Source organism: Lampetra fluviatilis, chromosome 9 (genome assembly GCF_964198595.1).
Source record: "Lampetra fluviatilis chromosome 9, kcLamFluv1.1, whole genome shotgun sequence".
NCBI classification, from domain to species: Eukaryota; Metazoa; Chordata; class Hyperoartia; order Petromyzontiformes; family Petromyzontidae; genus Lampetra; species Lampetra fluviatilis.
This window is the reverse complement of record NC_136283.1, coordinates 13,379,931-13,452,019: the sequence shown is the minus strand read 5'-3', so window position 1 is coordinate 13,452,019 and position 72,089 is coordinate 13,379,931. Positions and strand designations below refer to the sequence as shown.

The window sequence follows — 72,089 nt, the reverse complement described above, 5'->3', positions numbered from 1 at the left end:
GCAAAGCATGTCGCTGTATTTTTGCCAAATTTCATGTGTCTGATCCTTCCGGAACATCGTTAGAATTAACATCAATCACCGAGTGGTTCACTCACTCGCTCCTGCCTGTGTACGATCCACGCTGACTGAAAAGACATTGCTTTCCCATATTTGGCACGTGATATACAATTAGTTTTCGGTGCCTGCATCAAAGCGTACGGTGACGCGATGCAATGAGCCCATTGCGCAGGAGCGATATGGGATCTGGCATCTCAGGGTCGCGAAAGGTTCCCAACTGCATTCCGGCTAGTGATGATACCGACAATGATGATGATATCAGTATTTAACCACAACTGAATATTTTACAACAACAAAAACATGATACCTCTTCTTGGTTCTTTCGGTAAAGTCACGTAGAAGGGAAATAATTAAATAATACTATTCTCACTGTATTTATTATGTTTTATTATTTTATTATTTCCATTCTACGTGACTTTACCGAACGAACCAAGAAGATGAATCCCTGCAGTCACGAAAGCTTTAAATAAATAAAAGGAACATGATAATAGGTTTTTCCCCTTTTGTCTGGCGTACTTTTAGCGTCCTCTGGTCTAACACCGTTTGAGACTAGGCTCAAAAGAAAGCTGCCTCTGGTGTGGACCAATCAGTTTCAAAGACAACGCATATTTTATCAGAGTATATTTTGTTTGCATTCTGACCACAAGCATTGTGGTTAATGCAGACGTGATTCCTTGTTAAAGGTTTCAGTTCGGTGTTTTAACATCTTAACATCTGTTTTGTTGCCAGAAAAAAAGTCGGAAAACCCTATCATCATATTTTGGTACTGGCAAAGAAGGTCCCATGATGTAGAACAAAAACACTCTGCCGTTGAACTAATGCCACATTCCAATTCCTGTAATCCCAATGTTCTCGTTCATCATTGTCACTTCGTTCTGCTTTCGACAGCTGCCCTCGGTACACATTGCTGGGACGGGACGGTGGCCCGTGCTCAACAAAAATGCCCGTGCGGCAGCCAAGGGATGGAACATATCGGAGAGGGTGTCCAAGGGAGGAGATGCAATCCACTTGTGTTGCAGGTGCTGAGTGGATGATTATTCGAATTACGTTCAAGTATCGTGAGAGATGTTGGTGGCTTGGGGAAGCTTTCATGCAGCAGTGGATTGACTATGTCAGCCTTGAATGAGTCTGACTCAATTTGTATATATTTATTGGTATGGTATCTGAAGCTGTTTGGGGCTGTTGCTCAGCCAACTCGACCTAAAGTGAACACTTGTTCCATTAGCCTTGCATTCAGATGAACATCATCGCTTGCTCTGAGACGGAGATGGACTGGCGGCCCCTCTTTGTGTTGTGCCGTCCTCAATTGTGTGCACGCATGTTGCACTTCTTTCGCACCGTACGTAGCCAACCACGCTAATCGGAGGTGCGGGGAAAGGACAACAAACTAAACGCAAAAATTCGTTTAAATCACGTGAGCTTTCAACGTAGATTTGAAAGTGATAGCTCCAGTGGCTTCCTCATATCGGAGGGAAGAGCGTTCCAGACGGCCGCAGAATCGCATCTGAAAGCGCAGCGCAACGATGCGGTGGCCACCGCCTTTGTTCGATGGCCGAGCCAAAAGCCGCCGTTGCTGTGAGGATAATCGCAGCTCGCGCGATGGTGGTTTCTGCTCCTTGACGAGATCAGCGATGTATCGTGGCAAGCACCTTGTGTGTGTGTGTCCTGAGAGTACGGCCTAATAACGCATTCGTTTAGCAACCGAAAGCCACTGCAGCCCGGCGAGCGATCTTGCAGCACCCCGCCACCTGAAACGACAGTACACAGCTGTAACAAAGCGGTGGGGGGGGGGAGAAACTCGTAAGCGCACGGTCATCGTGACGCGGTGGAAAGGGCTCGCACCAACAACAAAAACAACGCAATACGGTTGTAGCCTCTGTTGCTGTTTGTTGTTGTTGTTGCGAACGCCATACGGAGGAAGAAGAAGAATATGAAGGTGGTGGATGATCTCATATGAGCCCAAGACCTACAAAAGGAGCAGCCTTGCGCCTTTTGGCGTCATCTGGTCCAACCCATATGAGACTAGGCTCTAAGGAAAGCTGTCTCGGGTGTGGATCAATCAACTTTAAGGACAGTGCACATTATCGGAGTTATGTTCTTTTGTTTGTATTATGACTGCAGGTATTGCGGTCTATGCAAACATGACTCCTTGTAAAAAGGGGTCAGTTTTTGTTGCCAGATAGAAGGGTAAAGAACCAATTATCATATTTTTACTGGCAAATGAGGTTCCCATAGAGGAGCAGAGGTGACAAGGGCCAAAGACATCCGATGTAACCTCTGCACAGAGACGAGTTGGGATATTTAAAAAAAACACTGCGACGAAGATGATGCTGATGGTGATAGCGCTTCGCCTCATTAAAAAATGTTATCACACGGCCGCGTTAATTAATACAATGTTTAATTAATGCAGTCGAGGGGGGGTTGGGGGGTGTGGGACGGGAAATCCGTGAAATCTCAGTTAAAATCCGCGATGGGCAGGGATACATTTCATCCGGAGCTGTCCTGGGCTGAGCTCCAGAAAATATTTTCTACCCCCCCCACTCCCCTCACCGAAAAAAAGTAAATCCTAAATATTTCTTTCAAATCGAGTAGAGCTTCAATGCGGCTCATAGTTAATGTCGCGTCTTCATTACGGTTAATCTTTATCGATACAGACGTTTTTATTTTTTTAAATGTGATACATTTAATGCGGTCTCTCTTGGCACGAGCAGGCGGAGCGAACGACCGACCTCGTTTGTCACTCCGATCGGTTATGAAACAGACGGCGATGTTTTTCCTGCCCAACATTATTTTTTCGTTCCTTTTTTTCTTCATTTCTCCCTGCGCCTGCTCCCTGCTGTCGCGCTCGAAATTGAGGTTACTTGTCCAATTATTTGGCGCCCAAAATTGTTCCGTAAAATTGAGCGAATATTTTACCCCCACCCCCCCGCCCGCCCTCCACCCCGCTTTGCTGTATCGTACCGAGGGGCACTCGCTCGGCCAACACAGCAAAAACCCACCCGCCTTTGTCTCCCCAGTGGCGGGTCATGGCAGCCCAGCTGGAGGAGAAAGGACGGAGCTCGCTGGACCCTGCAGTGGCCCTGAGCCAATGGATTGGGCGCCGCGGTGGCGAGATGTTAACTACCTCGCCTGGTACACAAGACAGCGTGGGTTCGATCCAGACCCTGGCGCCTGCTGCTGTATATTTGGAGTCTGCGGTGTCTCTCTCCACGTGGTCGCGTGGATTTTTATCCAGCCTCCTCCGGTTTTTTTCCCTCCACATTCAGAATCAACATCACGCGCTCAGAGTATTTGGCAGCCTTAAATTTCCACACGATAAGGCAAATTTGTTTGAGCTATGATATGCGGCCAGGTCGGTTCTAAACAAAATAACGATTAAGCTCAGTGGACTTTACCTGGTAGTAAAAAAAATTGCTTAGACCCCCGCTGCTGCGATTGCCCCTGCGTGTTTAACGGTGGTAAGTGACTCTACCAGAAAAAAAAAATATTTAAAGGGTAAAGGTGCAGCCCTGCAATTTCTTGCGTTCGTCACTGCTTCCAGAAGGGCCTCCAGTGGAGAGGACACCGTGCGCGCCTCTTCCACGTGGGCCACACGTTGCTAGACGAGGTGTGACTTCCCCACACTTCACCCCACCGCACGCGCGAGACCTGCCGACTCGGCTCGCCGTTCGTGCACCCGTTAACCCTGCCGGACGGGTGGGTGCACGCTGGACGTGGGGCAGCGGCGATTCAAGGAAGTCGTCGCCGAACCCATCGGCTTCAAACTGCCGCGCCAGGAAGATCAAAGCCGCGTCCTCTGGATGGGATCGCAAGTCCGGCTGAATGTATCTCGGCGTCCTAGGGGGCCGTCCATAAATGACGTCACGCGATATTGGACGATTTCCCCCCCCCCCCTCGTCACACGGCGTCACAAAAAGTCAGACCCCCCCCCTCAGATATGACGTCACAAAGCTCTGCCCCCCCCCCCCAAAACCATATTTCCATTTTTAAAATACTGTAAAACATGCTTCAAATCGCTTTCAACTATTGTCATTGTAGTGCGTATTTAATGTGCGCTGCACTCTGATGTTGTAGGAGTGTTGTTATAACAATTAGTGGTGTTATAACAATTGTATATTTATTTAAATTTGCGCATTATGATGTGATGTCACATTTCTCAAACCTCCCCCCCCCCCTCGTCACACATCGTCATAAATGTCTGACACACCCCCCCCCCCCTAGGTGCGTGACGTCATTTATGGACGGCCCCGAGAGTGTGTGGCGAGTCTGCGTGCGAGTCTGCGTGCAGGCTTCACGACATCGATGTTTTACTCTCGTCGTCAGTCATCGTCCATCCACTGCTGGGCGAAGGCTTCCCCAAGCCGTCGTGTTACTCGTCAGTTTCGCGACCAATATTATCCATAATGAAAGCGTCCTCTGGGTGGGTGGGGTGGGGGTGGGTTAGATCGCGTAAATGTGAATGTGTCGTTAAACCCGCCACCACCCGGCAGAGCCAATTAGCAAGGTTCGTCGCGTCAACAAAAGGTGCCAATTCGCCACACGAGTGCAGCAGCGGCGTTGTGTGGGAGGGTGAACCCACGGCGTTCACAGCGCGAGTCTCCCCCCTCTCTCGGTGGGGGTGGGGGGTTGGGGGGAGGGTTAGAGGGTGGGGGTATGCGGGGGTTGAGGGGGGGTTCAGGGGCGTGGGAGTTTAGGGGGAGGGTTAGGGGGTGGGGGTGTGGGGGTGTTGAGGAGGCGTGAGGGTGGGGGTTTGGGGAGGGTTAGGGGGTGGGGGTGTGGGGGTGTTGAGGAGGCGTGGGGTGGGGGTTTGGGGGAGGGTTAGGGGGTGGGGGTGTGGGGGTGTTGAGGAGGCGTGGGGTGGGGGTTTGGGGGAGGGTTAGGGGGTGGGGGTGTGGGGGTGTTGAGGAAGCGTGGGGGTTTGGGGGAGGGTTAGGGGGTGGGGGTGTGGGCGGTTGAGGGGGGGGGTGGGTGGAAGGGGGGTATGGAGGGTAGCGTTCGGGGGTGGGGAGTTTGGGGGGAGGATTAGGGGGTAGGGGGTAGTGGGATTGAGGGGAGGTGGGAGTGGGGTGGGGGTTTGGGGACAGGGTTAGGGGGTGGGTGGTTAGGGGGTGGGGGCGTGGGGGGGTTGAGGGGAGGTGGGGGTGGGGTGGGGGTTTGGGGGGAGGGTTAGGGGGTGGGGGGGGTTAGGGGGTGGGGGTTGAGGCCCGTCTCTTTGGCTGCCATTCCATCGCCACGCTGTCATCCGTCGTCCCCGTCAACCCTTCCAGGGACGGGTCCCCGCCCAACAAAGCCAAGCTCAATCTGCATTACTACTACTACTGTTGGCAGTCAATGCGATGTCCCCTAGTGTGTGTGTGTGTGCGTGTTGTTCGCTGATCCGTGCGCCCCCCCTCCCCCCGTTGTCTCGTCAGAAATGAGCGAGCGTTGGGGAATGCGACCTCATTAACGCCCAGTCACAGTCGAAGGTCACGGGATATTGAAATCAGGGTCGCTTGACCTCGACCCTTTTTCAAGGGTTACGAGCCTTGACGTGCGACAATGCGCGGTTACAAACGAGAAACAATAAGTTTCGCAGATTTAAAACGTACAGTTCCAAAATAAAAATCTATTTTTGTAAAATATATATTGAAGGCGAGGGCCGCGTTGCGGGTTTGGTGGAATGAATAAATAAATATCGCGTAAGACGGCTGAGATTCTGGGTTCGAATCCGGATTTTCAGCCACGCGTGATTCAGACGGATTCCCAAGTGGAGCGGGGTGATGGTCACAGCCCCGGTCACCAGCTACACGCGATTAGAAGCAATCACGTTAAGATTGCGTTTAATGACGAATGCAGCTCATTCCAGATGTTCGAATTGAAACACTCGGCGTGGCTGTCACCCTGCGACGAACGCCCTTCGCGGAGCTTGTGAGGAGAAGGCGCGACATCTGAGTGTGGGATACGTGATGATGACCCCAGGGTGCCACGGTAACTAGGAGATGTTGACTACCTCGCCTGGTGTGCAGGAGGTCGTGGGTTCGATCCCGACCCTGACGCCTGCTGCTGTATATTTGGAGTTTGCGTGTCTCTCTCCCCGTGGAGATCATGACTACCTCGCCTGGTCTGCAGGAGGTCGTGGGTTCGATCCCGACTCTGACGCCTGCTGTATATTTGGAGTTTGCATGTGTCTCTCTCCCCGTGGAGATGTTGACTACCTCGCCTGGTCTGCAGGAGGTCGTGGGTTCGATCCCGACCCTGACGCCTGCTGCTGTATATTTGGAGTTTGCATGTGTCTCTCCCCGTGGACGCGTCGATTTTCTCCGGTTTTTCCCTCCACATTTAGAAACATGCGTTGAGAGTATGTTGGCTGCAATACATTTCCACGTCATTAGCCACTTCGTTCGGCTATCATTTGCGGCCAGCTCGCCTCTAAAAAACAGCTGTATATCTTGGTGGGCCTTACCTGGTAGGATAAAAAAAGAGTTTCGTTTTGCCCCGTGTCTTCAACATGCCGAACTAATTCAGTGGTGGGTCCACTTCCTTCACAAAACCCAATCTTCCCATGAAGGCCACATTATTAGCCCATCTGCTTTAATACTACAATGCAAAAAGTGTAACAAAGGGATGGGAAGCACACGACTGGAATCACGGGAGATTACAATGCAGATTCCACACTGTGACTTAATTGAACTGCTTTGTCTGTTTAGTTTTGTTGTTCTTCCCCCGCACCTCTGATTAGCACGATTGGCTACGTATGGTGGGAAGAGAGTTCAACATACTGTACATACACGCACAACATACATGCATACAAAGATCTCCCGTATATCCTTAACAGACTGTTGGGGCAATTACTGTTAGCGAGCACCTATGAAGGCCGGCATGACACTCAAGGGGGGGGGGGGTGGCCAGCACCACGCCCGACCACCTTTGTCTCCCCAGTGGCGATGTTTTTAGACACCGAGCTCTTCTTCGAGCCCCGCTCGGAGTGCACAAACCGGTGGTGGCCCACGTCCTTGGCCCCACGTGGGTGGGGGGGGTGCTGCTGGGGGGGACGGAGAGTCCGCGGGGTGTGGAGACGGCGTCCCCCACGCGACGATTGCTCAAGGAGCCAGGCGGTCGGCCAAACCCGCGGCTTCGGTAGCCGCACGCGTTCCTTTAAAAGCGATGTGCTTCTTCACGACGTTATTTATCGAGGACCAAAGCGTCCTCGCATTCGCGTGAATTGCATTGCGGCTCTTGAAATATTGAGGGGTGGTTGGTTGTATTCTGTTTTTACACAATTCGAAAAAATGTCCCTTCTTGTTATTTTGATTTCCCACCCCTGCTCCAGACACTTCTCGTTCCGCTGACGTTCCCGAGTAAGATTTTTCCATTTATTTATTTTCTTTCATTTTTATCTTCGCTGTAATTTCCTGACATTCTATGGATGTTAAATCTGCCCATATTTTTGGAGGTTTTCCGAGACACACATTCTGGATTTTTTTGAAAGATAATATGTTTTTAAATATATATAAAGAGTCGGCGCATTACTCGGAGACCCAGCCTCAATTTCTCATGGAATCTTTTCCGACAGCATGGGGTGGAGGGGCAGAGAGGTGTGTTGGAAAATACTTTCCGTAGCTCAGCCCTGGTCAGCTCCGGCTAAGAACTAAACCCCTCTTATTCTGACGCAAAATGATTGTCCCCCCCCACCTCCACCCTCACTAGGGCTTCACAAGTACTGTCCAAGCGTTGTCATCGTTCGTGTGCGGTGCAGGATGAAGTGTGTCCTCATTCTTTTCAGCACCACGGAGAGCTGATTTGCGCTGCTCTTTGATTCCCCGCGGCAAGCATTGGCCCGAGTCGTAATTAATGCAGCTACGGTTTCCAGACAGGTCAAAGCAGCATGTTACTGGGAACCTTCATGGCCACTTCATGAATAATGAAGTGCTTTCTTTAATCAAGGTTTTTTTTTTTAAGGTTCCTAATGTAGCTTTTGTAATGCTTAAATAATTAATGGCCTTTGTCCAGGAAATGCTCCCTGGCCTCTCAATGCTCTCGGCTAGAAAGGTCTTACAGTGTTTCGCCGGCTCGTTTTGATTCACGTGGGAGGAAACCGGAGTGATAATCATCATCATCAGCAGCAGCAGCATCGGCAGCCTTGCTCATCGCGCTGCTAAATGAAGGCTCCCCCGCCCAGTGGCGTCGCAGTCCCACGATGGCACGATCCATTTCGCTGCTCCACGTGACCTATTTGCATCGCTCCATCTCCGTCTCCTTGGGATGTTTTCTCCTTTGGCTCCGTCCACTCCGTCGTCAGTTCTCCAACGTCGAAGCGCCCCCCCCCCCCAGCCACGTGTCCTGTCAAAGCAGTTAGATTGTTTAGATGATTTTGCTGCTACAAATGTCCACATCTTCTTGGTTCTTTCGGTAAAGTCACGTAGAAGGGAAATAATAATAAAATAATAAAAATGAAAAAATACAATTCTCACGACGTTTATTATGTTTTATTTTTATTATTTTATTATTTCCCTTCTACGTGACTTTACCGAAAGAACCAAGAAGATGAATCCCTGCAGTCACGAAAGCTTTAAATCGAATAATGTCCACATGATAAACCACTTTGTAGAGGTATCATTTGTGGCCAGGTTACTCCTGAAAAATAAGCCTCAGTGGGCGTTACTTGGTAAAGTAAAAAAAAATGTTTGTGATTTGTTTACCTTTCCTATACTTTGCACTCCTATCGTGGGTTTGTATTGTTTGTTGTTGTAACGTTCTAACGCGCCTCTGCTGGACATCTGTGAAAAATTGCTTTATAGCTTATCGGATTTCTCCAGTACGAAAAAATATTCTGATTCTGAAGTCACTCTGAAGTGGTCTAATGTCCGTGGGTAATGGAGTGGTTGTAGAGAGGGGTGGAGGAGTGTCTTTTCCCTCGGCTGTGTGCTTATGGCCTGCCCCGGCTTGCCAGCGGTCTCCCTCCAAATCATTCCATCGGCGTTATATTTTCATTATCTGCTTAATGCCGCGTGAAGCTGCCCAGACTCTCGCGGTGCGCAATCCTCCGGGTTTCCCTTGGCCACAATCATTCCATCTCTTCTCCATTCTTGCGAATTATTCAGGTTACCCTGCCTACGATCCGTCCTGGTCTGATCAAACCGGATTGCATGAAGAGCTCACAGATCCTTCAAAGATCGGTACATTATCCCCATAAGTGAGCTCCTCCCGAGAGTGAGGTTGCATTGACTGGGTCATATAGCCCGCAAGCCCAAACAGCTTCTGTATGGCTGGATCGAGGAGAGGGAGGCTAAATGTGCACGGCACGGGCGAGAGAAGGAATGGGCTGATGTGGTTTAGATGGACGTGGAGCTAAGTGGTCTTGGCGATGACTTGTGCCAGTGGTCTCAAAATCGGGCCTCTATGGAGGAGGCTCGCGAAAGACGCTTCTGGGCAGTTCAGAATCAAGATCAGACGTTTATTTGCCAAGTAAAGCCCATTGAGCTAAGCCGCTATTTTTCCAAGGGCGACTCAACCGAGGCAGTGGCCATCCAGCAACAACGGAGGGAGGAACGACGCTCACAACAACTAGTGGAGCGCCGGGCGGATAAAACACCGAGTTGGCACAGTAGGGAGCACAGGTGGTGCATCTGCCAGTCATCTCAGTCAGTCAACTCATGGCACCTGGGTTTGTCCTGTGACCCCCTGCCGGCAAGTGAACCTTCGACACTTCACGTGGCCTCAAGGTGTACCTAGCCTGGGGCGTGGTGACATCAGCGTATCTTAATGGCAAATGGCATTTGTTGTTGTGTATCTGTGCGTGTGCGTATTCGTCTGTGTAAATGCTCTATCATATGTTCGTATGTGTCACTATGTGCATGGATATGTGTACCTTTTACTGGTAGGAACGAAGTGGACCAGACCACCAATAGATTAATGTGTCCGTCCGTCCGCGTCCGTCCGTCCGCGTTTGTCCGTCCGTCCGTCCGTCCGCGTTTGTCCGTCCGTCCGTCCGTCCGCGTCCGTCCGTCCGTGTATCAACATCGCCCTCTACTGCAAACACTTGGCATGACCCTGTCCGACAAGATGGCCGCCCGCTCCCCCTGCGATCTGTGAATTAAACAAGATGGCCGTCGCTTCCGGCGCATCACGGCAAAACTTTAAACTTCGCTTCAAAATTATTTTACTGAAACGCAGCACGTTTATTTAAAAAAATACTTTACTGAAAGGCAGCACGTTTTTTTAACACAGAGACAAGAAACATTTATTAACACAGAGACGAGATACATTTAATCGCCTTATTTGTGCACGAAAAGCACGGCGCGAGGCCTAGTGCGGCAGGCTTCGCGAGGCCTAGTGCGGCAGGCTTATTAACACAGAGATGAAACGCAGCACGTTTATTTTAAAAAAATTACTTTATTGAAACGCAGCACATTTTTTTAACACAGAGACAAGAAACATTTATTAACACAGAGACGAGATACATTTAATCGCCTTATTTGTACACGAAAAGCACGGCACGAGGCCTAGTGCGGCAGGCTTCGCGAGGCCTAGTGCGGCAGGCTTATTAACACAGAGATGAAACGCAGCACGTTTATTTTAAAAAAATTACTTTATTGAAACGCAGCACATTTTTTTAACACAGAGACAAGAAACATTTATTAACACAGAGACGAGATACATTTAATCGCCTTATTTGTACACGAAAAGCACGGCACGAGGCCTAGTGCGGCAGGCTTCGCGAGGCCTAGTGCGGCAGGCTTATTAACACAGAGATGAAACGCAGCACGTTTATTTTAAAAAAAATACTTTACTGAAAGGCAGCACGTTTTTTTAACACAGAGACAAGAAACATTTATTTACACAGAGACGAGATACATTTAATCGCCTTATTTGTGCACGAAAAGCACGGCGCGAGGCCTAGTGCGGCAGGCTTCGCGAGGCCTAGTGCGGCAGGCTTCGCGAGGCCTAATGCAAAAGGTGGTGGTGGGGGGTGGTGGGGTGGTGGTGGGGGGTGGTGGTGGGGGGTGGGAGGGCTGGTGGGAGGGGTGGTGTTGAGGGTGGTGTTGGGGGGTCTTTAAATCTCACAGCGTTTCTTGTCAAAACAAACACTTTTAATTAACGTTACACTAGAATACAGTAATTTTTTCTTTAACTCCTCTATACCCGGTCGATATCCCTGTACCGGTACTAAGTATTATTCCTACCAGCCCACCCCGCAGGGTCTTGTTATATCCGTGTGTATCTGTGTGTGTGTACGTGCGGTGGCGAGCTGTGGTGTAGCGGTTCGCGCGCTGCGCTACAAACCCAGTGACCCGAGTTCGATTCCCGCTCACGGCCACCAACACTGGTGACGATTATCTGAACAGGTCCTGGGCCTCCCTCTAGGTCGACTCAGCCTCAAATGAGTATCTGGTGCGATGTGTAAACATCGCCACAAGGGAGACAAAGGCGGTCGGGCGTGGTGCTTGCCACCCACCCCTCGTGTGCCGTACCGGCCTTCATAGGTGCTCGCTCACAGAACAGTCTGTTACAGGCTATACGGGGGAACTTTGTCTTTGCAGGTGCGGTAGCAATCACGAATGCACAGCGAGCGAAAGTGTAAGAGCAGACAAGCACACCACCCCACACAATTAAAGCAGCGCACGAGACCTCGGGTCACGTGCTGAGCAGACTTGGCAAGTCTCGGGCGATGAGTCATGAATCAGCGGAGCAGCTCCGTCGAGAGCGGTGCCATGGGCTCAGCGCCATTTGGCTGGGTACACGCGTGCACGCACACACACACACACGTGTACAGCAACGCGTCCCTGATGACGACAATCATTTCAAACACTTTGCTTTAATCACTTTGCTTCGATAGATGTGCTGTTGGGTTCGTTAGGCTGGTCCAAACATTGGTCCAAGCGTTGGGTCACCACTGGTCCAAACGTTTCCGACGTTGGCTGACCCAGCGTTGGCAACATGCAACTGGGGGGTAGCGCCCATACGACGTTGCGTGGTGCGCGGCAACTGGCAACGGACTCCGGGCAAGCACCGCAAACAATCACATTTAATCAGCACGCTCCCTCACAGCAGCAGTACACGCGTGCCCTGCAGCCTCTCGGTACTTACCGGCACTCCTCGCGGTAACGAGCAGCTTGGGGGATATCGTGTTGACTGCGCGCAAAGCTGCGATCAGGATCCGTCACGCGCGTGAACGCGAAACAACACGAGGAACACTCAACCGCACGAAACGTTCTTACATTTAACTGCACGGCGAATGAACTGATGATGATGATGCTGCTGCTGACACTGTTGTTGTTATTATTGAGCAGTGCACAGCCACTTCAGTTCGAGTTGAATGTGTGAGAGGACGACTTCGGGGGGGAGAGAGAGAATTCGCGTCGTTTTGATTTTCCTCCTGCGAAGGAGCGCAGACCACAGTGGGTTGCTATATGTTTAGAATCACGCATCTATCGTATTTAGATTATTTTTCTCATAATAGAGGTTGTTTGGGTTAGATCGAGTAAAAACTTCATTTTTAAATTGAATATCATCAGTGAAATATTAATTGATGTCCGAAACAAAAGGTAGAATTAATATCTATGGGACCTATCGTCTATAATAATGGGATTTTGGGGTTTTTGGGGTTTGATCGCGTAAATATAAATGTGTCGTTAAACCCGCCACTGCCCGACTCAGCCAATTAGTATGGTTTGTCACGTAAACTAACATGCCAATTGATAAGCCACTTTAATTGAGCTATCCTTTTGTGGCCAGGTCGCTTCTGAAAAAATAAGCTAATATCTCAGTGGGCCTTACCTGGTAAGATAAAAACAGTATTCTTTGGGTCTTTCGGTAAAGTCACGTAGATTGGTTCAAATTAATACAAATAAAATAAACAAAAAACTACGACGTTTCGATCACAACACAAGCGTCATCAGGAGGAAAAAAGAGGGGGATAGCTGCTGATGCAGGCTGTTTTAAAGGTTTAAAATGGGTGTAGCCCAAGGGTCATAAACGAAGTGGGCAGCGCTAGTGATGTTAATGTGAGAAATTAACTTGTTAATGTAAGATCGTCGAGGTCAGTGCGGAGGTGGCTATGTCAGGCCTCCTAAAACTGTGCATATCTACAAACTATACAGACTAGCTTAGTTTGTAGACACCGCCAGGATTAGTTTGTAGAATAAATGTAGATCATCTATAGAGCCCCATTGTTTCATTGATTTACGCTCGCTAACGAAGCAACGACACCAGGAGGCGACGCTGCTTTGTCTGGAAGATGCCCTCAAGGGACAGATGCATCATAGAACTGCGGAACTCGTCGAGTTCCCACTTGAGTATCGAGAAGTCCGACTCGACCGCCGTCGTGTTGGCGAGCACCGATGCCAACCCGCCGCTGAAAGCGCGGAGGTTGTCGAAACCACTCGGCAGCACATCCCACGCGTCGTTGAATGTCATCGTGTTGGTGTGCTTGTTGATGGCGTCGTGAATGATCGTGTCCTCCTTGTAGAGCTTGACCAATTGGCGATGCTCCTCCTCGACCATGTCGACCTTCACAGCTGACCAGAATTTCGTAACATGCACGCGACGCACTGCCAGCACGTCCTTCACGAACACACCAGGACGCATCTTCACGAGCTGAGCGGGCATCACGGGCGCCGCATCCTGGTCGAGAGCTCGATTGGCGTCGTTACGCTCTGCTTTGACGTCGTTGAGACCCGCGATCAGCGTCATCGCATATATCGAGATCTCCTTGACGATCCTTGTCTTGTCGACCTCATTGAGACCCTCGTAGCTCTCCTGCGCAAACGATCCCTGGTCCTCAATGTGGGCAATGATCGCGGCAGACGCGATGCGCATCGACTGATCATGATACGACACGTATGCCTCATCATGATTGTTGACGCCATCAACAATCTCAACACTGAACAAAACGGTGAGCGACCCGATAAGCGACTGAATATGCTCCTCCTGCTGCGCGATGAGCAGCGACTGGCTCTGGAGCTGGACGAGAGTGACGTTGATGGCGTCGATGGCGGGCGCGAGCGCGTAGGTAAGAACCCACCAATCGGCGGTGGGCAGCTTCGCGGGGTTGTTCTCAGTAGTGTACTCGATCAATGCTCGGCGGTACTGCTTGTAGAACTTGAGCACGTTCCCGAGATTGGCCCATCGGTTAGCCTTCCTGGGGCACTTGACCTTCATCTTGATGATCAGGTTGTTTTGGGCGTGGAGGTACACCGAAAAGTCGTACACGATCTTCACCCAGCTGCCATCGAAGACGCACTCGGCGGATTTCTTGACCACAATATCGATCTGATGAGGCGGACACCAGATTCGAATGACGTCGTTCTCGGCCTCCTTCACAATGAGCGTCACCAGCCCCCCATGACGCCCAGTCATCGTATTCTCGCCGTCCGATGAAAAGCCGATCAGCTTGGCGCGCCAGTTGGGGTACAGCGCGTCGAGGAACTTGACGAGCATGCGGAAGATGTTCTGAGCAGTGTGACGCTCGAACATAGGGATCGCGACCAGGTGCAGATTGACGAGGAAGCCGCGGTAACAAACGCGGGTGCGCAGGTCGAAGAACGACTGGCCGCGGTGAGTACTGCCGTCGCCAGCCAGAGAGAAGGCCCACACCGATGGATCGTCGATTATCCTGGCGATCATCTGCAGCCCGACGGCCACCAGAACACGGACTGACTGTGCGACGATGAGGTCGTTCATGCCCTGCAGCTTCGGCGTGTTGGTGCGGATCCTGGCATGATCGATGGCAGCAGCCGTTTGATGGAACGACATGCCGACACCGACGTGGTCCATGGCGAGCTCGAAGCGCATCTCGTTCTTGATTGTTGCCGTGTACGTATACGTCCCCGTCTCGATGTTCACTTTCTTGACGAACAGCTTCATCGCGTTGACCTTCTCCTTGGCCTTCTTAGCGGCCTTCTTGGCGATGGCTGCGGCCGCGTCCTCGTCGTCGTTGTCGTCGCCGCTGTACTCGTCGTCATCGCGAAAGAACAAGTCCCCGATAATTGTCTCAATGATGCTGTTCTGGATCACGTAGTCGATCGACGCGGTCGACAGGTCCATGTAGTTGTGGAGCGTGTTGGTGCGCTTGGCCATGCCGTTGAAGTAGCTCTTCTTCTCATCGGGCGACAGCATCTGATAGAGCATCCACGATTCCTTGTGCTGCCCTTCAAGATGGTGGCGGTACTGATGCGGCAGGAACGGCTTCGTGAAGTACTTGATGTCGGTGCGGTTCTTGCGCTTGCGGCCCGAGTCGCCCGTCACCTCGACCACATCACGGCCTTGGTGAACACAGAACAAGCAACGACAAGACTGCGCGCCATTGGCCTCCGTCGTGATGAGCTCCATCCCATACTGAAGGGTGTGTGAGGATTGGAACGGCGTCGCCACTTTCTTCCCTCCCATGTTGCTGCAGCTGCAATGCTCGGTATAACGATGCGGTACGTCTTGCCGCGGATTACGCAACTGCGCACTCCGCGCACTCACTAGTTTGTAGACGCAGGCAGGCTTAGTTTGTAGATATGTGGCGCTATTTATAGCGAATCTACAGTTTTAGGAGGCCTGGGCTATGTTGATGTGGGAAATTGAACCTGTTGATGTAAAATCGGAGAGCCGAAGCCACGGGGAAAATAAAAACTTACGTCAGAAGGTGGCAGGATGGGAACATCACAGCCAGTTGCGACTTAAACTGTTTGATGACGTCCTTCCAATGATTGCTGATTTTGTATCCATCGTCTCAGTTAAAATTGTGTCTGTGTCTGTATATACACGCAAGAGAGCACGCAGCTTGCCCCTTTGTCCCATAGATAAATCGCCACTCAGAGCAAAGTTTATGAATCCATCCCTCGTCCACATCCGACCCCAACACTTCCCACCACGTCCCTCTCTGGATACGCCGACGAAGCACGTGCCAGCATGGTGCCCTCCTGGATGGCCGCTGTGTCCGGCCCGGCTTTAAGAACCTGAGAGAAAGTTTCTTGGTCCTGGGACACCAATGTCTGGGCTGCCACTAGCGACATACCGCGACTAAGTTTATTGGAGGGCCCCAAAACAACACCCTCATCCGCAGTGCGCACAATCGAGCGGTTTTCGTAACCGGAGGGGCACTAACATGTGTGCACCAGGCAGACTCCGCACTGTTCGGCACGCAATAGCCTGCACCGTCGCGCTAGCAGAAGACACACGAGTCGGCGACGGGAGAAATGCCATACGCCGTCCCGACGGCAATTGCAGACAGCCCTGATCAACACATCTTGCCCAGATAATCGGTCCCGAGCCTGACAATTTGACATCGGCGATACGCAACTCAGCCGTTATCCGTCCGATTACTCCCAACGATCCGCCATTGGCGGCAAAACACGGAGCATCCACAGGTTCCAAAAGGCTGATAATGTCGTCACCACGCCACTGATAATGTCGTCACCACGCCACTGATAATGTCGTCACCACGCCACTGATAATGTCGTCACCACGCCACTGATAATGTCGTCACCACGCCACTGATAATGTCGTCACCACGCCACTGATAATGTCGTCACCACGCCACTGATAATGTCGTCACCACGCCACTGATAATGTCGTCACCACGCCACTGATAATGTCGTCACCACGCCACTGATAATGTCGTCATAACGCCACTCGTCCCAGGTCAACCCCCTGGAGTCGGCCCCGCGGTTCTCAACCAAACTTGCCATGTGGGCTGCTGTTCACGTTCACGCGTACTGATGAAGATTGTGTATACATCATATATACACACACAGTGCAGGTTACACCTACTATAATCACGCAGGAATCTCTGTCCTTAACGCTCGTGACGTCACTCCATATCGACCAGCCCCTTCATTAATATTCATGAGCAGATGACGTCCTCCAAATGGACACCCCCCCCCCCCCCCATTATTATTACCCAACTATAATGAGCCAAGATTGTCTGTGTGCAACGCTCGTGACGTCACTCCACGTCGACCAGCCCCCCTCATTAATAATCATTATAAGGTGACGTCATCCAAATGGACACCCCCCCAATTCATAATAATTAGCGGCTGGCGTCACTCCACATGGGGGGCCGAGGCGCCTCCTCCCCCCTCCTCAGCGTCAACTCACAACCCTCACTGCAAGGGCAGAACCCTCACGTAACGCGATTGAGACATCAAAGTAAAAAGGACGTCGTGATGAACTATGGATTATAACCTTAAAATGAAGTATGTATGTGTCACCGCGCCCTTACAAACTGCACACGAATCGATGCAATGAATATCACGTCGCGCTCTGCTTTTCGCTTGCAAGTTTCAGATTTACTGCAATACACCTGTCCTTGGACGGGCAGAAGGCTAGTAGATATATAGTGTTACTCTTTGCTTTTAAACTCGGCAATAGAGTTTGTTTTTAAATTAATTCAGAGGACACATCTGGAAGCTTACCAGATAGTGGCTAGCAGACAGACAGAGTGACTAGCAGACAGGCAGGCAGGGTGTCTAGCAGACAGGCAGGCAGGGTGTCTAGCAGACAGGATGACTAGGAGAGAGACAGGGTGACTAGGAGAGAGACAGGGTGACGAGCAGGCAGGCAGACAGGGTGACTAGCAGACAGGCAGACAGGGTGTCTAGCAGACAGGGTGACGATCAGACAGGGTGACTAGGAGAGAGACAGGGTGACTAGCAGACAGGGTGACTAGGAGAGAGACAGGGTGACTAGGAGAGAGACAGGGTGACTAGGAGAGAGACAGGGTGACGAGCACACAGGGTGTCTAGCAGACAGGGTGACTAACAGACAGGGTGACTAGCAGACAGGGTGACGAGCAGACAGGGTGACTAGGAGAGAGACAGAGTGACTAGGAGAGAGACAGGGTGACTAGGAGAGAGACAGGGTGACTAGGAGAGAGACAGGGTGACTAGCAGGCAGGCAGGCAGGCGGTGACAGGGTGACTAGAAGCACGTGACGCAGGAAAGGGTCTGCCTCTGCATCGGCACGGGGCGCCGGGTTAGGCCGGCTCCTCACTCGTGACAGCCGCTGCTGCACGGGTCACGATTACGTAACGTTACGTAACGTCACGCAAGCGGGTGGGCAGCGAGCTCCATGCGCTCGCTTCCTCGCCGCCGAGGCCACCGTCGTTGTTGTCGCACCCTTCGATTAGCGCGGTCGCATTCCTGTCAGCTCCTGATCAGTGCCCTAGCTCATCACAGAGCAATTCAGACCGTGTTGGTCACCCCGTGCCCCTAGTAAATCTCAACGTTCGTCCTATACACTACACACTCCATTATCCACTACACCATACACTACACTATACACTACACTATACACTACACTATACACTACACACTCCATTATCCACTACACCATACACTACACTATACACTACAATATACACTACACTATACACTACGCTATACACTAGACTATACACTACACCATACACTACACTATACACTACACACTCCATTATCCACTACACCATACACTACACTATACACTACACTATACACTACACTATACACTACGCTATACACTACACTATACACTACACCATACCCTACACTATACACTACACTATACACTACACACTCCATTATCCACTACACTATACACTACACTATACACTACACTATACACTATGCTATACACTACACTATACACTACACCATACACTACACTATACACTACACACTCCATTATCCACTACACCATACACTACACTATACACTACACTATACACTACGCTATACACTACACTATACACTACACCATACACTACACTATACACTACACACTCCATTATCCACTACACCATACACTACACTATACACTACACTATACACTACACTATACACTACGCTATACACTACACTATACACTACACCATACCCTACACTATACACTACACTATACACTACACACTCCATTATCCACTACACCATACACTACACTATACACTACACTATACACTACACTATACACTATGCTATACACTACACTATACACTACACCATACACTACACTATACACTACACACTCCATTATCCACTACACCATACACTACACTATACACTACACTATACACTACGCTATACACTACACTATACACTAAACTATACACTACACTATACACTACACTATACACTACACACTCCATTATCCACTACACCATACACTACACTATACACTACACACTCCATTATCCACTACACCATACACTACACTATACACTACACACTCCATTATCCACTACACCATACACTACACTATACACTACACTATACACTACGCTATACACTACACTATACACTACACTATACACTAAACTATACACTACACTATACACTACACTATACACTACACACTCCATTATCCACTACACCATACACTACACTATACACTACACACTCCATTATCCACTACACCATACACTACACTATACAATACACACTCCATTATCCACTACACCATACACTACACTATACACTACACTATACACTACGCTATACACTACACTATACACTACACTATACACTAAACTATACACTACACTATACACTACACACTCCATTATCCACTACACCATACACTACACTATACACTACACACTCCATTATCCACTACACCATACACTACACTATACACTACACTATACACTACGCTATACACTACACTATACACTACACACTCCATTATCCACTACACCATACACTACACTATACACTACACACTCCATTATCCACTACACCATACACTACACTATACACTACACACTCCATTATCCACTACACTATACACTACGCTATACACTACGCTATACACTACACCATACACTCGACTACACACTACACTAGTACACACCTGTCCACCCCTTATCAGTGCCCTCGCTTATTACAGATCTTGTTCATCCTATGCACTACACAATACACTACACTGTACACTACACTATACACAACCATACACTCCACTATACACTACACTACTATACACTAATACATACCTGTTCACCGTATTGGTCACCCCGTGCCCGTTACAAAACCTCAGCGTTCACCCTACAAATTCCCATCACAAGATTTAAAGCTTTCGCGACCGCAGGGATTCATATTATTGGTTCTTTCGGTAAAGGGAGATAATAAAAGAATAAAAATAAAACAATTGTATTGCTTATTTTCATTATTTTAAATAATAAATTAATAACAATAAAATATTTTAATTGTTGTATTTTTATTATTTTATTATTTCCCTTCTACGTGACTTTACCGAAAGAACCAAGAAGACTACTTAAGCTCTTGGCCACCGATGTCCACACGTGGATAGAGCATGGCTCGCGATAATCATTCACATTAATCCATGAGCATCATCATCATCACCGCGTGAAAATACGTCAACGGAGGCAGATGCAGCGATGAAACCAGCCCGTGTGCAAGTCGCTGGGTGGATTGTTGCACCGTAGACTCTTGAGGTACCGCGACGTCAGCTGCTTGGCAGAGGCCTTCATCCAGCAGTGGATTGGCCATCGCCGATGACGACCACGACGGCGGTGATGGTGCTTGATGATGGTGATGGCTTTGCTGACGAATGAGAAATTGTGGTGCCGCCCGCTCGACAACATCTGGGTGCCGGGCGACTTCACCGCAGGGCCGAGTGGGCGGGCGCGTGCGTGTGGTCACTCAGTCTGTCGAGGCCCCACGGGGGGGGGCATATTTCGTTTGTCTTTTGGCACGGGGATTGGTGTTGCAACAGGGAGCGCGCTGCGCTACCAACCCGGCGGGCAGAGTTCGACTCCCGATTGCGGCCAACACGAACGACGATTATCTTGAATCAATCCTGGGCGTCCTCCAAGTCGACTCAGTCACAAAATGAGTACCTGTTGCGGTGTGTAAAAATCGCCACTTGGGAGACAAAGGCGGCCGGGCGTGGTGCTGGCCACCCTCCTCCTCGTGTGCCGTGCCGGCGTTCATCGGTGCTCGTTTACAGCCCTTGCCCCAACAGTCTGTTGAGGCTATTAGGGGGATCTTTGTCTTTGTTTTTGTGTGTGAGTGCGCATGGAAGTGCGATGTGGAAGTCACCTGGCCTGTCGCTTCATACAAAGCTCCTGGTCTTTATGCCCTCCCTTCTCTATGCTTGCGAAACGTGGAGCCCTCTAATGGACATCTGCGCTGGTTTGAAACATTCAGGCTAGCCTGCCTACGATCCATCCTGGGCTTAACGAGGCTGGAGTGTGTGAGGAGTTCACAGATCGTTGAAAGATCTGGACACAGTCCCATCAGTGAGCTCCTCCTGCAAGCCAGGCTGCGCTGGCTGAGAAACTGGAACGTCAGTCTGTGAGTGCGTCTGTGTGTGAGTCTATGGCTCTGTATAACACACGCACAAAGAGACCCATAGACTCGTACACGTAAAATGCAGAGAGACAACGGACTTACAGACAGACCCACAGAGACCCAGACACTAACAGATACCCAGACTTACACACAGATCCGTATACTCGCACGCAGAGACACGCAGATTAAACAGATATCGTCCCAGAATCTCATTATAGAGAGTAAACTATATTTAAACTCCGCTGCCGAATAAACAAAAGCAACCGCACGCAACCCCAATTGCTTAAAATTTAACTCGAGCCAGACTCACAAGTCACAACAGCCGCGCGTGCAAATCAAATCAGCGCTCTCCCGTCGCAGTGACGAACCGTGTGGTGGTGGTGGTGGTGGGGGCTCTGCTGTGTTGGCTATCGATGGTGGGGGGAGGGAGGTCGGGAGGGGGGGGGGCGAAAGAGGCGCGCATCGCGGCGAGAGGTGCGCAGCGGCGTGCGCGCCACGCCGCACGCTTCAAGTACCCGGCGCAGTAATGGAAGTGGCTCCGTGTGTTTTTTGTCGCTTCATCAACTCCCCCTCCATCCACTACCCTCGCCGTTACGTAACTCAGTGACGGCTACGTCCCCACGGCGCCTGCGCCAGGCTAGGTGCACGTTGAGGCTACCACGTGTAGTGTCGAAGGCTCGCTGCTGGCAAGAGGTCACAGGAACAGACCCGGCAGGTGCCATGGGTTGGCTGACTGAGATGACTGGCAGATGCACCACCAGCTGTACTGTGCACGTGTGTGTGCATCCACTATCACCACCACCACCACCAGCCCCTTCCCTCCCGGCCCCGCTCACGCGCGCCGCCTTCTAGCGGTGCCTCGTATCGGAGCGCCGAGCTCTCGCCAAGCTCCTCGTTGCCTTTTAATTTGGCCACCAGCCCCAGACGCGGCTCCCGGCACCCGTCAGGGGTCACATCAGCGGCGAGCGCGCCCGCCTGGGGCTGGAAAGCCCTGCCACATTAATTAACGTGTGGTGAGGTGAGGCTGTGGTGAGGTGACTCTGTGGTGAGGTGACTCTGTGGTGAGGTGAGGCTGTGGTGAGGTGAGGCTGTGGTGTGGTGGTGGTGGTGTGGTGACTCTGTGGTGACTCTGTGGGGTGGGGGTGGGGGGTGGGGGGGGTGTGGGGGGGGGGGTGTGGGGTGGGGGTGTGGGGTGGGGGTGTGGGGTGGGGGTGTGGGGTGTGGGTTTAGGGTGGGGGTTTAGGGTGGGGTGTGGGATGTGGGGTGGGGGTGTGGGGGTGTGGGGTGGGGGTATAGGATGGGGGTGTAGGGTGGGGGTGTGGGATGTGGGGTGGGGGTGTGGGGTGGGGGGTGGGGGTTTAGGGTGGGGGTTTAGGGTGGGGGTGTGGGATGTGGGTGTAGGGGTGTGAGTTGGTTGGTGACGGTGTGAAGTGTGGGAGCGTGTGGGGTGGGGGTGTGGGAGGTGGGGGCGTGTGGGGGTGTGGGGGCGTGTGGGGGTGGGGCTTGTCGGGAGTGGGGTCAGGGGGCAGCAGCAGGAGCGTTGCGGGGTGAGGGGGGCACGTGACGCGAGGTCGCTGTCCGTGGTGGCCACAAGCCGGGCCCATGGCAGCGGCGGCGGCGGTGGGGGGGAGTTAGACGGGGCTGAGGCTGAATCAGAGCCCCCTCCCCCCATCCTCCCTCGGTGGTAGTGGTGGTAATGATAGCAATGATGATGGTGGTGGTGGTGCTATTGATAACCACGATGAGGATGGTGGTAATAGCCGCGATGATGATGATGATGGCGGTTTTAATAGCGATGGTGGTGGTTGGTCGTGGTGGTGGTAGCGGTAGGCGGCTGGACACAATTCGCTCACGAGCACAGCGAGTGCAGAGCGCGTGCTGCAGCTGTGCTCGTGCACCGCTGCAGCAGGAACCCGTGTATCTTTGTGTTGCCCGCACACAAAAACACACAAAGATCCCCCGTGTAGCCTGTAACAGACTGTTGGGGCAAGTGCTGTTAGCAAGCACCTATGAAGGCCGGCACGGCACACGATGATGTGGGTGGCCAGCACCACGCCCGGCTGTCTTTGTCTCCCTCGTGGCGATGTTTACACACCGCACCAGGTACTCATTTGAGGCTGAGTCGACTTAGGGGAGGCCCAGGACCGGTTCAGATCATCGTCACCGCTGTTGGTCGTGAGCGGGAATCAAAACAGACCAGGTAGCTTCCACACAGTGTTACGCAACCGATGAAAAGATATTGTCGCTCGACTGATTCGGAGTGAGACCTCTGCTGTTAAACTGGAGCCACACTCACACACACACTCACACACACTCACACTCTTACACACACATACAGTCACACACACAGTCACACACTCACACGCAATTTCACACACGGTCACATGCAGCGGTACCTACAGACGCATATCGACACATACAGCGCAGTACATTCACACGGAGTCGCTATTATGCCCACGGCGTTTGCATGCCCTGCAAACGGAGTTGGTTGTGTGTGTCAAAGCAGAAATGTGTACATGTGTAATAAAGCTCGTTGAGGCGACTTCTGGAATTCGTCTTTTATTCAACTTATCTTACAGTTACTCCACGCTACTGCTAGGCAGCGTGAAGGGACAGATATAGAGAGAGTGACGCATTGCCACGTGGCAACTCGGAGCCCCGCTCCCGCGTGGCCTCCCCCCTCTGTTCGTTCCTGTTCTGACCACGTGTCGTTCGTCTCCACCCCTATTTAATACCTGGGTCACGTGGTACGTTTCTGCCAATCCTCGTTAGCCTGCATGGAATGTTCCAGGCTCCCTCGTCATCTCCCGGGACCACGCCCCTGACTCATCTCCCCATTGGCTGTGGCCAAGGCCAGCAGAACCAATCCTCATAGCTGTCATCTTTCCATCACGTCAGGGCCACGCCCCCAGGCTTCCCCCCATTGGCTGTAAACCAGGACCGGCAGAGGCAATCCCTATGACGAGTTGTGATACGTCAGTGAACCGGATATATCCTCATATTACACATGGCAAAGAAGAAACCTGGGTATTTGGTTTTTTTGCCAATTCAGGGTGGAAAACCCAAAGCGAACGTGGTTTTGTTTTCGTGGCAGTGTTCGATGAGCAGGCAGAGACCGTCGCATTCCCACAACGATTAGAACCACCTATGCGCCCGGCCGCCTTTGTGTCCCCAGTACTCCCGTCCTATATGCATGTACGTTGAACCTCTTTCGCACCGTAAGTAGCCAACTGCGCTGATCGGAGCTGCCGTTCACACTCATTAGCTATGTTTAGGTTTTTTGAATATTTTGTTAAGGCTGAGTCGACCTAAGGGAGGTGCAGCGCAAGTTCAGACAGACACAACTTTCCACACTGATGTTGCACCATGGCCTGGAATCGAACTCGGGTCGCCGGGGTCAAAGTGTAGTATGCTAACCACGGCACTACTGCTCCCTACAAAGACAAAGACCCCCCCCCCGCCCCGTATAGCCTCAACAGATTTATGGGATAAGTGCTGTTAGCGAGCACCTATGAAGACCAGCACGCCACACGAGGGTGTGGGTGGCCCGCACCACGCCCGGCCGCCTTTGTCTCCCAAGTGGCGATGTTTACACACCGCACCAGATGCTCATTTGAGTCTAAGTCGACCTAGAGAAGACCCATGGACAGTTCAGATAATTATCGACGATGGTGTTGGCCGTGACCGGGAATCGAACTCGGGTGGCCGGATTTGTAGCGCAGCGCGCTAACCACTGCGCCACCGCACCCCACTCACACGGACGACGCCCCCCCCCCCTGCCCCCCACCTCCCCCGACGAGTCTCGAGATGAGGAGGAGACGGTGTCTGGGCGGCATCGCCAACCTTTGGCGCTCCAACAAACACCACGCGGATTACCGCTCGCTCGATTACTTTGATGATCATCGCGGTTTCATGATACTGACGAACATTGTGAGTTAAGTGGTGGTGGTGATGGTGGTGATTTAAGCCGATTGAATGATGACGATGAAGATTTAAGCTGCGTGATTGGATGATGATTTTAATTGTTGGTGAAGCTGCTTTGTTGTAAATGATTGTGTTGATGGCAATGATTTTTGCTAATGATAATTGAGGCTACCCTGTCAATTGTACTGATGGTGGTGGTGGTGGTGATGGTTATCATGATGGTGGTGGTGATGATGGTAGTGGTGATTATGGTGGTGATGGTGGTGGTAGTGATGATGGTGATCATGATGGTGATCATGATGGTGGTGGTGATGACGATGGTAGTGGTGGTGATGATGGTGATGGTGGTGGAAGTGATGGTGGTGGTGTTAGTGATTGTGATGATGGTGATGACGTAGGTAGTGGTGATGATGATGATGGTGGTGGTGGTGGTGGAAGTGATGATGGTGGTGTTAGTGATTGTGATGATGGTGATGACGTAGGTAGTGGTGATGATGGTGGTGGTGTTGGTGGTGGAAGTGATGGTGGTGGTGTTAGTGATTGTGATGATGGTGATGACGTAGGTAGTGGTGATGGTGATGGTGGTGGTGGTGGTGGAAGTGATGGTGGTGGTATTATTGATTGTGATGATGGTGATGACGTAGGTAGTGGTGATGATGATGGTGGTGGTGGTGGAAGTGATGGTGGTGGTGTTAGTGATTGTGATGATGGTGATGACGTAGGTAGTGGTGATGGTGGTGGTGGTGGTGGAAGTGATGGTGGTGGTGTTAGTGATTGTGATGATGGTGATGACGTAGGTAGTGGTGGTGATGATGGTGGTGGTGGTGGAAGTGATGGTGGTGGTGTTAGTGATTGTGATGATGGTGATGACGTAGGTAGTGGTGATGGTGGTGGTGGTGGTGGAAGTGATGATGGTGGTGTTAGTGATTGTGATGATGGTGATGACGTAGGTAGTGGTGATGATGGTGGTGGTGTTGGTGGTGGAAGTGATGGTGGTGGTGTTAGTGATTGTGATGATGGTGATGACGTAGGTAGTGGTGATGGTGATGGTGGTGGTGGTGGAAGTGATGGTGGTGGTATTATTGATTGTGATGATGGTGATGACGTAGGTAGTGGTGATGATGATGGTGGTGGTGGTGGAAGTGATGGTGGTGGTGTTAGTGATTGTGATGATGGTGATGACGTAGGTAGTGGTGATGGTGGTGGTGGTGGTGGTGGAAGTGATGGTGGTGGTGTTAGTGATTGTGATGATGGTGATGACGTAGGTAGTGGTGGTGATGGTGGTGGTGGAAGTGATGGTGGTGGTGTTAGTGATTGTGATGATGGTGATGACGTAGGTAGTGGTGATGGTGGTGGTGGTGGTGGAAGTGATGGTGGTAGTGTTAGTGATTGTGATGATGGTGATGACGTAGGTAGTGGTGATGGTGATGGTGGTGGTGGAAGTGATGGTGGTGGTGTTAGTGATTGTGATGATGGTGATGACGTAGGTAGTGGTGATGGTGGTGGTGGTGGTGGTGGAAGTGATGGTGGTGGTGTTAGTGATTGTGATGATGGTGATGACGTAGGTAGTGGTGATGGTGGTGGTGGTGGTGGACGTGATGGTGGTGGTGTTAGTGATTGTGATGATGGTGATGACGTAGGTAGTGGTGATGATAATGGTGGTGGTGGTGGTGGAAGTAATGATGGTGGTGTTAGTGATTGTGATGATGGTGATGACGTAGGTAGTGGTGATGATGGTAGTGGTGATGATGGTGGTGGAGGTGATGATGGTGGTGTTAGTGATTGTGATGATGGTGATGACGTAGGTAGTGGTGATGATGGTGATGACGTGCGTGGCTGTTCCGCTGGCGCCGTTATTCGCAGCGTGCGAGGAGCCGCTGACGCGAACCCCGGGGAGGGAGACAGAGGGGGGGCGCAGGGGGGGGCATGGGGGATGTGACAGCACGTGACACTGGTGGGAGATCAGCATCGCCCCCTCCTTCACCTGGCTCCCCTCTCCCGCCCCTCCTCCCCGTAGTCCCTACATCACACCGTCACCACCACCATCACCATCGTGACCACCATCACCACCATCACCACCCCCGCATCGCGTTCATAACAGACTGTTGGGGTAAGTGGCTATGAATGCCGGCACGCTACACGCGGGGGTGGGTGGGAAGCACCACGCCCGACCGCCTTTGTCTCCCCAGCGCTGGTGTTTACACAATAAAGCCGCTACTCATTTCAGGCTGAGCCGACCGGGCAGCGCTGGCGGGTGGCCGGGGGGGAGGTGTCAGAATCGTTTCGGACATTACTCGCCGCTGATGTTGGCCGTGGCCAGACATCGAAAACGCGTCGGCCAGTTGGTATCGCAGCGCGCTGACCACTGCGCCACCGCTCGCTACCGATCAGCGCCGACATCTCCCCCGCGCAGCCGCCGCCTCCTCCTCGAGAGACAGACTGATGGGGGGGGGACAGAGGCGGGCAGGGAGAGAGAGGGGGGGAGACCGCGCGTAGGAGGGGAGGGGAGGAGGCGAGGCGGAGGAGGGAGGGAGATTTCGCGCTCCCGACTCATTTCCAGACACCGAGTCTCACTCGCCCACACGCTCGCAGGAGGAGCTAGGCACCAAGGGGGGGGAGAGCGAGAGAGATGATGCGACGCAGACATGCGCAACGGGGAGACGAGGGCGAGAAAGTGAGAGCGGCAGGTGAAGAGTGAAAGGCGTCTTCAATCGCATCGCCGTGGAGGCTTTGCCGTGAGCGACTTCTGGTGTGGCCGTGAGGAGCGCGGTCTAGCCCGGATCGGCGCGTCAAGCAACGCCACGAGGAAGACGTCCTCTCTAGAGAGAGAGAGAGAGGGCGCGTATAGGGAGAGGGGGCGAGAGACAGAAAGAGAGAGAGAGTCTAAGGGGCAAGACAGCCACTACAGCCCATAGAAAATTTTGTTTTTCTGCGATGGGGTTAAAGCCGGGACGCTCACCGCTGGCTCGCGTGCCCGACGCCAGCTGAAGAGACTCAACACTTGGTGGTGGTGGTGCTGGTGGTGGTGCTGGTGGTGACGAGGCTGGTAGAGGTGGTGATAGCTGAGTGAGTGTGTGGGGAGGGGCGTTATCTCACCCCTCCTCATCCTCCTCTTCTCACCCCCCACCCTCCTCCACGTGTCTCGCCACTCCGCGCGGCTGAGCGGCGGCGCTCGCGAGACGAGGAAAGAGGCGCGCGCGCAGTGGAAGCGGTGAAAGTTTTCACGAGGAACACGCGGGGGGGGGGGGGGCGGCGGAGAGAGGTGAAGGGGGTTGGAGCGAGCGCGTGAAGTGGAGGGTGGCGGAGTTGGGCGGTGAGGACGCGCGCGCCAGCTGAGAGACGAGTGAGAAGATCGGGGAAGATCTCGGTTGAGGAGGAGCCACAGAGAATAGGGAGGCAGAACAAGAGTGAGGCTCTCGAGAAGCGCGCGAGTTGAGAAGCGCGCAGAGCCGCCCGGTGGCAGGCGGTGTGCGTGCGCGTGCGTGCGTGTACATGCGTGCGTGTGTGTGCGTAAGTTGAACTTCTTTCGCACCGTGCGTAGCCAACCGCGCTAATCGGAGGTGCGTCAGACCCCAGGCGCGGTGGTGAGTAGCCGAGGAACGCGACCACCAGCGGAGGGCGAGGAGGAGGAGGAGGGGAACGAGGAGGAGGAGGGGGAGGGGGAGAAGGAGGAGGAGAGGAGAGCGACGGGCGAGGAACGCATCGTGAAGCGACTGTGAAGAGCAGAGGGGCCGGGAAGGCGGCTGGCGACCGGGGCGGCATCAGCATCTCGCACAGCAAGGGGGTGAGCGGGGGGGGGGGGGGTTTAAAGCTCCGACGCGGGCAGAGAGGCGAGGGAGAGTCTAGTGCGGGGTTACGCGCGCGCAATGGAGGGAGAGCCCGGGTCGGGGTGGGAACCCATGCGTTCCGACGCCGCGTGGTCCGAGGTGCTCGGCTCGAGTGACTTCTCCTCCTCATCTGCGTCTTCATCCTCCTCGTCACCGCCAGCCTCCGTCCTGCACGAGGCAGATGCCCCTCTTCATTTTTCTCCCAGCAACCTGAGCTACCTGCCCTTCTACCAGCACTCCCCTCCCGTGGCGGCCACGTTCATCATGGCCTACCTCTTCATCTTCCTGCTCTGCATGATCGGCAACGGCCTCGTGTGCTTCATCGTGCTGCAGAGCCGACGCATGCGGACCGTGACCAACACGTTCATCCTCAACCTGGCCATCAGCGACCTCCTCGTCGGCCTCTTCTGTATGCCCACCACGCTGGTGGACAATCTCATCACCGGTGGGTAACCTTTTTGTCTGCATCAATTGTTGTACGTGTATGGGTGTATGCTGAACTTCTTTCGCACCGTACGTGGCCAATCGTGCTGACTAGGAGATGCCGGGGATGGTGAGGGGGGGGTGGGGAATAAACTAAACACAAAAATAATATTTATTTTTATATATATATATAAATCAGTTGTCAATCTTGATTTAAAATTTGCATAGCTCCAGTGTGGGTGAAAGCGATGGTATGGAGCAGTCAAAATGCTGTATAAGCAGTCTCCACGCCTAAACGAATGTATGGTAAATATTGCTATAAATTCCCACACAATAGACCACTTTGTTGAGCTAGCATTTGTGGCCAACTCGCTTCTGAATAATGAGCGAATGCCTCAGTGGGATTTACGTGGTAGGATAAAAAAAAATGATATATAGTCTAGTTTTATTTGTAGATTTTGTTAAAGTTATTTGATTTTCCTATACTGTACTCCGACCGTGTGTGTTGTACTGTTTGTTGTTGTAACGTTCTGACCCGCCCCTACTGGACATCTGGAAAAAGAGCTTAATAGCTCATCGGATTTCTCCGGTATAAATACACATTATGATTCTGCTGTACTTGTTTTTAGTCCATCAACCAATTGGCTTTCAACGCCAAGAAAACACTGGACCAGGTGTCGACTGAGAAGAAAAAAACGGTCCGTTGTTACTCCGTCCGTTTTTCTGTTTACCCAGGAAAGCCAAAGCATCGCCGAGTCCCAAGACTAATTTGCAGGAGGGTCTTGCCCATGTCTCCGTAGTAGGGGGGGGAGGGATGGCACGATGTTGTTGCTGCGTACGATACAAATTCGGTAAATGTGCGGTGTAATGTTTCCAGCATGTGTATGGGTTTTTATATGTTTTCGTAGCTATGGGGAGAAATCCGAGAACACGGAGGAAACCCACGCCGAACAGGGAGAACTTTACACACTGCAGAGTTTGCTTAGGGGCAAATTCTGCTGGATAATAACAGCAATGCACCGATGAACTCACCTATATTTCTTAATTTGTGATATTTACTGATGTGTGCTTTGACCAATAACGCTCCACAGCAACGCATCATGAGTTTGAAAAGTTCGCGCGTTGGGGTGACGTGTGGGTAGCCCCACCTCTTCCAAGACATCTGTGCGAGGGTGAAAGAGTAGGCCAAAAATACCCTCTAGGAGATCGATCTGTCGAGTCGAGGCCCATCCTCCAGCAGGCGCGCGAGCAAAGCTATTGTGGGTTTGCGCCTTTACATCTTCGCGAAAGACCACGACGACGGCGCTGTCCCTTTCAGCACCACGCGCGGCCGCGTCCGTCTCCCCGTCACGCCGGCGCGTGAACTCGCTCGCACAGCCCCCCCCCCCACGTGCACTCACGCGCTTCCACGCGCACACACGGCACCACGCTGGTGATGGGACCCCCCCCCCACACACCGCCGCCTTTCAGCAGTGTGGAGAAGTATGGTTAAATAGCTAAGCATCCCCTACCCCCCGCCCCCCACCAACCCATCTCTACCGTGACCGACACGGGGAGGGAAGAGTTCTCTCATCCCAACAGTGGGTTAACGCGCGGCTTTAAAGCGTCACTATACTGGGTGCTCGTTTATAGGTCGAGTCGACCCAGAGGAGGCACGGGACAGGTTCAGATGTTCATGCTCGACTGACGTTAGCAGCGGCCGGGTATCGAACGCGGGCCACCGGGGTTCGTGGCGGAGCGCGCTAACCGCTGCGCCACCGCTCCACACGAAAGCCCACGATTAAAAATAAAGCAGCAGCAGCAAGCCACCATTCGGCAACTAGTGGCGGTGACGTCATCGCGGCGCTTTGTGTGCCAGGCTAGGTGCACGTGCGGGAGCCACGTGAAACTCGATGAGACAGAGATGCAGGTTGCTGCGGGTTGACTGCTGTGCCAGGCTAGGTGCAGGAAGACCAAAGGTTGTTAAGTTTTGACTGACCCAGATGCCTGGCAGGCGCACCACCTGTGCTCCCCAGTATGTATGTGCATGCACGTTGAACTTCGTTCGCACCGTACGCAGCCAACCGTGCTAATGGGAGGTGCTACCTTGCCGTGCTCACAGCCGCCCGGCGCTCTGCTCGTTGTGGTGAGCGTCGCTCCTACGACCCCCCGCTATCGCCACTGAGCAGTGGCAGGGAAGCGAATATTTGAACCCAAGAAGACCCCACTATTATCCCCGCCCCCCACGCCACAAATATGTTTGCCCTAATGTACCACCCCCCTCAAAGCCATTAAAAAAGCAATAAGCTTCCAACTATTATATATTTTTTGTAATGTTCCCATTAGACGGAGCATGCGGATTAGGGTACAAACGCAAGCCATCATCATCATCGTGATATCATCATCGTGGTATCATCGCCATCGTTTCATCATGAGCAGAATCGGAGGGCTTGGGCAGTACTCATCGCTGCCAGAGTGGATGACAGCTGATGGATGATATTGTGGCGAGCGGCGGAACGGGCAGCCACAGGCGTGACGACCGCCGTGCAGCGTGGAGTGGCGAGATGGATGGTCACGCCGTGACACCGTCAGGGAAGACGATGATGGTCGTGGCGGCAAGCCTTCGTCCAGCAGTGGATAGTAAATTTGTCTGGGTGACATTGAGTTCACAGTCGTTCCAGAAAGGTCTTTCAACTCAGCCCATCAGCCCTTCGGAGGGGTCGGGGGGGGAGTCGATAAAAGAAACGAGAACCACTTTGTAGAATGTCAACAGTTACCTTCACCTGGATGGATGCACCCCGCCTCGCTCCGCCACCACCGTGGGAGCATGGAATTCCCAGCAGCTGACATTCGCGACGATTTGCCTGCGGGAGCGTTCGGCTCCTCGTGTCGGAGTCCATAAACGTAACATCAACAGCGGCCAAGTTCAATCCACTGCTGGACGGAGACATCTCCCGCCTCCTCCCCTCCCCCCACCACACCACGGATCCCACAGTGTGCGACGAAGTTCCGACCTCCGTTCAGGGGGGGGGGGGTCGCTCCATCTCTCGCGGAGCGGCGCCGTCCGTCTGCGTCGGGGTTAATTTGACGCCTCGGGGTTCAATTGCCCCGACTCCCCCCGGTCTCTCTCGGGACACCAACAACAACAACAACAAAATAATAAAATAAATAACAAACTCGTCCGTCTTGATTGCCTTCTCCTCACTTTGGTTATACAGATTTAGAATTGCTCATTGATTTGCCCTATCGATTCTTTGATTGGTTAATTGGAATCGCCCCCTTTGCGGGATTGCGGCGAGATGAGAGGGGGTCTTGCGCAGCAAGTGAGTTGTTGTTGTTGTTGTTGACCCGCTCTGTGTGGGGGTGGTGGGGGGAGGGGGGGAGGGGTCCTCCGTGCTCTCCCGGCTGCCTTCCCACGTGGTGAAGCAAACACATTACAAAGGGCCTCTTACCAAACATCACATCGCCGCAGGACCCTCTTGAGATAAGAAAATAAGGTATTGAGACTCGGCGAGGCTTCCCTGAATAAATACACGAAGATGACATTGTCGTCATCAACGCCGTGGTCGTTATTTAGCTCATTGTAAACATCATACGTGAGTCCGACGTCGGGAAATAGGTCCCCGATGTTTAATGATGTCTACAGAAAGACTCCTGCTCAGGAGGGTCCTGCACCGCAATGTTTGGCCGCTTCGTTCGTGAGTGATTTGCTTCGTGTCGGGAAACTGAACTGCTTAGAGGAGAGCCACGCTGCAGATTTTGGTTTCGCAAATCTCTACGTGATCCACCAACCCTTGCCTCCAACCCCAGTAGATCGCGCGCGCTCGTCAGCATGCAAATCGATTCGCGCTCGGGCACTTTCTTCATTCACTTTCTCCTTCCTCTGCCCGTCATTACCCACTCACCACCAATGACACAGATCCCCCGTGTAGCCTTAACACACTGTTGGGGCAAGTGCTGTTAGCGAATAGCATCTATGAAGACCGGGACGGTACACGAGGGGGTGGGTGGCCAGCACCACGCCTGGCCGCCTTTGTCTCCCCAACGGCGATGTTAACACACACTGCACCAGGTACTCATTTGAGGCTGAGTCGACCTAGGGGCAGGCGCAGGACCGGGTTCAGATAATCGTCACTGGTGTTGGCCGTGAGCGGGAATCGAACCCGGGTCTCTGGGTTCGTAGCGCAGCGTAGCGCTGACCGCTCCACCACCGCTCCCCTACACATACACACAATGAGAAACGAGCAACACCTCGAACACTCAACCCTCCGCGTCTCTTGATTGATTGAGTGATGTTGCCAGCTGACTCATTAGCGGCTGTGATTAGCGAGGCGAGCGCTGGGACAATGCAAAATATTTCCTCCCTCCCTTGCCCCTCCCTTCCCATTGAGGGGTTGGCCTCCGTTGAGGTCCCAGTATTTGTCAGGAATCGGAGTCAGGGTCAGTGATGTCGGAATATGGCTCGGGCTGTAGAAAGGGTCGGTGCCAGGTCCATAGGCCTGCAGTCGAAATAACCCAACAAACCAACATTATAATCGCGACAATGCTGGGTCTGCCATCGTCTTTGTCAGCATCATCATCATCATTATCGTCATCACGACCTTACACGGCCTCAATTATCACCATCTGCGTTCACAACTGCCTCGATCATCATCATCATCGTCACGTGGGGATTTTTAGTCAATGTCAGCACGCAATTTGGCCATCTCAATCGTCATCATCATCGTGATACATCAATGTCATCATCATTTCATCATCGTGATACACCAACGTCATCATCATCATCATCGTAATACACCAACGTCATCATCACCATCGTGATACAGCAATGTCATCATTGTCATCATCATCGTGATACATCAATGTCATCATCATCATCGTGATACATCCATGTCATCATTGTCATCATCATCATGATACATCAATGTCATCATCATCATCGTGATACATCAATGTCATCATCATCATCGTGATACATCAATGTCATCATTGTCATCATCATCATCATCGTGATACACCAACGTCATCATCATCATCGTGATACATCAATGTCATCATCATCATCGTGATACACCAACGTCATCATCACCATCGTGATACATCAATGTCATCATCATCATCATCGTGATACATCAATGTCATCATCATCATCAAATCGAGCAGCCTCAATGATCATCATAACGATTAGCACGGTTTGGCTACGTACGGTGCGAAAGAAGTTCAACATACATACATCATGAAAGAGGGGAAACTTCAATCATCAGCATCAGCATAATCGGGATACATCACCACCATCATCAGTATGTGCAAATGTGCCAAGTGAATGTATCAGCATCATCATCAGCAGCAGCAGCATCCCTCTATGCCAGTGCTTCTTAACCTGGGCTGCTCGCACCCCCTGGGGGTGTGAGATGCCCCTTCTCGGGGAACGAGACATGCCAGGTTTTTTTTAGAAGGTAAATAATAATAATAATAAAACACATATAAGGCAGGGGCACGTCAGTACAGCTTACTTTCTTTCATCATACCCTGTGTGTGTTTATTAACATTGTAATTTTAATGGAAGGTTTTTACCCTTTTAACTGGTACAAAACTGACACCTTTATTCAAGGCATCATGTTTGCAATGACCACAACACAAGTAGTCAATAAAGCAAACAAAAAGAAGCAACTCTGATAAGGATAACAATATGCACTGTCATTGAAGTTGATTGGCCCACACCCGAGACGGCTTTCTTTAGAGCCTAGTCCCCATTGGTGTGCCTTGAATAAAGGTGTCAGTTTTGTACCAGTTAAAAGGGTAAAAACCTTCCATTATATTTTGCCACTGGTAAAAGAGATCTCATAGTGTACATTGTAATTTTGTTTTACGATTGAAGAGATTCAGAACCACCGCTCTGTGCCAGAGTTGATCAAACCTGTGTAGCCAGCAGACCACTCAGCCGATGCAAAACGTTTCCACGGACCACCCAGCCCAGCCCAGCCCCCCACCTCCCCATCCCTGGTGATAAAACGCATTCGCTTCCCTCTCTAAATGCCAGTAATACAAAGTGATTTAGATTACCGGAATATAACAAAAATAATGTGTGCAGATATAAGGGTTTTTCTAGGGGTGGCATTTAGATATTAGGGTTAGAATAGATTAAACCGGGTACCTTATATGATTTCATTTTTAAATTAAATATCATAAGTAAAATATTAATTGACGACTGAAACAAAAGGTAGAATATATATTGGACCGATCGTCTAAAATAAAGGGGTTTTGGGGTTTTTTTGTTAGATCGCGTAAAAATATAAAGATGTCATATTCTATGGTTCGTTCGGTAAAATCACGTAGATGGAAAAATGTTTTAATAAAAAATAAAAATAAAGTGATTAAAAATATCATGACGTTTCGATCGCAAACACAAGTGGTCGTCGTTACTGATGACGACCGCTTGTGTTGCAATCGAAACGTCGTGTTATTTTTATTCACTTCATTTTTCAATCTACGTGACTTTACCAAAAGAACCATCGAATAAGATTTCCTGCAATCACGAAAGTTTTAAGTCAAAACATAAACACGTCGTTAAATCTGCCATCACCCGACACAGCTAATTAGTCAGGCTTGTCACGTCAACAAAAAACGTTCCAATTAGTTCCTAGTTCAGCACAGCGGCGTGTTGCGAGAATAACCCCGCAACGTTTACAATTCGAGTGCTGCGACGTTGCTCCACGGCGATCAAACCCCGCTTCGTCAGGCGATTCGCCAGAATTGCCTAGCTGCTCAGGAGAGACTTTCCCCCGTCGTACGAATGTGGAATCTCCAACGCTGGCTCGGAATCAACGACACAGACGAACACTGTCCGGTGTTTTTCTGGAGCGTGGAAAAGCCCTCTCCGCCACTCTCCGTCGCCCGGCGAGAAATCTCTCAACGCGCACGCGCAGGACACGCGCGCGCGCGCACACTGTGAGTGACAACGACCGGCTTACTCCTGCACATAATCAATGTCCTCTCTTTATCCAGGAAAGCCGTCCATCGATTCTCGAGGATCTTTCTAAGAAGAATTTCCCTGCCGCGTTGGGCCGTTTGGCCAATTACATTTGACTCCGCGTTTTTGCATCTTCGAGAGAAATCTGAGTACCCAATGGAAACCCCACCACACACAAGTAGCAGGGGATTATAACGTTCCGAAATCTGCACAGATGGGTTCATGACCCCCCCACCCTCTTCCCCGCTCGCTGTGCCATTGTCTCCGAGCCACAGCATGGCCCGGTGGATTTGGAAATTTCACAAATCCTCCTACGTGATTCACCAACCCCTGGTTATTATTGCGGTGTGTTATAACCGTGACACTTCTACACGCCGCGTGCTTCGCGGGCGACGTTAAAGACTCCGTGACGTCATTCTCAAGAGTAGACCATTGCGTAACAGTAAGTCATGCTCCGATTGTGCCAGCATTCAAAGATTACACAGCGAATTCCTCAATGGGGGTCCACGCAGCAGCAGCAGCAATCATCGCCACCTCGTGGCAGACTCACGCCAAGGCCACTCTCGCAAATGAGGCTTCATCCAATTCTCTTGGGACTCCCCACTTGGTTAACCAACAAAATAAACACGAAACTTGAACCGCCTGCTCCATAGCTCTGCGCCGCGGTGGCTAGGAGATGTTAACCATCTCGCCTGGTATGCAGGAGGTCGTGGGTTCGATCCCTGCTGTAAAATTTGTAGTTTGCGCGTTTCCCTCGTGGTCGCGTGGACTTTTCTCCGTGTCCACTGGAGTTTGCCTCTACATTTAGAATCAACATCACGCGTTTAGAGTCTTTTGGCTGCTATGAATTTCCACGCGATAAGCCAACGTCGTTGAGCTATCATTTGTTACAGCCAGGTCGCTTCTGGAAAATAGTTATACATAGCTCAGTGGGCCCTTACCTGGTAAAATAAACAATGGTAGTAATCGTTTTTCCTTCGCCGTTCACACATCCCACTGCCGGCAGCAAAAGCCCCCCCCCCCCCGCAGTTTTCCACTCGTCGCGAACTCTCGCCGCCCTCCGTCCACTGTGCGCTCCTCCAAATCTCCCGCAATCTCAAACCCTCGCGGGCCGCTTCTCTTCTTCCTCCTTCTCCCGTCGGCGGTCCGCGACCAGGCGCCGCGGCGCGATGCCAAACGTCGTGGGACCTCCCAAGGTTACAAACATTTCATTTTATTCGAGAGCGGGGGGGCGGGGGCGGGCGCGGGGGGTGGGGCGGGAGAGGTCACGTGGCACGGCACGGCGCAAACCCCATGACCCTCACATCCGTCGCGTTTCCCTGCTGCCGCCAGCCCACCACGGCTGTTGAATTGTTTGTTAATTTTTGTTGTGGGAGGAGGGAGCCCGGTCTGCGCAGCCCCCCCCCCCCTCCAGTACTAATGACGCTCATTTCTCCGGGAATGACTCCCTGACCTCTGCACAGCCCATCTCGGGGCCCCCCGAATTGCTTTTCCCGCCGGAAAGGTCAAATATTACACAATCAAAGCCGCGCTTTGAGCATCGACCACGCTGAGAATGAGAGAACACGGTCGTCCGTGGCGCAGGTTAATGGCAGCAGCAGCAGCAGCGGAAAAAATCAAACTGAGCCCGAGGTGGCCCTGTAGCTCACGGGGCTCGTAATGGCCGCGTCCGAGACGCTGAGCCGCCGCCAGCACCGCGAGATCCTAAATAAAACGATTAGAAACACTTTTTTATATTTTATTTTACCAGTTAAGGTCCACTGAGCTATGAAGCGCTTTTTCAGAAGCGACCTGGCCACAAGTGATAGCCCAACCAAGAGGCTTATCAAGTGGAAATGCACAGCAGCCAAATCATCTGAACGCGTGATGTTCACTCTAAATGTGGAGTGGGACCCGGAGGACCCGGAGAAAACAGCCACGCGACCACGCGGAGAGAGAGAACACGCAGACTCCAAATATACAGCAGCAGGCGTCTGGGTCGGGATCGCCACAAATTATAGCTCAACGAAGTGGATTATCATGGCAGACAAATATTCTAAATGCACGTCTCTAAATGTGGAGAAAAAACCCGGAGGACCTGGAAAAAAATTCACGCCATCACGGGGAGACCATGCAAACGCCAAATATACAGCCGTCAGGGTCGGGATCTGGATCGAACCCACGACCTCCTCCTGTACACCAGGCGAGGTAGTTAACATCTCGGAACCATGGCACCCTCACCCAATCTCATCGGATCTCACAAGCTAAGTGGGCTCGAGCCTGGTGAGTACTCGGATGGGCGACTGCCTCTTAATGCCAGGTGTCGTACGTATAGGCTTGGGCCCTGAGGTTGCCAGTACAGCAATGGATTATTGAATCTATCTGTAGAGCGCTTTGGGTGTCACCCATTCCCCCTCCCACACACCCCTAACCTCTATTTATGATTTTTCTCCGGAGACTCTGCCAATTTCCTTCCACATGCCAAACATTGATGAATGGAATTGGCCGAACATCCCAATGTAGCAGGACCCGCTCCGAAAAAACACGCTCAAGATTCATTGAGGATTTCCTGGATAAATAAATGGCATTGTTATTACCGTTGGCCACATCAGATATACAAACAGGTTGAGATCCTGGCTTCACGCCCGGGAGGTTTCCGTGTCTCTCCGCGTTCCTTGCCACGGCTTAGACGTAGAGGCAGCGCTGTAGTTACCCACGCTTCAACCGAACCCTTAGCGCTGTGGTTGAGCAAATGGCCTCTGCCTGACCCCTCTCATGATGGTTCAAAGTGAAAGCCTGTGCACTAAAATTTATAATTTCATTTACGTGCTGATTGTGAACCACCGCCTTGGCAAATTACTGATTAACAAAACAAATGCAACACTTTCGTAAATATTAACACTGTGGCGCCAAAAGGAAATATATATAAGGCGACGTTTCGGGTAATGGCCCTTCTTCATAGCACGTAGAAAGGCTTTACCTCTTTGTCCTCTCTATGTATTGTGAAAGACCATTTCACCTGTTACATACTATTACTTTGAAGGCCACATGTTGTTGACACGTGTTGACATTTTGAAAATTTCATTCTAAATAAATGGCATTGTTATTACATTCGGCCACATCAGATAAACACAAAATTTAGTCACCGCGGTTGAGATCCTGGCATTTTAAAATTTTCATTTTAAAAATTAAATGGAATTGTTTTTCTACGTATTTTGTTTACATATCCCTGTTCTCTTGTCACGTGTCAATCAAAAGCCGCGGGTGACTCGAGAAGTAGTTCTGTAGTGTTATCTTCCAGCGCCATCCCCTGGCACCGTGCAATCTCTCCACGTCGGCCCGCTTGCCAGTAAAGTGCGATCGCATTCATTAAAGAGCGTTTAGGAAATCAATGTGTAGCACACAAAGATTGCGCCTCATTTACGAGACGTATCCCACTCAATATCGCCATGCGTGAACGCCTTTCCACCTCCCTGCAAGTCCCTACACGGGGAGGGAGTGGTGGTGCAGTGGTTACTACACAGGGAGTGGTGGTGCAGTGGTTACTACACAGGGAGTGGTGGTGCAGTGGTTACTACACGGGGAGGGAGTGGTGGTGCAGTGGTTACTACACAGGGAGTGGTGGTGCAGTGGTTACCACACGGGGAGTGGTGGTGCAGTGGTTACTACACAGGGAGTGGTGGTGCAGTGGTTACCACACAGGGAGTGGTGGTGCAGTGGTGGTGCAGTGGTTACTACACGGGGAGTGGTGGTGCAGTGGTTACTACACGGGGAGTGGTGGTGCAGTGGTTACTACACGGGGAGTGGTGGTGCAGTGGTTACCACACGGGGAGTGGTGGTGCAGTGGTTACTACACGGGGAGTGGTGGTGCAGTGGTTACTACACGGGGAGTGGTGGTGTAGTGGTTACTACACAGGGAGTGGTGGTGCAGTGGTTACTACACAGGGAGTGGTGGTGCAGTGGTTACCACACGGGGAGTGGTGGTGCAGTGGTTACTACACAGGGAGTGGTGGTGCAGTGGTTACCACACGGGGAGTGGTGGTGCAGTGGTTACTACACAGGGAGTGGTGGTGCAGTGGTTACCACACAGGGAGTGGTGGTGCAGTGGTTACTACACGGGGAGTGGTGGTGCAGTGGTTACTATACGGGGAGTGGTGGTGCAGTGGTTACTACACAGGGAGTGGTGGTGCAGTGGTTACTACACGGGGAGTGGTGGTGCAGTGGTTACTACACGGGGAGTGGTGGTGCAGTGGTTACTACACGGTGAGTGGTGGTGCAGTGGTTACCACACGGGGAGTGGTGGTGCAGTGGTTACTACACGGGGAGTGGTGGTGCAGTGGTTACTACACAGGGAATGGTGGTGCAGTGGTTACTACACAGGGAGTGGTGGTGCAGTGGTTACCACACGGGGAGGGAGTGGTGGTGCAGTGGTTACTACACGGGGAGTGGTGGTGCAGTGTTACTACACAGGGAGTGGTGGTGCAGTGGTTACTACACGGGGAGGGAGTGGTGGTGCTGTGGTTACTACAAAGGGAGTGGCGGTGCAGTGGTTACTACACAGGGAGTGGTGGTGCAGTGGTTACTACACGGGGAGTGGTGGTGCAGTGGTTACTACACAGGGAGTGGTGGTGCAGTAGTTACTACACAGGGAGTGGTGGTGCAGTGGTTACCACACGGGGAGGGAGTGGTGGTGCAGTGGTTACTACACAGGGAGTGGTGGTGCAGTGGTTACTACACAGGGAGTGGTGGTGCAGTGGTTACTACACAGAGAGTGGTGGTGCAGTGGTTACTACACAGAGAGTGGTAGTGCAGTGGTTACTACACAGGGAGTGGTGGTGCAGTGGTTACCACACAGGGAGTGGTAGTGCAGTGGTTACCACACAGGGAGTGGTGGTGCAGTGGTTACTACACAGGGAGTGGTGGTGCAGTGGTTACTACACAGGGAGTGGTGGTGCAGTGGTTACTACACGGGGAGTGGTGGTGCAGTGGTTACCACACAGGGAGTGGTGGTGCAGTGGTTACCACACAGGGAGTGGTGGTGCAGTGGTTACTACACAGGGAGTGGTGGTGCAGTGGTTACCACACAGGGAGTGGTGGTGCAGTGGTTACTACACAGGGAGTGGTGGTGCAGTGGTTACTACACGGGGAGTGGTGGTGCAGTGGTTACTACACAGGGAATGGTGGTGCAGTGGTTACCACACAGGGAGTGGTGGTGCAGTGGTTACCACACAGGGAGTGGTGGTGCAGTGGTTACTACACAGGGAGTGGTGGTGCAGTGGTTACTACACGGGGAGTGGTGGTGCAGTGGTTACTACACAGGGAGTGGTGGTGCAGTGGTTACTACACAGGGAGTGGTGGTGCAGTGGTTACTACACGGGGAGTGGTGGTGCAGTGGTTACTACACAGGGAGTGGTGGTGCAGTGGTTACTACACAGGGAGTGGTGGTGCAGTGGTTACTACACAGGGAGTGGTGGTGCAGTGGTTACTACACGGGGAGTGGTGGTGCAGTGGTTACTACACAGGGAATGGTGGTGCAGTGGTTACCACACAGGGAGTGGTGGTGCAGTGGTTACCACACAGGGAGTGGTGGTGCAGTGGTTACTACACAAGGAGTGGTGGTGCAGTGGTTACTACACAGGGAGTGGTGGTGCAGTGGTTACTACACAGGGAGTGGTGGTGCAGTGGTTACCACACGGGGTGGGAGTGGTGGCGCAGTGGTTTCGCACTGCACTGCGCTGCGCTACGAACCTGGCACGCGCGTGCGCTGAGTTAAAATTCCCGGCCCACGGCTAACATCAGTGGCAAGGGATTCACGGTGCGTGGTGCGTGTTCAACCGGTCCTCCTCGCCACCCAACCCTTCATCAAACAGCTTTAACTGCAGCGTGGTGAAGTATGGTCACAACTCCCCCCCCCACCTACACGGTTGTGGGAGGGGGTAGAGGTTTTCGCCCAGAAGATTGGGCTGTATATAAAAACGCACAAGTAGATAATATATCATTTTAAACATTCATAAGACGAGGGGGGCGCAAATTACTTATTCAACAAGTCTAATCGTTTATCATAATTAGGGCGCCGCTATGCAAGAGCTCCCACATGGAAATTAAATCGCCTCCTGACAACACCACCACCACCACCACGATGTCACTACCACACAGCCACCACCACCACCACGATGCCACCACCACCACGATGCCACCACCACCACGATGCCATTACCACCACCATGTCAACATCACGATGCCACCACCCCCACGATGCCACCACCACGATGACATTACTACAATGCCACCATCACCACGATGCCACCACAATTCCGCCACCAACGATGCCATCACAGCAATGCCACCACGATGTCGCCACGATGCCGGTGGAGCCCATTCCGACCCCAATTGGCGACCCAAATTAAGCAAAAGGGGCTTGGGAGTGTGGCGGGGGTGGGGTGTTGGGGGCGGGGGGGAAGGGGTGGGGGCTTGAGTCTCGTTCTGAGCCCACAAAGATTGCCCCCCCCCCCCCCTTGCAGACTAGCGACAGCTGTAGATAGAACATGACCATCCATTGATCGGGCTACTGAGAAGCCCTCCACCCGGTGGAAGCGGTGGAGGGGGGGATGGGCCCCCTCCTGCCGCCTCCCGCTGCTGGCGCGATTATCTCACCCGCACCCCCGCCCCTCGCACCCCCCACACTCACCCCCCACACTCACCCCCCACCCCGCCCCGCCCCCCTCTCGCTCCACAGCTCCTTTCTAAAATAAAAAAGCACGTGGGCCCTGGCATTTGCCGAGGAAATCGCGAAAAGCGGCAGCTCTGATTGGGCTCTCCACCCTCTCTCACAATCTTACACACAAACACTCACCCCTCACCACACTCTCTCACACTCTCTCACACTCTCACGCACAAACACTCACCCCTCACTGAGAGCCTCACCACACTATCTCACACACAAACACTCACCACTCACCACACTCTCTCACACTCTCACAATCTTATAAACACTCACCCCTCACTGAGAGCCTCACCACACTCTCTCACACTCTCACACACAAATACTCACCCCTCACCACAACACTCACCACACTCTCTCACACTCTCACACAAACACTCACCCCTCACCACACTCTCTCACACTCTCTCACACTCTTACACACAAACACTCACCCCTCACTGAGAGCCTCACCACACTCTCTCACACTCTCACACAAACACTCACCCCTCACCACACTCTCTCACACTCTCTCACACTCTCACACACAAACACTCACCCCTCACTGAAAGCCTCACCACACTCTCTCACACTCTCACACACAAACACTCACCCCTCACCACAACACTCACCACACTCTCTCACACTCACACACAAACACTCACCCCTCACCACAACACTCACCACACTCTCTCACACACACAAACTCACCCCTCACCACAACACTCACCACACTCTCTCACACTCTCACACACAAACACTCACCCCTCACCACACTTTCTCACACTCTCACACACACACTCACCCCTCACCACCCTCTCTCACAATCTTACACACAAACACTCACCCCTCACCACACTCTCTCACACTCTCACACATAAACACTCACCCCTCACTGAAAGCCTCACCACACTCTCTCACACACAAACACTCACCCCTCACTGACAGCCTCACAACACACCACGCACCACACCGCACACCACGCCACACATTGCACACCACACCACACCACGCACCACACTGCACGCCACACATTGCAAACCACACCGCACACCACACCACACATTGCACACTACACTACACCCCACACCACACATTGCACACCACACACCACACCGCACACCGAACCGCACACCGCACACCACACCATACATCTCTCCACGCACGACGACACACACGAATACCAAAAACTACACCACCGCACTCCACCACACCACACATCACACCACACATCACACCACACCACACATAACACCACAGAACTTCTCCCCAGCCACTTCTCCCTCTTGACCAGGGGTTCGGCAAACCAAAATAACAAGAAGAAACATTTTATTCGAATCCTGTACAAAAAAACGCAATCTTTTAAGAGCCGCAATGCATTGTGGTGAATATAAGACGGTGGTGCTTAATAAATACTGTCACGAAACAGCCGCGTGCTGCCCCATGGTGAACTGGACTTCCATGGTAAATTGGATTTCCTTGTTGAACTGGACTTCCATGGTGAATTGGACTTCCATGTTGAACTGGACTTCCATGGTAAATTGGACTTCCATGGTGAACTGGACTTCCATGGTAAACTGGACTTCCATGGTAAACTGGACTTCCATGGTGAACTGGACTCCCTTGGTAAACTGGACTTCCATAGTGAACAGGACTCCCATGGTCAGGGGTCGGCCACCAAAATAACAAGAAGACCCATTTCTTTTCTAATTTCAAGAGCCGCACCGCAGACCTTAAAGAGCCACCCCACGCGGCTCCAGAGCCGCGGGTTGCCGACCCCTGCTCTCGACGTCTTCCCCGTGGCCTTCCCTTCTCCATTAGCGTCTCCTCAAAGATGTCCACATCTCCCACCCACCCCACCCACCCCCATCCCATCTCCCACTCACCCCCATCCCATCTCCCACTCACCCCCATCCCATCTCCCACCCACCCCACCCACCCCCATCCCATCTCCCACTCACCCCCATCCCATCCACCACTCACCCCCATCCCATCTCCCACTCACCCCCATCCCATCCACCACTCACCCCCATCCCATCTCCCACTCACCCCCATCCCATCTCCCACCAAACCCCAGATCGTCCCCACCCCCCCCCTCTCCCAGACTCCGCACCATTGCCCCACACTTCATCATCTGGCCCAGCAGCGCGATATTGGGACGGTGACCCCGAACATTTGCCACCTCAGCGCGCTTCCTGGATCCCCCTCCCCCGCCCCCTCGTTACAGGGGGTTGTGTCGTGGTTAACGAGGCCACGCCGGAGGGAGTGTGTGGGGGGAGTCTCGCTACCAGGGTGGAGATAAGGGGGGGGGCGGGTGGAGTGGGTGTGGGAGGGGTGTTAACTGTCCATCACTAAGCCGAGATAACACTATGGGACAATAATGCAATGCATAAACGAGGGTCCTGCCACGTTGAGATGTATGGCCGTGAATTCCTCGAATTGCTCGAAGGATGAGCGTTTGGCTTCGGTGTGGTGGGGGGGTGACACCCAGCATCTCAGACTCATCAGAATCTGTATTTATACGGGAGGAATCCGATGAGCTATAAATCTCTTTTTCACAGATGTCCTCCCAGCCCCACACGACGTCTGCCGTCCCTAAGGGGGGCCCCGGGGCAAATCACACCGTGTGGACCCCCCCCCCCATCTCGAACGCCTTCAAACTAAACTGGAAGAAGTGTTGCATCTGACACCGGGGGCGCGAGGCCCCTTCCCTCCCCCCCATATTGTGGGGCCCGGGGCAGTCGCCCCGATTCGCCGAGTTACCCTCGGAGACGGCTCTGCCTTTGCCCGTGACCCGTGCGACACCTGGCCAGGTGCGTCGTGGTCGTGTTCTGCTTCTTCTGAGCCGAAACTACGGCGCCCAGAGAAGGAGCAACAACAACAACAACAACAAAAAACCCACCACGCACACGAGGGGGGGGGATAAACATTGAAAGCCCCACACAGATTTAGTTGATATGACCCGCTTGCTGTACTACTTTGCCTTATTCTGTCCAACCTTGCAGGCCAGCGGGTTTTGGGGTTTCACAAATCTCTACGCGAGCCACCAACCCTTGTCTCCATCAAAAATCGGCGACTTGAACCGCCGGTAACCCCTGACCTGTCCCCTCTCTCCACACCTGGTGCCAGGGTGGCCCTTCGGGCGCGTCACGTGCAAGATGAGCGGCCTGGTGCAGGGGACGTCCGTCGCTGCATCCGTGTTCACGCTGGTGGCCATCGCCGTCGACAGGTGCCCATCGCCGCTCACCCCCCTACACCCCCGCACGTACATGGTACATTCCGCCCCACCCTCCCCCCCGCCTAGTCCCATGTAATATTCTTCCAACCCCCCTCACCCCGCCACATGCATGGTACATTCCACCAACTCCCCCCGCCCTGCCACATACATGGTACATTCCACTCCCACCCCCTCACATGCATGGTACATTCCACCAACTCCTCCCACCCCGCTACATATATGGTAGATTCCACCCCCACCCCCACCCCCGCCCGCTCTGTCACATACATGGTACATTCCACCAACCCCCCGCCCCGCCGCATACATGGTACACCCCCCACCTCCATGTAAAAACCAATAACTCACTCACCTCTCCACGCTCTCTTCAGACACGATGCCTCCCTCTTCTTGCGCACTCTCCACTCGTCTCCTCCACATCCCTCTCGCTCAGTCACTGCCCCGTTGTCATCCGCTCCTCCGTCCGTAGCCAGTCGCCATGGCAACGGATCAAAGTGCCGCATTCCAAGAGGAATAAGCGGGCACGCGAATTAAACCAGGATTTGATTCACAGACATGTGTTTGGGTTGTTTTTTTCTTAATCTTCGCGTGGTTAATGTGATCACACACTCGGCCACATCAACACTCATTACGCCACGCCACCACTCGCCGCGTAACCCTCCCTCCACTCGCTCGACCCCATCATCTTCACCCCATGACCCTCACCCTCTGTCCCTCGCCCTCACCACAATCCACCATCGACCCCGCGCTTCTCTCGCACTCCCACCATCACAACCGCCCTCGCCCTACGACTCTCTCACCACGACCACGTGCCATCCCACCACCCCTCTCGTACCCCATCAGGTTCCGCTGCATCGTGTACCCCTTCAAGCCGAAGCTGAACATCGCCAAGGCGGTGCTGACCATCGCGCTCATCTGGGTGCTGGCCGTGTGCATCATGTGCCCCTCGGCGGTGATGCTCACCGTGACCGAGAACAGCGAGCACGTGATGGTCTACGGCGAGGGGCTCGTGAACGACACCGCGCCCCTCTACGCCTGCTGGGAGGCGTGGCCCGACGGCCCCATGCACCGCGTCTACACCACGGTGCTGTTCGCCAACATCTACCTGGCGCCGCTCACGCTTATCGTCGTCGTGTACGCGCGCATCGGCGTCAAGCTCTGCGCCTCGTCGGGTCTGCGCGGCGAGAGCCGCTCGGCGGCGCGGCCCTGCCCGGCCGCCACCTCGGGGGCCGGGCAGTCGACGTCGACGGCAGGGGAAGGAGGGGGATGTGGAGGAGGTGGAGGAGGTGGAGGAGGAGGTGGAGGAGGTGCGACAGAGAACCGCAGCGTGGTGTCCAAGAAGAAGGTGAAGGTCATCAAGATGCTGATCATCGTGGCGCTGCTCTTCATGCTGTCGTGGCTGCCGCTGTGGACGCTGATGATGCTGCTCGACTACGGGCGGCTGGACGAGGAGCAGGTGCGCTTCGTCAACATCTACCTCTTCCCCTTCGCGCACTGGTTCGCCTTCTTCAACAGCAGCGTCAACCCCATCATCTACGGATACTTCAACGAGAATTTCCGCCGCGGCTTCCAGGCGGCCTTCAAGCTGCAGCTGTGCTCGGCCCAGATGGACCACCACCACCACCAGCACCCCGACGCCTACTCGGAGCGCCTCCGCTGCGGCGGCGGCGCCTCCGCCACCACCGCGGCCGCCGCGGCCGCCACCGCCGCCGTGGCCACCGCGGCCGCCGTGGCCGCCGCGGCGGCTGGCGCGGTGCCGCACGCCGGGCACCGCAGGAGCCGCCTGGTGCCGCTGCGCGTGAGCGAGTCGTGCACGCTCGTGTCCGCGGCTGACACGAGAGCGGCGCCGCCGCGAGCCACGGCCGAGGCGTGGACGTGCGTGGACGAGGCGGCATCGCCGCACTGCCTCAACGGGCTCCCGGCGCTCTCCGAGGAGGAGAGGCCGGGCGGCGTGGCGGGCACCTCCAGCTCCAACTCAAACTCGCGCGAGTCCTAGGTGGTGGCGGTGGTGGTGGTGGCAATCCACACCGTTTTACCCACGTGGTCTTGCACGGGGAAATTGAGTTTACAGGTCCACACGGCGTACGGCCGTTTCAGTGCGGACAACAGTGACACACATTGTCGAGTTGTTCGTGTTTCTTCCCTTGTGATGGGACTTTGTAGGATGAACGTTCAGATTTAGGAGGGCACGGGGTGACCAATAAGGTCTGAATTGGTCTGTAATAAGGTAGGGCACTGATAAGGGGTTGGCAGGAATATGGTGGCTGGCGGTGGTGGTGGTGGTGCATCTGCCAGTCATCTCGAGTCAGTCAACCCCATGGCACCTGGGTCTGGTCCGTGACCTGCCTGCAGCGAGCATTCGACACTTCACTTTGGCCTCAAAGTGCACATGGCCTGGAACAGGCACCGTGATAACATCACCGTCACTTAGTGGCGCATGGCGGGTATTGGTTTTATTGGTTGTGGTGGTAGTGGTGGTGGCGGGTTTTTTTTATGGGGGAGGGGGGCGAGGTTGTTGCAGGTGACCCGGGGCTGAAAGCGTCGTCCGACTCACGACGCAACTCATCAGTAATCAGATTATTTCTTTTCCCAGATGTCCAAAACGTTACAATGATACAACAAAAACACGATAGGCCCACCGCCACCCCCCTCCCGACCCACCCCGTCCCCCTGCCACTGGCCGAATGATGCCTCATTTGCAGGTCGATTGCTTTCCGTCACAATTTCAAACAAACGCAAACATCCCCCGACTAAGCTGCGTCTGCCAGTCGCGGGGGCAAGTCGCTCTTCGCAGAGCGCACGTGAAGGTCACCGCGGTCGCGGGCAACACCATGCCTGGCCGTCTTCGTCCACCGCACGTACATGTCAATCAATCAATGAAGTCTTTATTCATATAGCACTATATCGTGCAAAGGATGCAATTAAAAGTTCTGTACAGACACAAACAAAAAACATTATGAAAAGAATAAATCACAAGAAGACGAAAAGCTATTTCCATACAAAACAAAATTGCATTATAATGAATTGCTGTCGAATGCATATTAAAAAAATAACACTATAACAGAATCTTAAGTAGTAGCCGGGGATGATAATTACACTTCGCACCAGCTGAGTGTTAATTGTCGACCGAGCGGAGGCCCAGGATCGGTTCATTTGCCACCAATGCTGGCCGTGAACGCTCACCGCTACACCACCAACAACTACAACAACTACACCACCAACAACTACACCACCAACAACCACACCACCAACAACTACCCCAACAACAACTACACCACCAACAACTACACAAACATACTCGCTCACCACCAACAAATACACCACCAACAACCACACCACCAACAACTACACCACCAACAACCACACCACCAACAACCACACCACCAACAACCACACCACCAACAACTACACAAACATACTCGCTCACCGCTACACCACCAACAACTACACCACCAACAACTACACCACCAACAACTACACCACCAACAACTACACCACCAACAACTACACCACCAACAACCACACTACCAACAACCACACCAACAACCAACAACCACACCACCAACAACCACACAATCATACTTGCTCTCCGCCGCATACATCCACTCACGCGCGCGTGTACACACCCACACACGCGTGCGCGTGTACAAACAAAGACAAAGATCCCCGTATAGCCTGTAACAGACTGTTAAGGCAAGTGATGTTAGCGAGCACCTATAGAGATAGAGGCCAGCACGGCACACGGGGGGGGGGATAGGTGACCAGCACCACGCCTGGTCGCCTTTGTCTCTCTAGTGGCGATGTTTAAACACTGAACCAGGAACTCATTTGAGGCTGAGTCGACCTAGTGGAGGCCCAGGACTGGTTCAGATAATTGTCACTGATTTTGGCCGTGAGCGGGAATCGAACTCGGGTCGCCAGGTTCGTAGCGCAGCGCAGCGCTAACAGCTACACCACAGCTCCCCACCAACAACAACCGGCATTCGCCACTAAGTGGCGGTGACGTCACCACGACGCTTGTGCCAGGCCAAGTGCACCTTGAGGCCACGTGAAGTGTCGAACGCCCGCTGGCAGGAGGTCACGGGCAGACCCAGCAGGTGCCACGGGTCGACTGACTGAGATGACCGAGATGACTGGCTGATGCACCACCTGTGCCCCCTACTGTACCAACTTGCTGTGCTTTACCCACCTGGTGCTCCGCTCATTGTTGTGAGCATCGCTCCTCCGCCCTCCGTTGTTGTTGGAGGGCGACTGCCTCCAACTGCCCAGTAGCGTCCTTCACGAGCCTCCTCCACAGAGGCCGATCTTGACACTGCTGGTACCAGTCATCGGCAAGTCCTCTCAGCTCCACGTCCTCCTGTACCATATCACTCAATCTCTTCTCTAGCCAGTGCCGCGTCCGTTTAGCCCCCTCGATCCGGCCGAACAAAAGCTGTTTAGGCATGCGGTGGCTGGGCATGCGGGCTACATGACCCAGCCAACGCAGCCTTGCCTGCCGGAGGAGCTCACCGATGGGACTTTGCCCAGATCTTTCAAGGATTTGTGAACACCTCACACAATCCAGCCTGGTTAAACCCAGGATGGATCTTAGGCATGCCAGCCTAAACTTTTTCCAACCGGCGAGGATGCTCCATTAAGGGGGTCCACGTTTCGCAAGCGTAGAGAAGGGAGGGAATGACCGTGGCCGAGAAGACCTGAAGTTTCGTGCAGAGCGACAGACCAGGTAGCTTCCACACTCGACTGATTCGGAGTCAGACCTCTGCTGTTAAACTGGAGCCGGTCATAAGCACACTGCCCAGGTATGGGAAACTCTCCACTCTCTCCACTACCGCCCCATCACCAATTGGGAGTTGTGGGGGTGGAGTGTCCAATGGTACAAAATACCCAGGCAGGTGCTTAGTTTTGGTGGAGCTGATGGTAAGGCCCCACCTCTTAGTGGTACGCTCCAGCCTCAGCAGCAGCGTCTCCAACTCCTCTTCTGAATGAGCAGCTATTACCAAATCATCGGCATACATAACGTGGTTGACCAATAGGGAGCCATCTCTTGATCGCACCCGGGCGTCGATCAGCCTACCATTATATCTGTACCAAATGGAAATTCCCCCGGTACAGCTATTGAAGGCTTCACGAACTACGCGGTCAAAATAGATGTTAAATAATGTGGGAGCCAGAGGACATCCCTGTCGCACCCCAAGGTGTACAGGGAAAGGCTCTGACTCCTGGCCACGTAGTTTTACCCGGGCCCGCTCACCATCATGAAGGTCCTTAATGATCGTGAGCAGAGGGTCAGGGACTCCGAAAGCACGAAGAACAACCCAGAGCCCAGGCCTACTGATGGTATCATAGGCCTTGACCAGGTCAATAAAGCAAAGTTATAGGTCTTGTTGGAATTCCCTACACCTCTGCTGTAGCAGACGGACAGAAAATATGGCATCTGTGCAGGACCACCCTTTCCTGAAACCGCATTGGGGCTCTGCAAGCCCCTCCTCAGCGTGCCTAGCAAGGCGATGTTGAATTATCCTTGCCAGGACCTTTCCCGGCACACTGAGGAGTGAGATGCCCCTGTAGTTGATACAGTCTGTGCGGTCCTCCTTCTTAAAGAGGGGGACCACCAGGGCATCCTTCCAATCCTGCAGAACCCGTCCAGTGGTCCAGAATGTTGTTATGATGTTATATAGGGCAATATGTGCACAAACGCCACCCTCCCTCAGCATTTCGCTTGGGAGATCATCTCTGCCCGGTGCCTTTCCTGGTCTCAGACTCCAGATCGCCTTCAGTACTTCCTCAACAGATGGCACCTCAGCCAGCCACTCACAGGGGGTGACCTCTTCCAATATTTGAGGCACCGCTGCCTCAGCAGGGTTATCCCCACTTTGTGCCATGATGTTTTCATGGCTGAGGGATTTCCCCTCCCCCAGGACCTTAGAGAAATGCTCAGCAAATCTGCAAACCTGTTCCTGGAGGGTCGGAGATTGGATCACGGTTTTTCCCCTAATGATGGTAATAGGTGTGGCGCTGCAGGTTACTTTTTTGATGGAGTTAAATAGTGATTTGTGATCGCGGGCCACTGAGGCAGACTCCATCTCCTCAGCAACCCGCGACCACCACCCATCCTTGCAGCGCCTTACGGCTCTCTGAACCTCCGAGCAAAGGCTGCGGTAAACCTCCTCATTCTCTGACGTGGGATGCTGTAGCCGATGAGAGTGGGCCTGTCGCTTTTTCTCAACTAACCTGAACACCTCCTCTGTCAGCCAGGGTTTCAGGGGAGCTCTGGACCGCGTACCCAAAGCAGCCATTGCAGCTGCATGAGTCACAGTCCTAAACCTCGCCCATTTACCCTCGACATCAGGAGTTGTGGGGGACGATGCCAACCCCAGCTGCAGGCGATGATGAAATTCTCGCTTGAAGCTTTCATCAGCTAGCTGAGACCAGGCCACATTTGGTTTGATTGGGGTCCTGGGTGTACACCCACCACCGGAGTGGAAGAATGGCAGGCGCATCTTACAGATGACTAGTCGATGGTCAGAGGGTAGATCAGCTCCACGGTAGGTCCTGGTGTCAAGGACATGGGCTCGCATCCGCTGGTCCGTCACTATGTAGTCCAGCAGATGTTCTTGCTTGGACCCGGCATGCATCCATGATGTTGTGTGGATGCGCCGATGCTGGAAGAGCGTGTTGGTAATTACAAGCCCATGGGCTGCAGAAAAATTTAGCAGCCTCCTACCGTTGTTATTGAGCTGATCTGGCCCATGCCTTCCAATCACTCCAGACCAGGTACCAGCATCATGACCAAGTCGGGCATTGAAGTCACCCAACAAGATGACTCTATCCCGAGGGGCCACTTTAGCTAGCACCTGTGACAGGTCAAGAAGGCATCTGACTCATCGGCTTTGCCTACATCCCTCCATGGATGTTCGTCTTCGGTGGGGGCATAAGTAACCACGACCACCACTCCTCGCCTCCGGTTGATGGGAAGGCGAGCCCAAAGTATCCTGGGGCTTACAGCTTCCCACACCTCACCGCCACGCTCCCACGTCCCCTTCATTATTTTGTTCAGAAGAAGAGCCACACCCTGTTGTTTGGCAGTCTCCTGCCCCGAGTGGAGGACTGTCCACCCCTCATGGTGGCAGGAGCCAGAACCGGTCCACCGGACCTCCTGAATGCCACAGAGATCCAGGCGGTACCGGTCCAGCTCCCGACAAAGGAGTGGGAGCCTCTCCTCCGCAGTGAGCGTTCGAACATTCCACGTGGCCATCCGTAGTGGTTTATGTTGTTTCTGGAGGAGCCCCGAGGGTGAAGATTCAATCTCCTGGCTCCGCCAATTGGGGTTTGGCCAGGAGACGTTATAGAAGTCTGTCCCCCCGGGGCCTCCGGCACAAGCTTATTTGTTACATTTTTATGTTTATATCGTAGTCTCGTGGTAATTAATTGAAGGTGGAGGGGTTACCAGCCCCTCGCACCCGTCCAGAACCCCCGTTTAGTCACTGTGGTGGTCACAGACGCCATGAGGGAAGAGGCCAACATTGGCCCTCCCCCTACAGCAATGTCCACTACAGTGTTGCCCGTCCGGCACCGCGAGGATGTAGGGGGTTGTTTTGCCGGACACCACCGCTACACCACACACACACACGTGTACACACACACACACGTGTACACACGCACACACACGTGTGCGTGTGTACACGCTGTCCGTGCTCTGTGCTCCTCATTAGGGGAGCGCCTGTCCCTGGGGGAGCAAGCGTGTCTCTGCTCCCCCAGCAATTACCCCCCCCACTCACACCCCCCCCCACTCACAACCATCCCCCACTCACACCCCCCCCCACTCACACCACCCCCCCACTCACAACCCACCACCCCTCACAACCCCCACGGCCTCGCTCTCTCTCACCCTGGCCACTGGTGGTGGGGCCTGACACGAATTCGCTCCAGCCTTGAGCTCATTGGTGGTGGTCGCGATAATGACACTGGTGGTGGTGGTAGAGATAATGACATTGGTGGTGGTGGTGGCGATAATGACACTGGTGGTGGTGGTAGAGATAATGACAATGGTGGTGGTGGTGGTGGTGGTAGAGATAATGACACTGGTGGTGGTGGTGGTGGTAGAGATAATGACACTGGTGGTGGTGGTGGCGATAATGACACTGGTGGTGGTGGTAGAGATAATGACACTGGTGGTGGTGGTGGTGGTAGAGATAATGACACTGGTGGTGGTGGTGGTAGAGATAATGACACTGGTGGTTGTGGTGGTGGTGGTGGTGGTGGTGGTAGAGATAATGACACTGGTGGTGGTGGTGGTGGTGGTAGAGATAATGACACTGGTGGTGGTGGTAGAGATAATGACACTGGTGGTGGTGGTGGTGGTGGTGGTGGTAGAGATAATGGCACTGGTGGTTGTGGTGGCGGTGCTGGCGCTGACGATGATGATAATAAAGGTGGTGGACGTCCTCTTGGAACGCGTCTTAGAGAGAACGTCCCCCGAGGAGATGGAGCGATGAAATCAGTTCGTGTGCTGGCGTAAGGTCGGATTTTTACATCACAGGGTCGTGAGCATTGGCAGCGGCTTGGGGATGCCTTCATCCAGCAGTGGATTGACGAGGGATGATGGTGGTGACAATGATGATGGTGGTGATGATAATGATTGTAGCCACACAGGTTACTATAATGGTGCTGATGATGACCTCCAGTGACAATGGTGATGACGGTGACTGACCAAAATCGAGGCCATCACGGGACACCGCGAAGACGTCAGCACTGGTCCAATGCGCTCCCCTCGACCTTCTTTAGAACAATTTTAATAGTTCAAACAAAAACAAAAACACGTCCTCTGGAGTTGCCCACTCGCTCGCGTGCCGCGCCGGATGATGGCCGTGCCCTCGTCGTCTGTCGGCGGCGGGAGGGATGAGAAGCGATCGCCTCCTCCTCCACCTCCTCCTCCTTGCCGTGGACTCAGCCCCCAGGTGACCCCGAGGGCTCCCAGGGAACACCTGAACTGCAGACGGGAAGTCGGCATCGGAACACGTGCTCGGTGTGCAGGTGTGACGAATGCAGGCGTGCTCGGTCTACGTTATTTGTCGGCTGCTTCTGGAAGAGGTGGACACAAAAAAATACATATTTACTTTGTGCATGGTACAAGTTTACGGTTTGCTCGATGCAGCTGTACAGATGTAGGCTGTGCATGGTAAAGGTGTGCAAGTGTCAGCCGCGTGTGATACAGGTGATACGTTGTGCCTGGTACAGGTGTACGCTATGCATGGTACGGGTGTATGTGCATGGTACAGGTGTATGTTGTCCTGGGTATATGTGCACAGGTGTCAGCTGTGCCTGGAACTCGCGTACAGGTACACGCTGTGCGTGATACAGCTGTGCGGGGGGACTAATGATCCCCTTCATCGGGCATTTCCACCCATTGTGAGTTGAGCTGCCCCCGTATGGTCGGACTCACGATGGGTACGTGGACGATACCATTTGTATCGTGGGGGTCGAGGTTGGCGCGGGGGGGGGGGGGTTGCTTCCAGTTTATATTCCCTCCAGAACACGCGCAACGCGTTCCCTGCCGACAGCAACTTTTTACCACATGCACTCCTGACGAAGGGGCGCCAGATGTAAACTCCCTCGCCTGGTGTGCAGGAGGCCTTGGGTTCGATTCCGACCCTGACGCCTGCTGTATATATTTTTTTTTAAGAACGGGAGCAAGTGGAGGGCCTCACCGTTCTGGCGAATTGCCCGATGATGCTGGATGTAATTACCAGCGAAACGTCGTAGTACTCAAAAACTGTAAATGTTGTGGATTCGCTCTTCAACACACCGGTGGGCTAAAGTAGTGAACTATTTGTCTTTTGTCAACGTGACTCTTTTTTGCTGATTGGCCGTGTCGGGTAGTGGAGGGTTACAACATTTATAAATAACACGACCTAACCCAAAAACGTGTATTATGATTAATATTGGTCGCGAAAGCCTGCCACGTGTTAAAGTGTGCATGTTCTCTCTTTCTCCCCGTGGGTCTTTCTCTCGGGACTCCGGTTTGTTTCCCCCTCCACATTTTGAGTCGACATCACGCGTTTTCGCGTATTTGGCGACGACGCATTTCCACGTGATAAGCCACTTCGTTGAGCTGTCATTTGTGATAGCCAGGTCGCTTCTGAAGAAGAGCTGCATAGCTCAGTGGCTCAGTGGGCCTTACCTGCCATACATTGAATCGAAAGTCACTTTCAAGTAATTTTGTCTTAACGGTTAACGGAGCTCCACACTCGAGTGAGACGAGCTGAGTGGCGGGTCCAAAATGAAAACGGGGGGGGGGGGTGGGGGCGATCCGATGCCCCCCTCACTCCCCAACTTCCCCCTTGACACCCAGAAAATTGTCATTTTATTTTTTATACCAGAAAAATACACTCAGTGTTATTATTATTATATATTCATGTAGAGCACCGATTTTAAAATATTTACACTTCAGGGGACCCCAACCCAGGACCCCCCCCCACTATTTCCCCGACCTCCTTGGGGGATGTCTAGACCCGAGGTGTGTAGCTGCAAGAGAAGCGCTGCCTGTGTGTGTGTCGGTGTGTGGGTTGTGGGGAGCGGCAGTGTAGTGGTTAGCGCGACACGCTACGAAGCCCGGCCACCCGAGTTCGATTCCCGCTCGCCGCCATCACCACCGAATCGGTCATGGGCCACCCCTAGGTCGGCTCGGCCTCAATTGAGTACCTGGTGCGATGTGAACATCGTCAATGGGGAGACAAAGCTGGTCGGGTGTGGCGGCTGGCTGGCTGGCCACCCACCCCCTCGTGTGCCGTGCCGGCCTTCATAGATGCTCGCTAACAGCACTTGCCCCGACTGTCTGTTGAGGTTGCCCATAACTCACAGTAGATGGGTTCGCGCCGAACGGTCGCAATGTCGTGGTGGTGGTGGTGGTGGCGGTGGTGGTGGTGGTGGCGGTGGTGGTGTCGCAAGGATTCGATCGGCCGCTTTGCCATTCATCCCACTCCGAGTTGGAGAATTCCTTCCGACTCCTCAAGCGAGGTAATGACGCGTCCCTTTGAGATGTTAATCTTTCACACACAAACAAGAAATATTATTTTTTTAAATCACGTCAATATTGCTTCAGGGAGGTAAGGGCTTAAATTCTGAATCCATATTGTTATTTCCGGCATCGCTGGTAAAAAAAAAACTGGAATAGGTGGAACCAGAAGCCAGCAACCGTACCGTAAGTCGTCACCTACACAGCTATCGCGAGAATTATACTGGATGTGGAGTGCCGGGTGTGCGGCAATGTGCGTTTGCCGAGTCACCAGCCCGCACGCACACGGCTGAAATGAGTCCCTGACTTAAGCCGCGCATCTGATAGAACAATTCGCCGTTCGTCGGTCAAATGTTTTTTTTTTGAGAAAAACTTTTTTTGTGAGAAGAAAAAAATACTATGTGATCGTTTTGGCGGATCCGAAGTGTTTCTTCTGTGATTCCAAGAATACATTTCATCGCGGATTACAAGAGATGTTGTTTTGTTGTTGTTATATTTACTCTGACGCCAGTATTTCTCGACGGTGCCTCGGTTTCGCCTCTTCACTCTTAAAGCCGATGAGAACTTTGCGCATCACGAGTTCAAGTCATCCACACGTTCACGGACGGCGCCGTCTTTGTCGATACAACTGGTGGGTGACGGGGGGGGGTCCTCCCAAATGCCGTGCGGGTCACGGGGGGAAGGGGGGCGCGCGGTGGGGTTTTGGCGTAATTTGGTTCATACTTCACCAGGCTGGTCAGGGCCGGTGGAGGCGAATAGGAGTGCAGTACAACAATGGAATGACACTGGCATGTTTGTGCACGCCTGGGTCACTCTTCCGAGCGCCATACAGGCGCAGAAACCCCGCCTAGCTTCCGAGATAATGACGAGGTCGGTCGCTTAATGTACTAAATAATCGACGACACACAAAACGACCAAGTGACACGAGGTTATCAGTTGAAGACAAAATACTCAAATCAATTGACACAAACATGTTGTGTGTGTTACATCGTGTCGGTTCGACCCAGCGCATGTATCGAACAAGAGATGGCCCTTGTCTCTGAACGTGTGGCAATTCGCCAGCATTGTTCCAAGCAAAAGCCTGACTGCTGATGAGACAGCGATTGTCGAAACCCGTGTGTTTTGCTTGTGCAGCATCTAACGAAAGGTGGTTGTTAAAGTACTCGCTCGCAGAGGGCCTTGCGGCTGATGGGATTTGTCAAACAATTCGTTTGTACGTGGAGGGACGGACAAGGGAAGGAGTCGTTTTATTTGCCAATCTATTTAAATAAATTAAGACCATCTCAGTTTAATATTTCGTAGGATTTCTCGACCAATATGATCCATAATCTAGGTTTTTTTTGTTGGGTTAGATCGCGTAAATATACTTGCGTCGTTAAACCCGCCACCACCCGACACAGCCAACGAGTAAACTTTGTCACGTAAACAGAACGTGCCAATCAGTGACTATTTCAGCACGCCGAATTCACAATGCTGGCTGTAGCCTGCTGAGGCTGGGGTTGTAATTACCGGCGAAACGTCGTACTCGAATTGTAAGTGACGTGGGATTACTCTCCAGCACACCGGTGTATCGGTTGGTGGCGGGTTTTAAACGACACGTTGATATTTACGCGATCCAACCCAACTAAAAAAAAAACTTTATTATAGATAACGCCATCTCGTATACCTCCGAATCTAGAGGTTAACCCTCTGGCACGAGCGATGCGAGTCCATCCACATTACCCCATCGCGACGCAATCGGGCCGTGTGTGTCCTCTTCCGTCACTTTTTTCTGAGTATATTCATTAAGTATCGTTGCCACCTGACGATTAGACGTGATTGAGCACACAATCATTGGTCCACAGCTGAGCGGGACCGTGAACCCGTGGCTCCGTGCGCATTGACTCTTCGTGGTTCTTTTTGTAATCGCTGTGTTGTTTCGTCAATCGGTTCGTGTCGAGGAAGCGACGCTACTGCTCATGCTGCTGCTGCTGCTGTTCCTGCTGCTGCACTTTAGTGACGTTCGGTTTGATTCTCCCGCGTGCTTTTATTTGGGCTGGGCGCGAACGAGACGTCAGTAAAACCGTGGTGTGATGTCACGTGTCTTTTGTTTTTGTTACCGCGTGTGCCCCTTTCATTGGTGTGTCGTCTCTGACATCGCAAGCACGCGTCGGGCCAACGTTTCGGGCAATGGTCCGTATTTACAGCAGAGTGGCACTCTACCTCTCTGGCCTGTCTATGTCATGTGAAGAAGAGCCATTGGTTTGAAACGTCGACGAATGCGTTGAGTTTTATTTTTTAAGTGTGAGAGCTGGTGCGTGTGTTTGTGTGGGGCGCGGGGAGCGGTGGTGCAGCAGTTAGCGCGCTGCGCTACGAACCTGGCGACCCGAGTTCTATTCCCGCTCACGGCCAACACCAGTGACAATTATCTGAATCGGTCCTGAGCCTCCCCTAGGTCGACTCAGCCTCAATGAGTACCCGGTGCGGTATGTAAACATCGCCACTTGGGAGACAAAGGTGGCCGGGCGTGGTGCTGGCCACCCACCCCCTCGTGTGCCGTTCTGGCCTTCATATGTGCTCGCTAACAGCACTTGCCCCAACAGTCTGTTACAGGCTTTCTGGGGGATCTTTGTATTTTTTAATTTGTGCTTGTGTGATGCTCATTGTGATGAACATCAGCGGAGGTCTTACTCCGAATCAGTTGAGCGGCATTATATTTGCATCAGATTCGTAACGCTGTGTGGAAGCCACCTGGCCTATCGCTCCATACCAAGCGCCGGGGTCTTCTCGGCTTGCGAAACGTGGAGCCCCTTTAACAAAAACACATCTGCGCCGATTTGAAATATCCGGCCTGGCCTGCCTGCGGTCCGTCCTGGCTTTAAGCAGGCTGGGTTGCTTGAGGACCTCACAGATCCCTGAAATAACTATGATCAGTCACCTCCGTCAAGGACATCTGCATTGGTTTGGTCATGTAGCCAGCATTCCCAGGCCAGCGCTTGCCCTATCAGCTTCTGTTTGGCCGCATAGAAAAGGCTAAACTGGCGCGGGCTAGAGAAAAGATGGGCTCATGCGGTCCAAGAACGTGTGGGTCTGAGTAAACTTGCCGATACACTGGTACCAGCGGTGTCAAGATCGGCCTCTGTTGAGGAGGTTCGTGAAGGACGCTACTGGGTAGTTGAAGGCATTCGCCCTCCAGTAACAACGGAGGACTGAGGAGCGACGCTCACAACGAGCGGAGCCCTGAGCCTATAATACGCAGCAAGGAGGCACAGTGGGCAGCACAGGTGGTGCGTCTACCAATCATCTCAGTCAATCCAAGGCACCTGGGTCTGTCCCGCCCCTGCCAGCAGCGACTCCTTCCACACTTCGCGTGGCCTCAACGTGAACCTATCCTGGCACAAGCGCAGCGGTGACTTTAGTGAGTGGCAAGATGTCCTGAGGGTTTACGTGATGGTTACGAGTGTTGGGTGCGTTGAGTTTCATGTAATGTAGTGTGATCATGACAATTAATTATCCACGAAAGCCACACCGAGTCAAAGGTCGGATTTTCAGGAAGGCCCTGCTGCCGCAATGGCTTTTTATTTTAAGAAGTTGTCAGCCGCTCGATGATGAGTTGTGCTTATTATACAAGTGGGGAAAAAAACCCGAAGCGCTCGGAGAAAAGCCCACGCGCGAGCAGGAGCAACACGCTATCCCCGTACGGATGGAAACAGATGGAGATGAAATGTTAACTACCTTGCCTGGTATACAGGAGGGCGTGGGTTCGATCCCAATCCTGAAGCCTGCTGTATATTTGGTGTATGTGGTGTCTCCCTTGTGGTCGCGTGGATTTTTCTCTGGGGCCTCCGATTTTTCCCTTCACATTTAAAAACACGCGTTTAGAGTCTTTGGTTGCTGCAACATTTCCATGTCTCTTCTTGGAGCTTTCATTTGTGGCCAGGTCACTTCTGAAAAAAGAACTACCATAGCTCAGTGGGCCTTACCTGGTAAAATAAAAAAAAATAGTAAAATAGTTTGGATTAGATCACGTAAATATATAAATGTGTCGTTAAATCCGCCACCACCCGACACAGCCAACTAGTAAACAGAACGTACTAATTCGTTACACCGGTGTGTTGGAGAGCCCAGCCACAACATTTACAATCTGAGCACGACGTTTACTGCACTGCCATCTCCTGGGGAGCCATCGGATGGACATTTTTTCGACGCCCACAGGAAGGGAGTATTCACAACCAATCTGTGTGTGATCCACCAACCCTGAGAGCACAGGCTATGTGCAACATAGCCACCACCGGCTTGTGTGTGCGTGTGTCGGCTGTGTGTAACAGACTTGTGTTGTTGTGTCTGTGTGTGTGGGGAGCGGTAGTGCAGCGATTAGCGCGCTGATCTACGAACCCGGGCCAACCGAGTTCGATTCCCGCTCGCGGCCAACACCAGTGACGATTATTTTAACCGGTCCTGGGCCTCCCCTAGGTCGACTCAGCCTCAAATTACTACCTGGTGCGGTGTGTAAACATCGCCACTGGGGAGACAAAGGCGGCCGGGCGTGGTGCTGGCCACCCACCCCCTCGTGTGCCGTGCCGGCCTTCATAGGTGCTCACAAACGGCACTTGCCGCAACAGTCTGTTACGGCTACCCGGGGGATCTTTGTATTTGTCTTTGTGTGTGCATGCTCGGTATGTGTTCTCCGTGGAGAGCGGTAACTAAGTGAATAGCGCACTGCCCTATGAAATCGGCGACCTGAGTTAAATTCACGCTCACGGCCAAATAACAGTGGAAAATAGTTGCACCGTTCCCGGGCCGCCCCTACGTCGACTGAGCCTTAAATGAGTACTGTACCTCCTGCAGTGTGAACATCGGCAATTGGGAGACAAAGGCGAGCGGGCGTGGTGCTGGCCACCCACCCCCTCGTGGCCCTGCAGGCCTTCATAGGTTGCTCCTCGCTAATAGCACTTGCCCTAACAGGTCTGTTGAAGGCTATACGGGGATCTTTATCTTTATGTGTGTGTTCTGCGTGTGTTGGTGTGTTTCTTTTTGCCGTGCGTGTGCGCGGGTCCGTGTATCCAGCAGTGGATTAAAGGAACGCGAAAAAAAATTGCCCCCCTTGCATTCGTATGCAAATTACTATTTACATATGAATCACAGACAATAAATACAGCGCGCACGCGCGCGCACACGCTGATGTGCGCGCGCGTGCAGCGGGGCGGTGGTGGGGGGGAGGGGGAGTTGGGACACCGCAGTGGCGGAGTAATAGTGGACGTGATGCGCCTTGCGACAGATGCTGATGGATGTTGATGGATGCGATGTTTGCGCGTGGCACATCCGCGCGCGGATGTGATGAATCGCCCAATTGTTTCGGCCCCAGAGAAAGCAATCACTTAAAGCTCGAGAAGATTAAATCAACGTTTGCGCTATTGCGCCGAAAGGAGACGCGCCTTGAAGTGGAATCCGATTTGGCTGTGAACCTCGAATTGGGTTTATCAGAGGGCGGTGGGGGGTAAGGTAGGCTGGGATCGTGCCTATTAAATGCGTGTGTAAGAATATGAGAGAAGATACGCCGCGCGGTGAAGAGAATTAATTCATGAAAACGACAATAAGGTGGTTCCAGGAATTCGTAGAAAGGGCGCTTTATAAATCCGAAATAGAATCGGGAAATCCGTGAGATTGTGAATAAATGAGGAGGCGTTAGTCCCGAGAGAGGGCACGAGCGAGACGGGACTAACGAGTCAGACGTGAAGAACAGATGAGAGACAGAACAGAACATCACGGCGTACAGAGGAGAGGACACTCCAGACGGTTACAATCGAGCACGTACAGCCAGGACAGAACAAACCATCGTCGGGGCTTTACTTAAACCGGGTCTGTCTGGATCAGCGACCCAAGAAATGTGTACACACCCCAGCACAGCGCATTCAGTATCAGGCATCTCTCGCTCGGAGCGAGATGTTAACTCCCTCGCCGGGTATGGTGGAGGTCGTGGGTTCGATCCCGACCCTGACGCCTGCTGCTGTATATTCAGAGTGTGCATGTTCTCTCTTTCTCCCCGTGGATGTTTCTCTGGGGACTCCGGTTATTTTCCCTCCACATTTGGAATCAGTAGAGTATTTGGCGACGACGCATTTCCACGTGATGAGCCACTTCGTCGAGCTGTCATTTGTGATAGCCAGGTCGCTTCTGAAAAAATAGCTACATCGTTCAGTGTGCCGTACCTGGTAAAGTAATTAAAACATTAAATCGTTATAATAGTAATATAAACCACAGGTAACCATTCTCCGAGAGAGAGAGACAGAGAGAGACAGAGAGAGACGAGGCTGCAGCAGTCGTGCGAGTTGTGGGGATCACACGGGGGCCCTTCTCGGCGGCCACCGCAACGCGCACCAGCGCCACGAATCCGAAGAGCTGTAAAGCTCATATCACACATGTCCTCACAGCCCCACGACACCTGCCGTCCCTAGGGGACCCCGGGACAAATCACAACGTGTAGACCCCCCCCCCCACGACGCCTTCAAACCAAACCGATCGTAGTACATCTGATACCGTGATGTCGAAGCGCGCCCCCCGCCCCCCGCCCGCCACCCCCAAAGCGCGGGGCTCGGGGCAATCGCCCCGGATTCGCCGTATCCTAGGGACGGCTCTGCCTGCTGCTCACTGATTTAAATCTCAATCGCCTCTTCTCGGCATCGGCGCTAAGTGCCTCTTTGCGTTCGCTGAGGTACCGCATTCTAAAACTATTTAAATTATTTTTATCGTAGGGCTCTTTTTCAGAAGGGACCTTCAACAAATGATAGCTCTGCAAAGTGGCTGATCACGTGGACATGTACAGCAGCCAAATGCTCTAAACGCACGATTCTAAATGTGGAGGGAAACACCGGAGGACCTGGAGAAAAATCCACGCGACCTCGGGAGAAGACGCAAACCACAAATATTACAACAGGCGTCGGGGTCGCGATCGAACCCATTATCTCCTGTATACCAAGCGAGGCTGTTAACATCTCGCCACCGTGGGTGTCACTACTCTACGGATTATAAGACGCACTTTCGTCCCCCGTATGAGAGAAAACCTGCATTGGGGTACGCGTCTTATAATGGGTAGTCGCGTGTGCGCAGATTTGTACAACTTAACTGTGCGGAAGCGGTGGCGCAGTGGTTAGCGCACTGCCCTACGAACCGCGGCATAGCCAAGTCCAGACACCAACATCGACTCAGCGCGGCGTGTAAAACATCAGCGCTGGGGAGACAAAGGCGGCCGGGCGTGGTGCTGGCCGCCCACCCTGTGCGCGTGGGATGACGACCTTCGTCGGTGTTGCTCAGTTCCACGTTCTACCACGCACACAGACTTTGTAAATGATATCGCTTGTCCTGTAGTTATGAATTTTTTTTTTTAAATCGCGTATTTATTTACCTTTATCGTTACATTCGAAGCTCATGTTTTTTCCATCGCTCTTTGGTGAACTTGTGAGTTGTGGTACAAATTAAAAACAATTGTAAGTAATAAAAACAAAGCTGCTGGCTGCTTTATTGCCTAACATTAAATGCAATAAAATTATACTCCACGAAGCGTGCCGTGCGTTGCCTGGGTGAAAGTTTCATTTCCAAGGGCGATTAATGATGCTGATGATGATGACGCAAGCAAGCAAGACCAAGGCAAAGCTGGGCCTGCGTGATGGATGAAATGCCTTTTACTTTCATCAAACGCACTTCTTATTTTTCATTCACGGTGTCATAATTTCATGATCTGCGTTCTGCCACGTCGGCGCGTAATTGAGTCCCGGATTTATTAATGTATCTGTATATTTCTAGAAATATTCAGCTGTCTTCCGCCTACTGCCAAGTCGCTTCTGGAAAAAAGAAGCTTAGGGCTCAGTGGACTTTAGCTCCTAAAATGTCCCGATCCACAAACACGAAGGAGACATCGCGGCTACTGCTGACCACCTAAACGTGACATTTTCGCTGTTGTTCTGCATCTACGAAAGCAGACCGTCCTGGTAAAATTAAATTAAAACCTGTTTAGTTTTGTTCGTTTTTGTCATCTGCTTACCTTTCCTATTCTTTGCACTGGACATCTGTGAAAATGAGCTTTATAGCGCATCGGATTCCTCAAATATTAATTTTAAAAACATTCTCATTCTGAACGGTGACTGTGAAGTCTTCGAATGTCCGTGGGTCATGGTGTGGTCGTAATGGCGTGGTCGTAGAGAGAGGTGGAGTTCTTGTGTGCTCATGGCCAGCCACGGTTTATGCAGCGGTCTTCCGCTCCCTGCTGGACACCCGTGGGGGGAGAACAAAACGCTTTATAGATCATCGGATTCCTCCAGTACTAATAACGATTCCAACTCTGATTCGCGCCAATGCAATGGCAGCCCCATTTAGCGGCAACATAAATATCGACTGTCGATTATCCCCTTTCGTCCGTTAGTGGGTCTCTACGGTCTCGTAGTTTGTGTTTAAACACTACGGGTGCGCTAATTGCAGTGAGGTGACAGCTACGATCTCCTTCACCCATCAATGTCCACTCACTCGTTAATAAAAATAGAACATTGTAAACGAGCGCAAATTGTACTTTAAAAAATGTTACTTTCAAAGGCGCGGGAAAATAAATGTAAGAGAGTAAATCTATGGGTCTCTGTGTGAGTCTATGGGTCTCTGTGTGAGTCTATGGGTCTATGTGTGAGTCTATGGGTCTATGTGTGAGTCTATGGGTCTCTGTGTGAGTCTATGGGTCTATGTGTGAGTCTATGGGTCTCTGTGTGAGTCTATGGGTCTATGTGTGAGTCTATGGGTCTCTGTGTGAGTCTATGGGTCTATGTGTGGGTGTATGGGCGTCTTTGAGTGTATGGGTCTCTTTGTGAGTCTATGGGTCTCTGTATGAGTCTATGGACCTCTGTGTGAGTCTATGGGTCTCTGTGTAAGCCTATAGGTCTATGTGTGGGTCTATGGGTCTCTGTGAGTGTATGGGTCTCTGTGTGAGTCTATGGGTCTCTGTGTGAGTCTGTGGGTCTCTGTGTGAGTCTATGGGTCTCTGTGTGTGTCTATGGGTCTATGTGTGAATCTATGGGTCTCTGTGTGAGTGGGTCTATGTGTGAGTCTATGGTTCTCTGTGTGAGTCTATGGGTCTATGTGTGGGTGTATGGGCCTCTTTGAGTGTATGGGTCTCTTTGTGAGTTTAGGGGTATCTGTGTGAGTCAATGGGCCTGTGTCTAAGTCTAGGGGTCGCTGTGTGTGTTTATGAGTCTCTATGAGTGTATGGGTCTCTGTGTGAGTCTATGGGTCTCTGTGTGAGTCTATGGGTATCTGTGTGAGTCTGTGGGTCTCTGTGTGTGCCTATGGGTCTCTGTGTGAGTCTGTGGGTCTCTGTGTGTGTCTATGGGTCTCTATGAGTGTATGGATCTCTGTGTGAGTCTATGGGTCTCTGTGTGAGTCTATGGGTCTCTGTGTGTGTCTATGGGTCTCTGTGTGAGTCTATGGGTCTCTGTGTGAGTCTATGGACCTCTGTGTGAGTCTATGGGTCTTTGTGTGAGTCTACGGGTCTCTGTGTGAGTTCTATGGGTCTCTGTGTGAGTCTATGGGTCTCTGTGTGTGTCTATGGGTCTCTGTGTGAGTCTATGGGTCTATGTGTGTGTCTATGGGTCTGTGTGTGTGTCTATGGGTCTCTTTGAGTGTATGGGTCTCTTTGTGAGTTTAGGGGTATCTGTGTGAGTCAATGGGCCTGTGTCTAAGTCTAGGGGTCGCTGTGTGTGTTTATGAGTCTCTATGAGTGTATGGGTCTCTGTGTGAGTCTATGGGTCTCTGTGTGAGTCTATGGGTATCTGTGTGAGTCTGTGGGTCTCTGTGTGTGCCTATGGGTCTCTGTGTGAGTCTGTGGGTCTCTGTGTGTGTCTATGGGTCTCTATGAGTGTATGGATCTCTGTGTGAGTCTATGGGTCTCTGTGTGAGTCTATGGGTCTCTGTGTGTGTCTATGGGTCTCTGTGTGAGTCTATGGGTCTCTGTGTGAGTCTATGGACCTCTGTGTGAGTCTATGGGTCTTTGTGTGAGTCTACGGGTCTCTGTGTGAGTTCTATGGGTCTCTGTGTGAGTCTATGGGTCTCTGTGTGTGTCTATGGGTCTCTGTGTGAGTCTATGGGTCTATGTGTGTGTCTATGGGTCTGTGTGTGTGTCTATGGGTCTCTGTGTGAGTCTGTGGGTCTGTGTGTGAGTCTATGGGTCTCTGTGTGAGCCTATGGGTCTATGTGTGGGTCTATGGGTCTCTGTGTGGGTCTATGGGTCTCTGAGTGTATGGATCTCTGTGTGTGTCTATGGGTCTCTGTGTGAGTCTATGGGTCTCTGTGTGAGTCTGTGGGTCTCTGTGTGAGTCTATGGGTCTCTGTGTGAGTCTGTGGGTCTGTGTGTGAGTCTATGGGTCTCTGTGTGAGTCTGTGGGTCTGTGTGTGAGTTTTCTCTTCTCTCTGTTAGTCACAGACTCACATTCCAGACGACTGGAGCTGCGACAGAGAAGCGACGTTCGTCTCGCCCGGTCCCAGAGACTCGGGGCTCAACGACGAAGAGGACAAGGAGGAGGTGGACAATGGGGAGGGGGAGGAGGACAATGGGGAGGGGGAGGAGGACAATGGGGAGGGGAAAATGGGGAGGATGGGGACAATGGGGAGGACGAGGGATAGGACAAGAGGGAGGCCGAGGAGGAGGAGGAGGCCGCTCGGGGCAGATTGGAGGTGCGACGCGATGGCAGGAGCTCCACACGCCGGCTGACGCTGCGCGTGCTTTGTAAGGGAGGAAGCGACTCTGCGCGGGGGGTGCGTCGGTCGACTGGAAGCCGGCGGAGTTGACGGAGAAGCTCTGAGGGACGGATGAAGCTAAGCAGGTTTTATTTGCGGGGCGTGGGAGAGACTTGCCTGAACTCATCCTCCTTCAGGGCACGCCGAGTGTCCACACTTGCCATGGAACTGGTCGGTGGCTCTGACTGAATGAAGATGCGAGCGGTCACCACACTGCACTGCAGAGCGCCTGTGGGGCATTGACCGAGCAACCCAACGTTCCTACCAGCTCCCTCCGCAGGAATGTGTTTTAAAAACACGCTTTCATGAAATGTACCCTACTAGTTATGAAAGAACTCCACGACTCCAGGAAGTGGCCCCGAAGCTTGCAATAACGTAAGGGGCCGTGGTGATTTACAGCCAACGTCAGTTGACCGTGGACAATTAGACCCAAGCCGAAACATAACATATAAAAAAAGAATGTTTTAAAATACATATTTTTTTATGATAAAATATAGTATTGTCATCAGTATGACATAAGTATACCAAGTTTGAAGTCGATACCACATTGGGAAGTGGGTTAAAATTGAGTTACAAGATTTGAGGATACAGCAACAACAACAGACAGAGAATGAGTTTATGAAAAGCGTGTAAAAAAACGTGTAATAATAAAAACGACGACATTTCGATCGCAACACAAGCGACATAAGCGATCGAAACCTCGTAGTTTTTTTTGTTATTTTCTTTGAACCTATCTACGTGATCCATACTCTGCGGTTCTTTGATGATGATTGCTTGTGTTGCAATCGAAACTTCGTGATTTAATTTATTTTATTTTCTATCTACGTGACTTTACCGAAAGACCCAAAGAATATGAATTCCTGCAGTCACGAAAGCTTTAAGTCAACATGTTGTTGATGCTTTGTCTTTTGTTTCTGCTGCTGCTGTGCTCACACACTCGCCTGGTAATATAGCTGGGTAACTGACTACTAAACAGCATCATCCGTGTAAGAAATCAAATAAACTCAATCAAAACAAATGTCTCCGTAGGATGGATGTAAACACTCTGTGTTGTCTGGCTCTGTTCGTGCCATGCGTGTAAACGAAACCAAACTATTTTTGTTTTATTTGTACCAGATAAGGACCACTGAGCTATATTGTAGCTCTGTTTTCAGAAGCAACTTGGCCACAAATGATAGCCAAGATGAAGTGGCTTATTGTGTGGAAATTCATGGCAGCCAAATACTCGAAACGCGTGATGTTGCTTTTCAAATGGGAAGGGATAAAACCACAGGAGCCTGGATAAAAATCCACACGACCACGGGAAGAGAGACACCACAGACTCTAAATATACAGCGAGCGCCGAGGTCAGGATCGAACCCATAACCTCCTGTATACTAGGCGAGGTAGTGAACATCTCTCCATTGTGTTTGTCTTCACATCCATGATGAGGGATTGAGAGACTGACTTTCGACCCAATTAGACCCTAACACGGTATTTCACTTGACGAGACACACCTTTGCAGTCATTATTTCTTGATATTTGATTTATGGATTTATTGTGAACATTATTATGATGCTTATTTACCCAGGTAAGTTATTATTTTGTACTGCCAAGTGTTGTGCAGAAGGGAGCGATGTCGTTTCTATTGAGTAAAACCTCGGCTCATTCTTCAGCATCGGCAAGTTTGGGCAATACCAGTTCCAATGTTGAGTTGTTTAAATATCTGTAGTGGCGTAACGCGCGCAGGGTTTGCAAACAGCAGTTGCATTATGTACGGGGTTGCAGAGAGTGAGGTCAGCTAAGGACAAGCAGGTGCAGGCGGGTGGCCTGGGTGACAGCAGACAGAGAGACGCCAGCAGTTAGGGGAAGAGGCAGTGATTGGCTGGCTGCAAATGCAAACGCGGAGTAGGCGCCACGGAGGCGAGAGATCGTGGCGACAAGGGGGAGAATACGTGGGGGAGGCGTGGGGAAGACTCCGGCTTAATGAGGGCCATCTGGGGGCACTTACTGAGGAGGGGGATAAAAGGGGAACGTGTGAGGCAGAGGAGTTGAGTTGGTTGGAGTGAAGACACGAGTGAATTCAAGAGAAGTACGGGACCCCGCTCCCCACACCTCGTCCTCTCCAGCGGTGTTGACTGATCCCCCGCTGGAGGCACGGGTGAGGGTGGAGGAGTGAGGGTAGACAGGCTAGCAGTAGAGAGGCTAGCGGAATCCTAAGTGTGGGTGTGAGAAGGCTAGCAGCAGAGAAGCTAGCGGAGCGTATAGTGAGAGGCTAGCAGTGGAGAGGCAGGCAGAGTGCAACGTAGCAGGCTAGCGGAGCGAGAGAGCGAGCGAGCGGAGCGTATAGTGAGAGGCTAGCAGTGGAGAGGCAGGCAGAGTGCAACGTAGCAGGCTAGCGGAGCGAGAGAGCGAGAGAGAGCGGAGCGTATAGTGAGAGGCTAGCAGTGGAGAGGCAGGCAGAGTGCAACGTAGCAGGCTAGTGGAGCGAGAGAGCGAGAGAGAGCGGAGCGTATAGTGAGAGGCTAGCAGTGGAGAGGCTGGCAGAGTGCAACGTAGCAGGCTAGTGGAGCGAGAGAGCGAGAGAGAGCGGAGCGTATAGTGAGAGGCTAGCAGTGGAGAGGCTGGCAGAGTGCAACGTTGCAGGCTAGCGGAGCGAGAGAGCGAGCGAGCGGAGCGTATAGTGAGAGGCTAGCAGTGGAGAGGCTGGCAGAGTGCAACGTTGCAGGCTAGCGGAGCGAGAGAGCGAGCGAGCGGAGCGTATAGTGAGAGGCTAGCAGTGGAGAGGCTGGCAGAGTGCAACGTTGCAGGCTAGCGGAGCGAGAGAGCGAGCGAGCGGAGCGCAGCAGACGAGCAGCGCAAGAGGGAGAGTTGCGACGCGTGGTGTTGAACACGAGGAGTTCTGTACGAATAAAGTGACACAGGAGAGAAAGAAGAAGTTGTCCGTGTGAAATAACACCACGATATATCTATGGGGAGGGGGATAAGGAAGGAAACTGGCGAATCCGGAGGAATCCCGTGCAGAACAGGGGAGGTGGGAGAGACCATACAAACTCCACGCCCAAGTTGTGAATCCAACCCGTGCGCTTTCTCAAAATTATATTTTTTGTCATTAATCCTTGAGGAATCCGATGAGCTATAAAGCTCTTTTTCAGAGATGTCCAGTAGGGGCGGGTCAGAGAGTTCCATCAACAAACAATACAAACCCACGATAGGAGTACGAAGTGAAGGAAACGTAAGCAAATCACTAAAAACTGTTTTTTACTTCACCGGGTAAAGCCCACTGAGCTAGATTAGCTTCTTTTTCAGACGCCACCTGGCCAGAAGTAATAGCTCAACCAAGTGGCTTATCATCGTGTGGAAATGTATAGCAACCAAATACTCTAAACGCGTGATGTTCATGCTAAATGTGGAGGGAAAACCAGAGGACCCGGAGAAAAAAGCCACGCACGCGACCACGGGGAGACAGGCACGCAGACTCCAAATATATAGCAGCAGGCGTCTGGGTCGGGATCGAACCCCCAACCGTCCTGACTACCAGGAGAGGTAGTTAACACCTCGCCACTTAAATAACTCAAGTAGCTGTCACCACTGCGCTGCCACACCTGGCGCACAGGATCATGGGAAATGAAAGTGACGTTTGGTTATTACCTGGTCAGGGCCACAGAGGAGCACCGATCGGAGGTGGAGAGATCGCGGCTCTGACCGAGGCCTTGGAAAAGAGGGGGAGGTGGGGGGCGGTGGCGTTGACTGAAGTAATTATTCAGGTAAAATGAGGTACCGATTCATCAATTCAAATCCATTCTTATGCTCACACGAGATGCGCATTGAATCGTGCCTTTGAGAATGGGCTATTCATGCAAATGAGATGCATGTCGTATGCCGACGTTATAATCAAACGAGCGGAGTGAACAAAAACACCAAATGAGACGGAACGAAAGCGAGACACAGTACATGATGAGTAAATGATAGCTTACCCACGTTTAAGCGTTCATTTAG

At 52.3% G+C, this 72,089-nt stretch overlaps 1 protein-coding gene across 1 annotated transcript; it reads left to right on the top strand.

Moving 5' to 3' along the window:
• The first annotated feature begins 29,061 nt into the window (after window positions 1-29,061).
• Window positions 29,062-48,444, top strand: LOC144934080 (neuropeptide FF receptor 1-like). The gene is made up of 3 exons (XM_078859452.1): window positions 29,062-29,507; window positions 46,243-46,342; window positions 47,192-48,444. The coding sequence occupies exons 1-3, from the start codon at window positions 29,102-29,104 to the stop codon at window positions 48,342-48,344; spliced, it is 1,659 nt and encodes a 552-aa protein (XP_078715578.1). The 5' UTR covers window positions 29,062-29,101; the 3' UTR covers window positions 48,345-48,444.
• The last annotated feature ends 23,645 nt before the right edge of the window (window positions 48,445-72,089 follow it).

Coding starts and splice junctions, on each gene's coding strand:
- LOC144934080 (XM_078859452.1), top strand. CDS start 29,102: ATGGAGGGAGAGCCCGGGTCGGGGTGGGAACCCATGCGTTCCGACGCC. Junction 29,508..46,242: donor GGTGGACAATCTCATCACCG/GTGGGTAACCTT, acceptor ACCTGGTGCCAG/GGTGGCCCTTCGGGCGCGTC. Junction 46,343..47,191: donor GTGGCCATCGCCGTCGACAG/GTGCCCATCGCC, acceptor GTACCCCATCAG/GTTCCGCTGCATCGTGTACC.